Below are 69,214 nucleotides of genomic sequence, written 5' to 3' on the forward strand. Positions count from 1 at the left end.
TTACCCAAAAAAGAAAACAAAGAAATATTACAATTATTATAATTATCTTCAGTATATAAATCGACAAAGAGTTATTATTGTAACCTGTTACATGTGACTTATTCAAGAGGCAACAGTTGCAAGACAGGTGTACTAATGATCGTGCCCTTCACTTCACTGTCAAGTGTCGTCAAAGGCTCAAAGCAAAGCAAAGTTCAGTCAAAAAAAAAAAACAAAGCAAAGCAAAGTCAATTATTTATTCTTTCCCTCAGTGCAAGAAAAGGACTAGTAAACTGCAAGACTAAGCTGCAAAATTAAAGTCTAAGGCAATGTGAGTTGGCTCATTAAAGCCAGACCAACCCATCTATATTATTCAATGTCAAATGCAGATACACTGGGAGATTCAAAGAACTATATAGCCTGTTTTCTGTTATCTGATGCCAAACAGTAACTTGTTTGGATCCGCCTCTACACAAATCTGTTCCTTTAGGAATTTGTAAAGCAAAATCCATGACAGTTTTATTTATAGTTGTAATTTTGATCCTACAGTGTTGCTTCACAGCCAGCATAAACCACCCCCTAGACCCTCTCAACCCAACAGAGATCAAGAAAGTAAGGCTTACAATTCAAAGGTCTCACCTTGCAACTCTTAATAACCTGACCTTTCACTTTGTTGACACTGAAGAGCCAGAGAAAGAAGATGTCCTCAAGTGGCTATCTTCCAGTAATCGAAAGAGGTCCATGTCCGCCCTGCCTCGCCGGGCCAAGGTGGTGGTTCGAGCCGGCGGTGAGACCCATGAGCTCGTCGTGGACTTAGCCACCGGCTCGATCACATCAGACCACGTCTACACGGGTAATGGTTACCCCTCTTTCAGCTTTAAAGAGCTCTTCCAAGCTAGCAAACTGCCTCTGAATTATCCCAAATTCAAAAAGTCAATTTCAAGCAGGGGATTGAATTTGTCTGAAGTTTCTTGCCTACCATTTACAATTGGTTGGTATGGGGAACACATCACAAAGAGAGCTGTGAAAGTTCAATGCTTCTATAGAGGAGGGGGAGTCAATGTGTTTGCAAGGCCAATTGAGGGAACAACAATAGTAGTAGACATTGATTTGATGCAGATTACCATGTACACTGATAGGTTCAGAGCCCCTCTGCCTAAAGCTGAGGGCACTGATTTTCAATTACCAAAACGCAAGTCATCAAATTCTGCCTCTTGCAACAAAACCAGAAGTGGGTTCACCATTGAAGGCCATAAGGTTAAATGGGCCAATTGGGATTTCCATGTTGGGTTCAATGCTAGAGCAGGAGTGGTGGTTTCAACAGCTTCTGTGTTTGATACCAAAAAGAAGAAGTTTAGGCGTGTGCTATACAGAGGCCATGTGTCTGAGACCTTTGTGCCATATATGGATCCTACAAATGAATGGTACTTTAGGACTTTCATGGACATTGGTGAATTTGGGTTTGGGAGATCAGCTGATAGTCTACAGCCACTGATTGATTGCCCAGAAAATGCAAAATATGTAGATGGGTATATGGCTGGGGCTGATGGGAAGCCACAGAAGGTTCCCAGGGCCATTTGCATCTTTGAAAGGTTCTCAGGTGATGTTGCAATGAGGCATACTGAAATTAACATTCCTGGAAAATTGGTAAGGTAGTGTTGAATTAGGCTTGTGACTTTGAATGTTAATTAATTTGTCTACTAGCTAAGAAGAGGTGTAATGTTGATCTAAATTGGCTGGTTTTTGCAGATAAGAAGTGGGCAGCAGGAGATTACTTTGGTGGTTAGAATGGTGGCTACTGTGGGTAACTATGATTATGTTCTTGATTGGGAATTCATGCAAAGTGGCACCATTAAAGTTGGGGTCAGTACTTTCTTTTGTTTCTCTCTTCGTTCTTATTGTTGATGCTGCAAGTTTGAAAGAATTTTAATGACAATATTATCTACACTCCTTTTAAAGATTTTTTCTCTAATGTAAATAAATGTTTGATAATGTTTCTGTCCCACATTCAAGAAGGTCTCTTTTTTAAGAGGTCTCTAAGTAGTTCAGATTGCACTTCCCTACTTCAATTGAGAGATTAAATCAAAACTATGCATCCATATATATTTGGAAAAACCCATTATGAGTTTGTCCACTTTGTTGCCAGGTGGGCTTGACAGGTGTCCTGGAGATGAAGGCCACGTCATACACAAATAACGACCAGATAACGGAAAACGTCTACGGAACATTAGTCTCAGAAAACACGGTCGCCGTTAACCACGACCACTTCCTAACATTCATGCTGGACTTGGACATCGACGGTAACGGCAACTCCTTTGTCCAAGCCAAGTTTCAAACGGCAAGAGCAAGCACCGTTAACGCCACGTCACCGAGAAAGAGTTACTGGAGGGTCGTTAGGGAAACCGCCAAGACTGAAGCCGAGGCCAGAGTTCGGCTCGGCTTAGAGCCAGCTGAGCTGTTAATTGTGAACCCAAATAGGAAGACCAGGCTTGGGAATGAGGTGGGTTACCGGCTGATTACTGGACAGCCGGCCACTTCTCTTCTGGCTGATGATGATTACCCGCAGATTAGGGCTTCTTATACAAAGTATCAGGTTTGGGTGACCGCCTATAATAAGTCAGAGAGGTGGGCTGGAGGGTTCTATGCTGATAGGAGCCATGGAGATGATGGCTTAGCTATTTGGAGCCAGAGGTAAATTGCCTATATATCTAATTGTTTTATATCACAATTATTATATAACATGTGTATATATATTTGGGTAATGTTCTGTCATCGGGTAGTTTGATATTTATGTTATTAGATTGTGAATCTAGATCATGGATCCAATATAATCAATGTTTCATACTTACAATTTGACAAAACAAGTATTTTATGTTAGTAAACAGTTTTTAAATCAGCTATGCATGTATAGAACTTGAATTTTAATTTGGAAAATGCATGGTAATGGAAAAATGAGAGTGATTAAAGTATGGGTAAGTTGTTTTGCTTCATATATGTCATATACTATAAAGTAATTTCTCATGACATATGACATCAATTGTATGATGGCCTAGTATACAATACGTATCAAAGTTGATGTAAGAGAGAACATTTTCATGGCATTATATGCAGGAACAGAGCTATTGAAAACAAAGATATAGTATTATGGTACACAGTGGGATTTCATCACATTCCATACCAAGAAGATTTCCCAGTTATGCCCACACTTCATGGTGGATTCGAGCTCCGCCCTGCAAATTTTTTCGAGGCCAACCCATTACTCAAACAAAGTTAATCTGCAAGTACATGCTAAATTGTAACTACAGACAATTCATTCCCCAAACTAAGGAAAATTCTGATGACAGTAACTCAAACACAGTTAAGCTCTAGTGGTGAAAGGACATGCAGGGTGTTGTATATAAGTTGGATGAATGCCTCAGTTCACTGCATATACAAGTTTGTGTTCATAAATCTGGACTGACTGGAGGTTTGGCAAGATTATAGCAATCAGATATCTGTACAAGATTAGTTGATTCTTAATCTCAAGCTTGTAAAACTGAAACATGATATTTGATTATTGATCTTGTTGATGTATCATCTTTAGTAACAATGGCTGCTTTCAAGTATCTTGTTTTTCCTCTTTGCTTTGCTCTCTCCCAAATTTGCTCTGTTCTTCTGCTCAGAATATAGTAACTAATGCAATTGGGTGTTCATGCATTCAAATGGGATTATGGGAGTACTAGGTATTTTCAATTTCAAATGGCAAACATGCAAATAAGGGATCAAATTTCCCAATGAATTAAACAACTACAAGGGAAAATAATAATACATCACTAATGGAGCTCTTTGGCTTATTTTCTTATTACTGACAAACAAAAAGTACCCAACTAGGGGGTTTGGTTGGTGCAATTAGGCCAGTGCACATGCTTAGAAGGTATTGTTCTGGCTTTAAGAACTGGACTACTCTCAAAGAAATTGGTTGGCCGGAGCTCAAATCCACCACTCAATGTTGGCATCATTGGAAAGTCTTCTTGGCATGGAGCATGGTGAAACCCAATGGTGTACCACAACACTATGTCTTTGTTCTCAATCTCCCTATTCCTGCACACAAAGTCATCTGAACAGTCAACAAAAATTAACAACCACCACAAGCACTTGTCTCACCTATCATAAATTGGTAACTCTTATTTAGACTACATTATGAACCACATCTCTAGAAAAAGCAATACGGCGAGCTAGTCTCATCCTTATTAGAAATGTGATTCACAATATAGTTCATGTAGCATTACTCTTAATTAAACGATATACCTTTGGCTCCAGACTGCTAGAGTATCGTCTCCTCGGCTTTGATCAACATGCTTCCCTCCTGCCCATTTTTCAGACTTGTTGTATGGTGTAACCCACACATTGTAATTGGTGAAAGCACCGCGAATTTGTGGATAATCATCCTTCAACAAAATGGGTCCTGCAACTGCCCCGGGAATCAAACGGTAACCGATAGGGTTCCCATATTTGGTCTTTTTATTAGGATTTACCACAACAAGATCTGCTGGCTTCAAACCCAGGTGAATTTTTGCATCTGATTCAGTTTTAGCCGTCTCACTCACAACATGCCAATAACTCTTCCTTGGTGTGTTGTGGCCTGTGGCACGTTTGGTCACCAAGGTGTTCTTGACAAAGGAGTTGGCTTCACCATCCACATCAAGGTCAAGATAGTAGGTCAAGAAGTGGTCATGGTTTACAGCAATGGAATTGTCTGCAACTAATGTGCCATAAACTTCCTCCTCTATATGGTCAGTGTGGGTGTATGTAACCCCTTCAATTTCTAGCACACCTGTTAGTCCAACCTGTTTTAAGGAGTTAATTAAAGGGCATGACTGTTAGGCAGGAAAAAGATATATAGCACATGGAATTGGACTAAAATAGTTTAGTTTTATGATACGTTGGGTCGGATTAGACTAGACGAAACCATACCAAATTTGTATTAAATTTACAATAAATTGGATTGTATTTTAGTGTGCAAACTTTTTAGATCTCTCAAGTTCAATATAATACAATTAAGTCTAGTGTAGTCCAATCAAGTCTAGTCTAGTACGATGTACTTGAATTGTCAGATCTACGACTCCGAACACAGAATTCAGAACCTCAAAGGCTCAAATCACACGTTCCAAACCGAGGACCCGATACCCAAACTCAGAACCCATAACCCAGGACATTATGTAGTCATAGTAATTAAACCATATCATACATACCTCCAATTTGATGGAGCCACTTGGCTTGAACTCCCAATCAATTATGTAGTCATAGTTGCCTATAGTTGAAACCATCCTCACCACTAGGGTCACCTCTGCCCTGGCTTCTGTTATCTGCAATTCCATCGAACTCTCAAATCTCAATCAATACCACAACTACAATATGATTCAAAACCCATCAGCAATCACCACCAAAAATAAGAAAACATAATTACCACTACATCTGGGATGGTCACTTCTGTGTGACGCCACAAGATGTTCCCTGCATGCCTTTCAAAGATGCACATAGCATTTGAAATCTTCACAGGTGTGCCATCTTGCCCAGTATAGTAGGCATCCATGAATTCGGCATTGGCTGGGCAGTCCGTCAACGGCTCAAGTGACACTGTTGACTGACCAAACCCAAATTCTCCACAATCGAAGAAGGTTTTGTAGTACCAGTCCTCTGTTGGGTTCATGTATGGCACAAAGAGTTCTGATACTAAGCCTCTGTACAAGACCCTCCTGTATTTGTGCTTTTCAAGATCATAAATTGATGCTAGGGATATAATTGTACCAGTTCGAGCATCAAATCCCAGATGGAAGACCCAGTTGGCCCACCTGATCGATCGAATTCACAATGAATAATTAATATTAGAGATTAAATTTTTACATGGTACAAATTAAGAAAGGAGAAAAAAGAAAGAAAAACACGAATGGTACTAGATCCAATTAGACCATGTTACATTTGGTTAATGTAACATGAAGTCCACTAAGTTTATATTAAATATCTATATATATATGCCAATGAACTTGACTATAATATAAGAACATGAGGAATTATGAAGATATTAACGAAATTTCAGACCGAGAACTTGACTAACTACGTACCTGACAGTGTGACCGTCGAGCTTGAACCCTTTGTTCACCGAGGGCACAACTGGTGCACCATTTAGCCGAGGACCGAACGGGGGCTTCTGCTTGGAGGCCTGGTACTCGGTTCCCTCGGCCTTTGGCACTGGGACTATAAACCTATCACTGTATTCAACTATTTTAATCTCATCAAGATCAACTACCACTGTTATGCCCTCCAATGGCCTCACGTACAAGTTCACGGTCCCATTTGTGTAAAAACAGTTGAGCTTTGTTGTTCTTTTAGTCTTTTTCTCTCCAAACCAACCAACTGAGAAAGTGGTGCACACAACTTGGGATATGTTAAGCCCTCTCTTTTTCACGGATTGGATGAAGGGTTGGTATGTAAATGGCAATTCACTCGCAGCTCCTTGCTCGTCTTGGTTTAGCATAGGGTAACCATGTTCATTGTCAACTTTGATATTGGAGACTATGGATCGGGTTGACAAGTCGGCTATGAGCTCGTGGGTTTCCTGGTTGACTCGTATAACGACCAAGGCACGGCGGGGAGGAGGTGGGGGTTTAGTGGCGGAGGGTTTTGATTGCCATGAGAGGATGGTGGACTTTTCGGGTTCGTCGAGGCCTACGTATTGGAAGGTGAGGTTTTGGGCCGGGTATGATTTTTCGATTATGGTGGTGACCCCAGTGAGCTCGGATGGGGTTAGAGGGTCTAGTGGATGCTGGCGACTGAGGGATGAGGTGGGAGAGAATGTTGTAAAGATGGAGAAGAAGAGTAATAACAGAGTAGTTGGTGTCAATATTCTTGATGCCATGGTGTTGTATGGAAAATCTAGGCATCTTTGGTCCCCTTAAATAAAAATTTCAGCTAGCTAATAGCCTAGTAGTACTTTCAACGACTAGCTAGCATAGCTGCTAATCCTAATTTTATATAGTGCTTTAGAGCACGTTTGAACTGTTATAGATAACAATTTTAAGGGCTAGTTTGGTATGGTTGTGAGAAAAAATAGCTGTGAAGTAAAGTCAACTGTAAAGTAAAGTAGTTAAGTGTTTGATACACTATGTTTTCAAAAATGCTGTTAGTACAAAAAACAGTATCAAAGTGTTTGATAAATGTTAATGTAAAAAGTGCTGTAATTGTGTATAATTATTAAAATGGACTTGATGCTGAAAGTGTCTTTCACTTATTTATTTGGTAAAAAAAAAATGTTTTTTTACTTGTTTTTGAAATTTTTTGCTACAAATTTTTATTAGCATTAATTTTTCTAAGGACAACATTATTAAATAAGTATGCCTATTATTTTTTAGGTATATTATAATTTTAATCGTACAAATAAAATATCATAATTAATTATCACAATATAAAATATAACTAATAATGAACATATTTTTTAATTTAAAATAAACAAATAAAAATTATAGAAATCAATGAGGGTATTATGGGTAAAATAAAATATTCATTATTGCTGTGATTCACTGTAGCTTTCAAAAGCACCTAGAAACCTGCTTTCTGTTTTTGTTGTGGGGAGTTGAGAATTGTGGGGAAAAACGCATTTTTTAATTTTTTTTACTAAACACCAAAATTGTTGTAGGTGATTGAGAATTGTCATCCACAGCAGCTTTTGGATCCTCCACCGTAACCCCAAATGGAGCCTAAACCATTTCACAACAATTTGGTGTTTGGTAATAAAAACAAAAGCTCCAGTTTCTCACAATTCTAGGTCATTCACTACAGTTTTGAAAAGCTATCCACATGTTTTTCAAAACTGTTATGAATAAAAGTTGTGGGTCCCATTAATAAAAATTTTGAGTTGTCCAATGTATCCTTAATTTTTATTCAAAATCACAGAGGGCTATCCCTCATTTCAGGCACTTTCAACATTATGTCCATTTTAGTAATTATACACAGCCACAACCGTTTTACATTAAAATTTACTAAACACCTTGATACTGCTTTTTGCACTCACCATACTTTTAAGAACATAATTTACAAAAAACTCAACTGCATTGTTTTACAACTGACTTTACTTCACAACTGTTTTTTCTTACAGTAATACCAAACTAAGCCTTAATATGGTATCAAATTGAGCTCTTATTTTAATTAGGCTCATATTGAAAACTAGGGCTGGGTTTTTTTGCCGATTTATCGAAAAATACCAATGCCTTACCGATATCGTACTGATCGGTATGGTATTTTTTTTTTTTTTGATATCGGAGTAAATATCATACCGTACCGGTTAAAAATGGTATTAATATACTCATGCCGATGGTATACCAATCCGTACCGATATCATATCTCATTCTCTTATTCTTCTTCTCTGATTTCAAATTTGTAGAAACCAATTCCTTTTTCATTTTTCGATCTGGTTTCTGCCTTTCTGGGTTTTTTTGTTGTTTTTTATGGGCCTTTGACTTATGTTTTTTTGGGCCTTTGTCTTATATTTGTTTTGGGCCTTTTGTGTTTTTTTGTAGTCAAGCCTAAAATCACATACACCCACAAAATCTCACACACCCGGCCAGCCACCACTCTCACCATCCATTCGATCCCAGCTAGCTCTCTCTCTCTCTCTCTCTCTCTCTCCTTCTCCGATCCCAGCCGCCACCACAATCTCAGACTTTCACTAGCACCACAAACTCCACCCTTAAACCACCGTTGCCTCCCTCTCTAGCTCTCTGTCTTATCTTTCTCTCTTTCTCTCTCTGTCTTCTCAGACTCCCAACACCATCTTAGACCCCCACCACCACCACGAACTCAACCTTGAAACCACCGTCGCCTTTCTTTCTCTATCTTATCTCCCCCCTCTCTCTAATTTCTTTAATTTGGTTGTTGCATGTTGGTGTTGTTTTTGGCAGCCAATACCGCTCTGAAACCGCCACTCTCCGACCAATACCGAAGTGAACAGTTACAGACTACCGTCGGTATGGTATCGGAACCAAAAACCTCTATCTCGACCCCAATCGGTCGAAATTCGATATGGGTGTTTCGGTACGGTAACCGTACCGAACCTCTATTGAAAACACATGCACAAGTAATTTGGCATTGAATTGGAGAAGAAAATTGTTTTGGCTGTGAAACAGAATCCCTTGTGCACGGCTCCACCATATTGTCCTAAGATCCACTCTAGTCATGCATCCACTACTACAAAAAACGTAATAGACAACGGATTTTATCCGTTGTGTAAGTTACCAAAATACCGTCGTCTAATCGACCGACGTCTATTGGGGTACCAATAGACAACGGGTAATATCTGTTGTCTTGTAAGCATTAACACAATGGTTTTAATTTAAAATCGTTGTATATACACCCTAAAAACCCAATGATTTAGGAGATACCGATGTTGCGTACTTATCTAGACATCGATTTTTATTTAAAGACCGATGTGTACTAATAGGCGAGACAACAGTTTCTATACCTTAATGCATGTATTTTACAACTGTTTTAAGTATAAACACGAGGTAAAATAGTCATTAAGACAACGGTGTATGTATAATAACCGTTGTGTACAATAACAATTTCAATTTGCTTTTGATGTATATAATGCTTTGGTATATCAGTTTCTATTGAAAACCGTTGTAGGACGACACTTTAAACAACGGTTTTAACCATATAAACGTTGTGCAAGATAATAATTTCAATTTGATTTTGATGTATATAATGCTTCGGTACAACGATTTTTGTTGAAAACCATTGTAGGACGACACTTAGTACAACTGGTTTTAACCATATAACCATTGTGTAAGATAATAATTTCAATTTGATTTTGATGTATATAATGCTTTGGTACATTGGTTTTTATTGAAAACCAATGCAATACAGCACTTAGTTATAGTATATCAATGCATGCTCATGCTCAGAATTAAACCAAAAGATACTTCATAAATATATGTAAGATTACATTACATAATAGGTTCCATAAGTGTGATCAGTTGTACAAAAAATACATTCAGTCAAACTAGCTTAAAAGAAGAGGCACAAAAAAAAAAAAAAACCTAGCTTAACATAACACATTTACTTCGTTCCAACTTGACCCCCCAAAGTCACAAGCATATGCATTCATATCTACCAGCTTCTTACTGCCAACTACAATCAAAACAAAGCTAATAGGATACCAATGCAATGCAAAACAATAAGCAAGCTCTAAATAGAAGAATTGAAAATACTATTATAATCCTTGATAATTTTGTATATTTACACATCGATATTTTTTTGGGTATAAGTGTTGTCCTTCATCCTCCCCATACCTTTTTAAGTAGATGCCCCAACTCCAAAGCTCTAAGAAAACTAACAAAGTCCCTGTAAAAGAGCACAAACACACACAAAGTCATATTTAGATAAACTTCAGAGAAATTTCAAAAAGATACAAATATTCACTTATTTGGTCAAGTAAGAGAGTTTTGAAAGAAGGAAAATCCACTAACTTTTTGTATCTTGACCAAATATTGTTGGGTCTATGCATTTTTTTTCATTGTTGGGTTTCTCATTTGCTGATAAGTGAATATTTTTATCTTTTGAAATTTCTGTAAATAATCATCACTACAAAGTCCGTACACAAATCATGTTTGGTCCATTTTCCTAGTGCTCAACTTATTATTTGAATAATCATGCAAGCTTTAAAATTTCATTCTAATCCAGCATTCAATCCCATAAGAAATTAGAATACAAAGCTAGACTTGAGGTTCGGACCTCACCCTTCAGGACCGGACCTCCAGTAAGATTGGATTTAGAAATTTAGGTTTGAGGTTCAGACCTCACCCTTGAGGACCGGACCTCCAGTAAGATTAGTGTTTGAGACCTAGGCTTGAGGTCCGGACCTCTCCTTTGAGGACCGAACCTCCAGTGGCGAACTCAGTATTCTGTCAACATGAAGTTGAGCAACCAAGACTAAACAAAAGGAAACAACATTTTGAACAACGAAAATACTGATTCAACTAAAACCAAATCAATAAACAAACCTCATATCAGTAAACAAAATCAATAAACCCATATCAGTACACAAAATCAATCAACAAAATCAGAATGAAACATCAAGTTGAACTTACTACTCTTAACTCAAATATTACCAATACCATCAAGAGGGAGGAGGCGCCAGAAGGGTGAGTCAAACCTGAAGGGTGCAAATTATAATTAATTTGCTCTCTGTTTATTTACTACAAGCTACATATGAATGTTGTTACAAAATATGTTGTAGACAGGAAAAAAGTTTAAAGGCATTCCATGATCTCATTCCAGGAAATTGCTGAAAGCTCTTCTTTAAAAGTTTTCACTTTTGTCTTACTAGAATTTTTAATACTTGAAGGATAACATGTGCTTCTTATCTCAGATGGTTTTCACATTTCTCTTATTAACAAAAATCTAATAGGAAAGTGAGGATAGTTAAATTAAGTGTTATTGCCCCATTTTTGGAGGTATGATACTCAAGTTTAATGGTGAACTCATTAGGGTCACTTAGGTGGTTCAGATTCTTGACCTTTCCATCTTAGAAGTTTGAACTCATTGTGGTCACTAAGTTGGATGCATAAATACAACAATGCTGATTCACATCTTTTCAAGTACTTAATTTAAACACTCAATCAAACATGAAAACAATTAAAACCCTTCTTTGTAGATGTAGCATTGGTAAGTAGGGATCGTTCTTAACCGGGGATTGAGGGTGAATGCATAACTATGCTAGGTTTGGTTTAATGGGGGTGCAAAGTTTGGTTTTCTAAGTTCCTACGAAATAAAACAAGAAGGTGGTTAGATACATATCAAGAAATCACAAGTTCTAACATGTTTAAACTCATAGACAAGCAAACAATCAAGAACACATAATCCTAACATGCATCTAGCCGAAAATAAATTCCTAAATCTATTATTTACAAGTGATCATCTCATCTAGTCACTTGAAACCGTTTACCTCTTCTTCCTTTGGTACCTACGAAATTTCCAGCTAAGGTTAAGACATACACACATGCATACATTGAAAATAAGAAGCAACCAAATCGAGTGAACTTCCTAAGTCCAATTTTATCTTTGATTAGTTCATTGAAACATGCAAGGATGAACCAAATCGAGTATCATCCATACAAACTCCAACGCATTAGGGGTATGTATGCTAGCATGCATATTCGAACCTAGGGCTGCAAACGCATGGAAGGCATCAAACAAGTCTGAAAATAAACATCCATACATCAAAACTTGTTCTCTTTACAAATAGGTTCGAAATAATACACCAAAAAAAATGAAATAAAGTACAAGACATGGTTACACTTTTTCTTTGGATCCGAGGGATATTCGCTCCGCAATCTTCAAGTATAGCCGCACCTTGGTGATGATGGAGACGCAGAAATCCCAGCCAAGTCGAGCAAAGGATAGTCACGGGTGAAGGAAGGATAGTTTGGAAGGTGGTGGAGATGGTGTTTCGGTTCTAGGGTAGATTTCTTGCTAAGTGTAAGAGGAGTTGATGTGAGGACAGGAATTCGGCTCTATGATCGTGAGAGATCCTTTTCTCTTCCTCCAAAGCTCTTTATATAGGGGATGATGATGATGCCGTTCCTCCAAAAAAATGGTGCGTTACTATGAATATGTAATTAACCTCCATTTGAAACCATGCAATTATGCTCCATTTAAAACCATGCAATTATGCTCCATTTAAAACCATGCAATTAAGGTCCATGTAATTAAGGTCCATGTAATTCCACGTGACCATTTATTCTTCGGAATTTAGGAACGTCTTCCTTAGCACACATTTTGCTCCGAATCGTCTCCTTTATTATTTCTCCTTTATTTTCTGCCTAAAAATATAAAACAAGTTAGCAACATATTTACTAAGCTCATAACAAAGCAAAATGTAGAGAGAAAGACATTAATAATCAAGTATAAAATGCGTAGATCAAATTCCCCCACACTTAGACTTTGCTAGTCCCTAGCAAATACAAAACAAAACAAGGGCAAGGAAAAACAATAAAGGAAAAATATGTACAAAACACTTAGAAGTCTCAACGTTTCAAAGCCGCAAATTTTCATGTTCTCATGTTTGAAAACGTAAGAGATACTAAGTAAAACAACACTAAGCCCTTAGTCAAAATTTGTCTCAGAAATTTCTTAATGTATATGGCAATGGAATCACCATGTGTCAAGCATGAATGATCTTTGAATTCAATAGATAATAGAGACATGATCATGCTATGAACAAGTAAGACATAGAGAAAACAATGGTGAGTTTAAATTTGTGCATTCTTCGAATGAAGTTCAAATCAACTTACACGGATGCTCTCATTATATTTCCACTCATGCAAAGGGTTCACTCAAAGTGTTTAAATCAATGAATGGAATGAATTACTTGCTCAAATGAACCAAAATCATATGCTTACTCATGCAACTTACTCCACAGAATGAAGGCTACTCATCTTAAGGATCAAAAAGGACTTTAAAGGGTTGTAATGGGGCTGAGGTTAAGGCATTCAAAATTTAGATATGTGGTGATTAAGAACATTCTAAAGACTTAGCCAAAGCACCAAAACTTGATCAATTTTAAGCTCCCATCTCACCAAAGACGTCACCATGCAAAACTTTTAAAGTACAAGGGCCGGATTTCATCGTGTTGGGCCCTATCTTCATTCTAAACTTCCCTTGAGCTCTGTGAACAGGATAAAGGCTATATTTTTGCATTATTGGGCATTCTATTCGAAACAAACTCCAAACTCACAAGTACGGGGAATATTAATCCAAACTTTAGACATTTAGAACCTATTGCCGGAGAGCTTTTGATCATTCTTTTCTTTCTTTTATTTTTGGCAATTTCTACTTTAACAGGCTGTTTGAACAAGTCTATCCCCATACATACATTCCCTTACATGATTCTCACGCCATCTCCAAGATTCTAGCTTCAAAAATCCCCACCAGGTCTTTTGAACAAAGGTATGGATAATCTACACTAGGTTAAAGTGTTTAGATATGTATGGCAATGAAAGAAAGGCTTAATGTAGGCTCAAATGGGCTCATCTAGGGGTGTCGCAACTCGTGCGCACAAATGGGATACATGGCATTTTGGCAAAGTGGTGGAAAACCTTAGTGCCTTTAATCATATCCAAAATCAGAGTATGTATCAATTATAAGCTTTGCAAGTTGACATGAGTAAGTTCTAGTATTCTCTAGTTCATTAAGATCTATGGCAAGTAATTAGATGAGACATGTTTTGTTTTTGAAAACCATATGCACGAAATTCACTCTCAAATGAAGTAATGTAGGCTCAAAAACTCACTTTTAAGGTTGTATGATTTAAAACTCATTCTAGCATGCGAAATCTATACCATGTTTATGCAAACCATATCCACTACATGTCATAACACTCACAGATGTCTCAATTAGCACATGAATTCATTCTTAATGATTTCCAACGCCATATGTATGTTCTTTCGGTCCATTTTTATCATCGACTAACTAAGGGCATCCTAAGACTCTTTAAAACACTAAGTTAAACAAAAAGACTCAAAATACACTAAGATGACTCAAAATTTTTTTTTTTTTTTTTTTTTATTTGGGTTCATCATCCACCGGAAAGTTGTAAACCCCTCCCCCACACTTAAACTCTACATTGTCCTCAATGTATCAAAGTAAAGGCATAGAATTCAAGTATGGAAGCTAGGACTTACGAAAATCTAATTGAGTAAATAAAAGCAACGAAATTAAAAGAGTTAAGGGAAGAGAATGCAAATCTGTTGTAGACTCCTCCATTGGGTTGCCTCCCAACAAGCGCTTGTTCTTTAACGTCTTCCAGCCTAGACGTGATGCATCTTCATTTGTTTGAAGTAGGTGGATTAGAGAGCTTCACTTCTTCAACGTCAAGCTCCTTGAAATTCTCATAGTAGTGCTTCAAACGTTGGCCATTCACGGTGAACACCTTGCTGGTTTCCAAGCTCATTATCTCCACGGCTCCATAGGGAAAGACTTGAACTACAATGTAAGGACCAACCCATCTAGAGCGTAGCTTGCCCGGAAAAAGTCTAAGTCTCGAATGGAATAGCAATACTTTCTGCCCGGGTTCAAAACTCTTCGTACGGATCATCTTGTCATGAATGCGCTTTGTCCTCTCCTTGTAGATCCATGCGTTGTCAAATGCTTCATTCCGGATCTCCTCAAGCTCACAAAGTTGAAGCTTTCGATGTAGACCAGCCTCATCCTTGTTCATGTTGAACTTCTTGATCGCCCACCATGCTTTGTGTTCCAACTCCACCGGAAGATGACAAGCCTTCCCATAAACAAGTCGATAGGGTGACATGCCTATGGGAGTCTTGTATGCCGTCCTATAAGCCCATAGTGCATCATCCAAACATTGGCTCCAATCCTTGCGATTTGGTTTGACAGTTCTCTCCAAGATCTTCTTGATTTCGCGATTGGATACTTCAGCCATTCCATTGGTTTGTGGATGATATGGTGTAGAGACCTTGTGTGTGACGCCATACTTCTTCATCAATGCCTCCACAGTTTTGTTGCAAAAGTGACTCCCTCCATCGCTTATGAGAATGCGTGGCATCCCAAACCTTGAAAAGATATTCGTCTTGAGGAAATCTGCAACAACTCGCGAATCATTAGTACGGGTGGCTTTTGCTTCCACCCATTTCGACACATAATCTACAGCAAGTAAGATGTAAGTAAAACCATTAGATGAAGGAAAGGGTCCCATGAAATCAATTCCCCAAACATCAAAGATTTCGACATTGATCATGTACTTTTGTGGCATTTCGTCTCTTGGACCAATGTTTCCAGATCTTTGGCACCTATCACACTTAGCACAAAAGTCAATTGAATCACGAAATAGGTTAGGCCAAAAGAAACCACAATCTAGAACCTTTAGGGCTGTCTTCTTCGAACCAAAATGTCCTCCACATGCACCATTATAACAAAACTCAAGAATAGATGCAAACTCACTATCCGGGATACATCTCCTTATTACTAAGTCGGCACATTGTTTCCACAAGTAAGGTTCATCCCAAATAAATGACTTAGCATTAGACTTAAGCTTATCACGTTGAGCTCTTGGCATGGAAGATGGAAACTCATCGGTAACTAAGTAGTTGACAATATCTGCGTACCATGGAGTTTCAAGAGGACTTACCTTGATTCCGAAGAGTTGTTCATCCGGAAATGTTTCCTCAATAGCCACAGCTTCTTGTTCATGCACAATTCGAGAAAGATGGTCAGCCACAACGTTTTCCACTCCTTTCTTGTCTTTGATTTCCACATCGAACTCTTGTAGAAGTAGAATCCAACGAATGAGTCTTGGTTTTGCATCCTTCTTTGTCATCAAGTACTTCAAAGCCGCATGATCCGTGTAAATGATAACCTTGCTTTGAAGTAAGTAAGATCTGAATTTGTCTAATGCAAAAACCACAGCAAGCATCTCCTTCTCGGTTGTTGTGTAGTTGGTTTGAGCATCATCAAGTGTCCTTGAGGCATAGTATATGGCGTAGGGCTTCTTCTCCTTCCTTTGTCCCAAAACAGCTCCAACAGCGTAATCCGATGCATCACACATAAGCTCAAAGGGTAGAGACCAATCTGGTGCTTGAAGAATAGGAGCACAAGTGAGTAACTCCTTCAACTTGGTGAATGCCACGTTACACTCCTCATCAAATACAAAGGGAGTGTCTTTTTGAAGTAACTTGCACAAGGGCCGAGATATGTGAGAGAAGTCCTTTATAAACCTCCTGTAGAAACCTGCATGTCCAAGAAAAGAACGAATCTCTCTAACCGAAGTCGGAGAGGGTAAGTGTTTCACAAGATCTACTTTTGATTTATCAACTTCCAACCCTTTTTTCGAGATAATATGTCCAAGAACAATCCCTTGTGTTACCATGAAATGGCACTTCTCCCAGTTAAGTACTAAGTTCGTTTCAACGCATCTTTGCAAGATTAGCTCTAAGTTTTCTAGACATGCATCGAAATCCTTCCCAAAAACACTAAAGTCATCCATGAATACTTCAATTATTTTCTCAATGTAATCGGAAAAGATAGAAAGCATGCAACGTTGAAACGTACCAGGGGCATTGCACAATCCAAAGGGCATCCGTCGATATGCAAACGTTCCAAAAGGGCATGTGAACGTTGTCTTCTCTTGATCCTCCTCCGCGATGCTGATTTGGTTGTAACCCGAATATCCATCAAGGAAGCAATAGTAGGAATGACCAGCCAACCTCTCAAGCATTTGATCAATGAATGGCAAAGGGAAATGGTCCTTCCTTGTACTTGCGTTGAGCTTCCTATAGTCGATGCAAACTCTATGTCCAGTGATAGTTCGCTGAGGCACCAACTCATTATCCGCGTTCTTTACAACGGTGATTCCGGACTTCTTAGGAACAACTTGCACGGGTGAGACCCAACGGCTGTCCGGAATTGGATAAATGACCCCACAATCCAAGAGTTTGATTACCTCCTTGTCACGCCCCGAAACCCAGGTACGTAACAGAGGCACCTATCTTGAGAATACCTGAGACTACAACAACCAATCCCCCGGTGTTATAATCCCAAATATCCACAAAATAGGTTAAGCCTTTTGGTTTAGTAAAAATGGGTTGGATCAGAGTGCTTGAGTTTGCAGCGGAAAATTTATTCAGAAATAATTAATTCATAATTAAACCAACCCTCGGAGCTACTATTGTTTGGAGTAACTTCAAAGAAACTGTTTATATAGACTCGATAATTCAAAAGTAGACAACCCAAGGACTCAGTGTATATACAAGATATGACCAAGGGTATATAAAGATAGTAAAAGGACACCAAAGACCTGCCCAAGGAAAATATACTGACTAAACAGGAACACAGGAGTTGACAAGCTCGAGACCGCACCACCACCCCCCTCAATCGAGGCCGTCAAAGTCCACACGTGCAGCACCTGAGAGGGAGAAAAACAACAATGTAGGGGTGAGCATCACATACGTTCATTGCTCCCCCTCAGGGAACTCCCTGCTAGGTTTGAAAAATAGTTTGAGATAATTTAAAATCAAATGCACAACACAAACCAGTTGTCAAGCCTTGTAAAACTAGTAACATGCTCATACAATTTTCAAAATACAGTTTTCCGGGCCCAAGTTCAGAATCATACCTGTTGACCAGCCGTTAGGGCTAACTACCCTCTCACAAAAACATAACAAAGTCCTGCAGTCATTTGACCGGGACAGGGTAGCGAAAGTGGCCATTTCATGGTTGTACCGCCTAGACTGGCCTCCCAAGAAGGACAATCGACCAGTCCATCCGTACAACCCCTCATGAGGTTTTGGGGATCGAAACCCAGGGTCTACCGTAAGGGACCTTTCACTCTCAAGTCAAACACAATAACAATCTCACGAGAATATGCATAACAGTCATCATTCTCATCATCATAAAACCAAGCAGATATGCCAATCAAAAACATGCATCTTTATCACACAGTATTTATTATATAGTACATGCAGGAAATCCACTAGTCAGAGTGTGTTGTCCCCCTACCTAGCGTCCAAAGCTTTTGCTTGTTTTCGAGTACAAATCACAATTTGCCGCGTCGCAACGATCTCCTTTAGGTAACTGGAGTTCCTAGTTTGACAACAACTGGTGTTAAAAACGGTCTTCACGTAAATCGATGACCTTGTCTGTTAAGATCAGGTATAATTCAGAGGTTTGGCACTAGCGTAACTGCTAGGCTTCTCTGAATTCTTAATCCGATATGACCTTGCACCCCGAGGCAAACAGTCATGTCAGACCGTGTGGTTTCTATATCTATTTTAATTCATTGTCGAGGAGGTTGATCAGATATGAACCTACAACGTGACCAGGTCAGTGCATGGGGAAACTGAGGGAGCTCTGGCTCAGTACCCAACGCCTGTATGCTCATGGACTGACCTTAGTCATCACGTTATTTGGTTACCACTGATATGGCCTCAATATTTATTAAGTTCATTTGATAACAACAGTTAAACGACGTTCCGTCTATAACCACAACTTAAATAACTGCAGATTAAATAAGCTGGGTTAAGGGTATACCTGTTGAAGACTTCCCACGGGCAGAGTCTCGGTACTACTAGACTTGCTAAGTAACAAGATTAAAAGAACCTAATTAACAAGAGATTAATTTAACAAAATTTTAGCAGAAGTTCGACAAGGATCAAGAAATTACCTATGGAGCTCAGAAATGATTTTTTTTAAAACTTCACCAAAACATAGCCTTCACACTACTAGAATTGAAGAGCTCGTCGCCACGATCGCGTAGGCGAAATCGGATCGTCGATCGGAGCTTCAGAACTCAAGATAAACTCAAAACAAGATTGAAGAAGAGAGAGAAAGGAGGAGAGAGGAGAGAGAAGCTCTCTCTTGGGAAGCGTGCGGCTGAATTGTGAGGAAATCAGCTGGGGGGTGCGTTGCTATTTATAGGGAGAGTGAGTGAGTCAACTCGGTTGACTCATCCGAGTTGACTGGGTTGACTCAAGTCAACCGTCATAACTTTGACCAATGAGAAATTGACACGTGGCGAAGGCTTTGACACTTGGCTGCACATGCAGCCATCAGATCTTGCTGCCATGCAGCGATGGATGCTCCAGATCGTGCCACGTGGCGCGATCTGGTGATTTCCTATTTTATTTTCTTTTTCCTATATTCCCAACTTCAAAAATTAATTAAAAATAGCTCGGGACTCAGAAAAATACCCCGAAAAATACTACGGACTCGTATCGACTAGTAATAATTAACTATGAGGTCAAATTACCAATTTGCCCTTTATAAAAATTTCGAAAATTTCAAGCTCCACAAACTAAGAAAATTTAGGAAATTCATAAAATAATCTCCCGGACTCGGAATAATACGAGACTTGCACCGTTGGGTTCGTGAGTAAAAGTACTACCTTTTAAAGTTCTAACTTGGGTCAAAACCATAGTCAAAATTGGTCAAACAATTAAAGCTCAAGGTGGAAAAATTAGATTTTCTAACAAATAAATTCTATAAAAATTTTTTGAAAATACGGAAAAATCACAAAATAAATTTGAAAATTTCCGGGTCTCACACTCCTTCTTCACAACCTCCATCATTGGCGGATGGAGCCTTCTTTGTGCTTCACGTGAGGGCTTAGCTCCCTCCTCAAGTAGAATGCGATGAACACAAGTTGCTGGATTTATACCTTTGATGTCCGCAAGTGTCCATCCAATGGCAGGCTTGTATTGTTGAAGCATTCGAACCAATCTACCTTCTTGTTCTTCCTCCAACGTTGAAAAGATGATAACCGGCAAAGTCTCATTGTCGCCCAAGTAAGCATACTTCAAATGATCCGGTAACACCTTGAGTTCCACTTCGGGTGCTTGAATAATGGAGGGAACAAGCTTGTTCTCGCCATAGACCAAAGGAATAGGGGGTGGTCTAGATGTCACATAGGCTGCCTCATTCAAAGCCATCACCATTTCTTCAAGCCGTGGCTCCAAGATATCAATCAACACATCAATTAGGGCGTCATTCCTAGTGTAGGTCAGCCCCATACCATCTTGAAGCACGGTGTCAAGCTCATCCTCTCTAAGTGTGTCCAAATGTTGTTGTGCCATGTCTTCAGTCAAATCCAACGTTGTACATGAGTTGACAGTAGCAATGGGAACCTTCATAGCATCAAGGATGTTGAACTCGATCTTCTCCCCATCAATCTCCATGGAGAACTTGCCTTCAAACACATCTATCTTTGTTTTTGCGGTTCTCATGAAGGGACGTCCAAGCAAAAGTGGCGTGGTATTCAACGGACTCTCCTCCATGTCAACAATGTAAAAGTCTGCAGGGAATATCAAGTTGTTGACTTGCACAAGAACATCTTCTACGTACCCTCTTGGATACTTGTGAGAACGGTCGGCTAACTGAATGATGACATTGTCGTGCTTAAGCTCACCAAGCTCCATGGATGCATATAGATAGTAGGGCATAACGTTGATGGATGCACCCAAGTCAAGCATGACATCTTTGAATCTAGTGTCACCAATCACGCAAGGAACACTAAAGCTCCCAGGGTCCTTCAGTTTGGGGGGTAGCCGACGTTGCAACACCGCTGAAACGGTTGCATTCACCTTCACAACCTCCTTCGCTCTCGTTTGCCTCCTTTGGGTGCATAGCTCTTTGAGAAACTTGGCGTAAATAGGAACTTGCTTAATGCACTCAATCAAGGGCAGATTCACTTGCACCTTCCGAAACATGTCTAGGATCTCATCATATTGATCATCTTTCTTTGATTTGGATAACCTATGTGGAAATGGTGCAAGAGCAAACGAAGCATTAGTATTAACAGAACTTGAAGGGATAGAGTTAATACCTTTGGTTGGGGTAGGGTGTGATGGTGATGGTGTTGGTAGTGTCAAAAGTGGCGCCACCTTCTTCTTTCTTTTGAGCTCTTTAATAGCTGGATCTTCTTCAAAAATTTCCTCCACAACGACTTCATCTGGTGATGACGTTGCCTTCTGCTTTGGTAGCTCCAAAACCTTCCCACTCCTTGTAGTAACTGCACTCACATTCCTAGTAGGTGGCGTTGTTTGAGATGGAAGCTGTCCGGTAGTTCTGATATGTCCCATAAAATCCACAAGTTGCCCCATTTGCTTCTTTATTTCGGAAATGTCATTGCCATGAGTCTCCAACAACGCTTTTTGCTGATTTTGTCCATCAATAAGAGCTTGCGTTGCGGTGGAGAGTTGAGCAAACATTTTGTCATAATCCGGATTGGTGAATTGTTGAACCGGAGGAGGCAAAGGTACTTGTGACGTTTGAGCCATTGAAGGCCTTGAATTGTATTGCTGATAAGGACGTTGGTATTGTTGTTGCTGAGGTGCTGGAGGGTTCAGACATCCCTCATTGCTGCTCCACTTGAAACCAGGATGATCACGGTTGCCAAAGTTGTTGTAATTGTTGTAGCGTTGACCTCCTTGATATCCACCTATGGCATTGACTTGTTCTTCATGTGGTTGCTCGGCCAAGGTAGGACATTGATCACCCAGATGCCCTTGAGAGTGGCAGACGCCACAAAGCTGGCCTAGAGACACCTTCTGTTTCTTCACTTCAAGTTCCATCATCTGTTCCATCAGACTAGTAAGCTTGTCATACTTGGCGTCCACAGCAATTTTAGCTGAGCTTACTTCAGCAACAGTCTTCCTCGGAGCCATCCCATATTGAGCATCATTGTTAGCTCGGTTCTCCAAGAGTGCACGGGCATGCACTTCATCTAAATCCATGAAGGCTCCATTTGCAGCAGCATCAAGAAGTTCTCGATCAATCGGCTTAAGTCCATCATAGAAATAGTTCATCAGATTAGTCTCAGAGAAACCATGGGAGGGACAAGTGGCGCAGAGAACTTTGAAGCGATCATAATACTGCCCAAATGTCTCATCAGAAACTTGTGCGATTCCAGTGATCTTCTTCCTCAAAACAGTAATCTTTGAGGCTGGAAAGTACTTGCTCAAGAAAGCATCCGCAAGTTGATTCCATGTAGTGATGTGATTTGGTGGAAGTTCCATAAGCCAAGTCTGAGCTCTGTCCTTTAGAGTAAACGGAAATGCCTTCAATTTCAAGAGCTCGTCATCTGCATTAATGGGCTTCATACTCGAGCAAACAAACTGAAACTGCCTCAAATGCATGTTTGGATCTTCATGCGCCATCCCTTGAAAGATAGGTAGGCGATGGAGAAATCCACTCTTTAGCTCAATGTCTTCCTTGTTCTCTTGAGGAGCAGGAAACTGAATGCATGAGGGCCCAACACTCCAATCTGTTGAGCAGGTTTGTTGGCGAAGAGTTTGCCTTACAACGTTGTTGCCTCCACCATTGTTGGGAGGGACATTGTTGTTGTTGACGTTGTTCATCCTAGATTCCTCTTCTTGATCTTGCTCGGAATGATGGGATCTTGGTGAGTCAACTTCGTCTTCAACAATAGGTCGGTCAAGGTCTTCCACTGCGTTGGTAGAAATGATCATTGTGCGGTTACGGAGTTGAACTTCACGTAGAGAAGGTTTGGTCATTCATGAACTGAAATTCAACCAAGATCAAGTGTTAGTATCAAAAGAATACACAAGGAATGCAAGTCAAGTTATACATTTACACGTTCTTACCTCTTATAATTAGTTCCTGCAGGGGTTAGTTGTATATACACTTAGTCAAAACGTTGTATACACAATTTGTTACTCAAAAGATGCAAGCACACCATGGTCCACGAAATTCATGCGAGAATTCATTCAAACTTTCATTCAAAGTGCATCAAGCAAGAACTTAAGTGAAAAATGGAGTTAATGCATAAGAGAAAACTTTATGCAAAGTACAAATGCAAGTGGTTAAATCCTTTACACGTTGGTTACATACAAGTAGGGTTCATTGATTTGCGCTTTAGATTTGAAGAGAGTACATTCGCTTGATCTTTAGGTCGTTCAAAGGATGTGCAACCCGCGCGATAAAGTGTACACTTTCAATCGAATGGTCTTGGTTCAATCGAAAAACATGGCCAGTTAGGGATAGAGATAACGCGAGAGGTAGGACTAATTTCGACAATACACCCCGAGGCTAACCGGGCCAATGGTATATACTCCAATGGTGTAAGTCTTTCTTAGATCCAAAACCTGTCACCAGTCATAACCTGTTTCTAGACACCATGTCCGACATTCAACCAATCTTTCGAAAATGTACAACTCCCTCAAGTCCAATGTAGACTCCGCCCTCAACCTCATGTCCATAACTTCACTTAGGTTATGGTGTATGGTGATGAAATCCATACATCACGAGGGGTTAAGGAGATAAACATGGAAAAGAGGCGCCATCTATTCAACAATGAGTGCGACTTAATTAACCAAGCTCATGTACTCAATGCAAATCCAAGCTTCCTTTAACGCACAAGTGTTAGTAAAAAAAAAATAATAAAAAATAATAAAAAATAAAAAATAAATAAATAAATAAATAAATAAATAAATCTCGAAAATTTACAAGTATATATGCACAAAATTTCACATATTCACAAAGGACATAAACAAATTCCAGATTCGCGCAAATTGCGCGCAGCTGCTTGTTGATTTTATGCAGAATAATTGGTTAATCCGATGGGGCTGAAATTTTACAGGCACAAACTAGACACATAACCAAACAATCCTGCAAATTTTCAGATTTTTAGGAGCTCTGTAGCTACGTCAAACAATTTACCCAAAACTGGGCAGTGTGCAGCCCTGCAAAACAGAAAGTTATTAACATAATGTGCAAGCATAATCACACAATTATTTTCAATTCCCCGGCAACGGCGCCAAAATTGATTCACATCTTTTCAAGTACTTAATTTAAACACTCAATCAAACATGAAAACAATTAAAACCCTTCTTTGTAGATGTAGCATTGGTAAGTAGGGATCGTTCTTAACCGGGGATTGAGGGTGAATGCATAACTATGCTAGGTTTGGTTTAATGGGGGTGCAAAGTTTGGTTTTCTAAGTTCCTACGAAATAAAACAAGAAGGTGGTTAGATACATATCAAGAAATCACAAGTTCTAACATGTTTAAACTCATAGACAAGCAAACAATCAAGAACACATAATCCTAACATGCATCTAGCCGAAAATAAATTCCTAAATCTATTATTTACAAGTGATCATCTCATCTAGTCACTTGAAACCGTTTACCTCTTCTTCCTTTGGTACCTACGAAATTTCCAGCTAAGGTTAAGACATACACACATGCATACATTGAAAATAAGAAGCAACCAAATCGAGTGAACTTCCTAAGTCCAATTTTATCTTTGATTAGTTCATTGAAACATGCAAGGATGAACCAAATCGAGTATCATCCATACAAACTCCAACGCATTAGGGGTATGTATGCTAGCATGCATATTCGAACCTAGGGCTGCAAACGCATGGAAGGCATCAAACAAGTCTGAAAATAAACATCCATACATCAAAACTTGTTCTCTTTACAAATAGGTTCGAAATAATACACCAAAAAAAACGAAATAAAGTACAAGACATGGTTACACTTTTTCTTTGGATCCGAGGGATATTCGCTCCGCAATCTTCAAGTATAGCCGCACCTTGGTGATGATGGAGACGCAGAAATCCCAGCCAAGTCGAGCAAAGGATAGTCACGGGTGAAGGAAGGATAGTTTGGAAGGTGGTGGAGATGGTGTTTCGGTTCTAGGGTAGATTTCTTGCTAAGTGTAAGAGGAGTTGATGTGAGGACAGGAATTCGGCTCTATGATCGTGAGAGATCCTTTTCTCTTCCTCCAAAGCTCTTTATATAGGGGATGATGATGATGCCGTTCCTCCAAAAAAATGGTGCGTTACTATGAATATGTAATTAACCTCCATTTGAAACCATGCAATTATGCTCCATTTAAAACCATGCAATTATGCTCCATTTAAAACCATGCAATTAAGGTCCATGTAATTCCACGTGACCATTTATTCTTCGGAATTTAGGAACGTCTTCCTTAGCACACATTTTGCTCCGAATCGTCTCCTTTATTATTTCTCCTTTATTTTCTGCCTAAAAATATAAAAAAAGTTAGCAACATATTTACTAAGCTCATAACAAAGCAAAATGTAGAGAGAAAGACATTAATAATCAAGTATAAAATGCATAGATCAAATGCACATGCACACTTTCTGAGGGAGAGAAGAGGGAATGCACAAGCCAATTAAATGGTTGTCAAATGAATAAAAGAACGACTTATAAAGGCAGCAATTGCGTGAAAGTCAATTCAAAGCAAAGCAAAACAATAAAAATTGAGTAGCCAATCAACTAATCAAAGAGTAGTTTCGCATCACTCAGTCTTCATAGCTATTATATGTGAGTAAATACATTTTGAGGGGGTAGATTAGAGAATTAATAGCTTAAATTCATTATAAAATTTCAACTACTCACCCATTTGCAGGTCACAACACTAACTTACTGAAGTTGAGGAACTCTTGATTTTACTCTTTGCAGGTCACATACTTTAAATGTGGTGGAGTTTCTCTTGGTGTTGGCATGGAACATCATGTAGCAGATGGAGTTTCTGGCCTCCACTTTATAGATACATGGTTTGATATCGTTTGTGGTCTTGACTTTACAATTCCACCAATCATCGACATGACATTACTTTGTGCCAGAGATCCACCTCAGCTTGCATTCCATCACATTGAATACCAACCTCCTCCATCCATGAAAACCCTGTTGCAAAGCACAAAAGCTGATGGTGCTGACGAGAGCACAATTACAGTCTCCATTTTCAAATTGAGCCAAGACCAGCTCAATATCTTGAGCACAAAGGAAATAAATATTGTTGTAAAAAATACTATAGTACGTATAGACGTATACCTCTTTATCTCTGAACCTTTAAAGAATCATAAAAGAATTGTAAATTCCATATCATATAAATTTGTCTCGATCAGGAGATCAACCAACTCTAAGAATACTTTCTAGGTTCCTGAAAGAAATCAAGTATATATCAATTTTGTAGAAACACAAAAAATAAAAAACAAAAAAAAAAGTGAAGGGAATGGAATGGAATGAAAGAACACATTATACAGTCAACTAAATAGACATAAATAAACACAAGTTTAGAACTGAGTTGCTCAGCCATTTCACTAAAAATTAGTAATAATCCCACTTCACTACAAGGTAAGTAAACACCAAGGTCATATACTTCTGCAAGCATTATCAAGTCTAGTATAACTTATTCACCATTCATCTCACACATATCCACTGTACTAAATCACCAAACACAAACTTTAAATGAATTTAAAAGGGGAAATAAGAGCTGGGTTCGGATTGGAATACCTCAAATGGCAAAATAGGCTGATAAGGAGACAAATTCCTCAAATGGGGTCGAATGAAAGAGTCACCAGTCAAATTAGAAAAAACAAACAAACAAGAACCAATTTAAAATTCTATGGGAAAGCAAAAACAAATGAGAAAAATAGAATAATAGGAAAATGGACTAATTAATTGAAGAAAAATAAAGGTCGACCACCATACAAAAAGTGAAACCCACCCCAAAGCTAGTTGAAATCCACCTTCAAAACCCTTTAAATCCCAAACCCAGCCTCCAAAGCAAAATCACTGGAACCAAAATCCACCACAAAATTGAACTCGAAACTACCCCAAGCCACAGAAACATAATCCTAGCCAGATTTCCATTTCCAGACCCAAAAACCCACCATCAAAATCTTAGCCCTAGCTATCCAAAACATAAATCAGCCACTAGAAATCCACAAAAATACCTGAGTGATGCACGAAGATGATGAACACGGAGATCGACGACGTTGGCGACGCTGTGAAGATCGAGGGACGAGGACGACGTCGGCGACGCTCTTTTAAGATAAAGGAAGATGAGAGACTGAGTTAGAGGGACAGATATGGGCGATGAGGATATATTGGGGCTAAGATCGAGGGACTATCTGAGTTAGTGGGACATAGATGGGCGATCTGAAGATCTTAGGGCTAAGATCTGAGTGTTCTAAGGATGGAAATGAAGATGGAGTTCGAATGGGGTGAGTGTTGTGAAGTGAAGTCAGGGCTTTGACCCAAAAAGACTTCCGCGCGAGGAATTTTTCATTAAAGCAAGCATGGGTTTGTCAAATACAAAGACCCACAAAATTTTTTATTTTTGTGAAACTTGTCTAACACAACAGTATTTCCTAATACTATTGTCTGTTAATTTGAGGAAAAATTATCAAATCAAATACTATGGGATAATATACCTTAATATAACGGTTTGTTAAAAACCGTTGTGTAGTAAATTAAGATAACAGAAAAAACAAGAATCGTTGTCTATTGACCGATGTCTATTACATTTTTTGTAGTAGTGATCATTTTCTTCTTCTTTTTCTCTCCTTGTTAATTATGGAGTTTCCTCATTCTGCAAATGAGGAGCAGACAATTAAAATTCTTTGCACACTACATAACAAATTCATATATATGATGCAAAATTAATGGTTGTAACATACATTAACTATATATGCCACAATTTATAATATTACACATTTTCTCTCTTAATTAATTTTTTGCCTGGCTCTCCCCTTAGAATAATATATGCAATTAATTCGGGTTTCCTCACTTGGGACCAATGTGTCAAGTATCGTCACAATATATGGTTGGACCCTTAAGTGTTCAAGAAATATATATATATTCTTATTGGGTCTTTGTACCTAATAGCTAGTTAAAACTATCACTACAAGAAAAATGTCAATAGATATCACCCATTTTATATCAGATTTGAATGTGACTGATATTATAAAAATTATAATATCAGATAATTTTTTAACTGATTTTTAAACTTTATTAGATATCACATGGTTTTTTTCAACTGATATATAATATTGTCATTTTTCTAAGAACTTATAAAGACATCAGTATAAATTGTTAACTGATATCTTAAAACAACACTTATAATTTTTTTATCCTAACACTGATATGTAATGTGTTTTATCTGACTTAAATTTTTTTGTCCTACTCCCAAGTCCCAACACTTAGACATATACAGAATATACTAAAAATTAAAAACCTAGGTCGATCTATCTCTCAGCTCACTTCGATCTCGATCTGTCTCTCGATCTCTCGCAAATTCCATCTCGCAAAAACTGTCTCAGCTCATCAGTGTCACACACTCATCGTCGGAGTCGCCGTCGCCGTCGCCACTCCAGGCCCAGACTTCATTGTGAGTTCGTCTGTCTCTCTCACTCTCACTTCTCTGTCACTCTCACTTCTCTGTCTCTCTCTCACCCTCTGACTCTTAGCCTCTCCATTCACAGACGTCAAAGAACAACCTGACCAGTCGCACCCCAGCCTCTCTCTTGCCATCGCCGCCACCGCTTGAAGATCCTTTCGACAGGTGAAGTATGAATTTCTGGGTAAATTAGTTTCTGAATTTTTGGGTAAATTAGTTTGCTCACAAGGGCGTTTTCTGTGTGCTCCATTTTGTAGAACAAAACTTTAAATTAGTGAGTGACATTTGGACTATCTGCTCATCAGCCTCACACACTCACCGTCGCCACTCCCAGACTTCATTGTAAGTTCTTCTGTTTCTCTCACTCTCACTTCTCTTTCTCTCTCTCACCCTCTGACTCTTAGCCTCTCCATTCGCAGACGTCAAAGAATAACCTGACCAGTCGCACCCCAGCCACTCTTTGTCGTCGCCGCCACCGCTTGAAGATGCTCTCGACAGGTGAAGGTGAATTTCTAGGTAAATTAGTTTCTAAATTTTTGGGTAAATTAGTTTGCTCACAAGGGCGTTTTCTGTGCTCCATTTTGTAGAACAAAACTTTAAATTAGTGAGTGAGATTTGGACTATCTAGTAGTTGTAATTTTATATTATCATCCATGGTCCAGAACAAAACTTTAAATCTTTTATAATAAGTGAGAAAATGTAATGCTGAAGAAATGGAAGGTTCAACTTTTTTCATTTATTTTTTTTGAAAATAATTGAAGTGCATGTTTTCCTTGCTATAATAATGTGTTATATTTAATAAAACAAGGTTATGTTGTTGGGGGGTGATGTCTGGTGAAGTGTGAGCTAACAATAGTACTACCATGTCTGCCTTATTCATTGTTAATTGATTTGCAAACGTTTGTTTGACATAGACAGCCTTTGATTCTTATGAGCTGGAACCTGCTATTAATATATGGCTATATATTTGCACTTCACACCACATGAAAGCAATAATAAAATCAATGGGTATGTGTGAGTGTAGGCCAACCACTTGAGCTTTTGTTGTGGAGGCCCAGCAGATTGGTACCATATCATATTCACAAATAAAAACATATTGTTGTTATGATTTTTGGACTGTTTTGATGGTACCATCCTGGTAATAAGTTAGAAAAATGTGTCGGTGTGATGCTTCTTTGTTCTTACTTTCTTAATTAGATGAGATTGAATTAAGAAATGGGTGCTTCTGGTAGTTAATTACTGAATGAGGCTCCTTGTTTGACTTACTCTGTTGTGTTTTAGCAAATTATAAATTGTGCATTTCATTTTTCAGGTTTACTTTGTTTGTATTAGAAGACATAACCAGCAGCCCTTTTTACACATGAGGAATTGCTAACCTAGGTATATTTCTTAATTATTTACTTCGATCACATTCATGCTGCTGTTCAATTTTGGTCTTCTGATTTTAAGCTTGTGCTTGTAAATATGACATAAGAGCTGTCCTAGTATGCATATAAGTTTTTTATTTGAAAAAAATTGGGGGAACAATAAAGTGGCTAGTGTAGATTTCTGTATGGTACACTTGCTGAGTTTTAGGAATAATAGGTTGTCCCTCTAAAGTCTCTTATGAGCTTTTTGTTTTCCATATATAACATATATGTTTTGAATCTTATATGTAAATTGCAGTACATGAATGTTTGTCTCTTAGGGTAAAATTAAAATGTATTAATGAGTATTTGTTTCATAAGAGGCTAGGTGAGAAATTTGCATTTTAATTTGATTGCACATTAATATTGAATTGGCTATTGTCTCTTTATGTGAAGTTAATATCGACAATTAAAGGCAATGGATAAAACCTGGATGCATGCTGATAGGATGACTAAGGAGTATGAGGTGGGAGTTGAGAATTTTTTGGCATTTGCATTAGGGAATGCTACCAATCATAAGTACATTCAGTGTCCTTGTGTGAAATGTGGGAACTTGAATAAGTTTACCATTAAGATAGTAAGGGAGCATCTTTACTTTAATGGTATAGACAAGCGATATAATAATTGGATATGGCATGGTGAGTGTGCTGCCCCTACATTTGTGGAGTCAGAACATGATGTATTTGGGTCTGAAACAGTCAACATGTACGAAGGTGCATTTGATAATTTCAATGAGAATCCGGATGAGTTTATGAAGTTTGTTGAGGAAGGAGAGAGACCCTTATACCCACATTGTCATAATTACAGCAAGTTATCTGCCCTAGTCAAGTTGTTCAATTTGAAGGCAAAACATGGTCATTCCGACAATAGCTTTACTGATATGCTGGTCATCTTTGGAGATATGCTTCCAAAGGATCATTTGCTTCCCTTATCTACGTATGAGGCGAAGAAGACATTGGCTGCTTTAGGAATGGAATATGAGAAGATTCATGCATGTCCGAACAACTGTATTTTGTATAGAAAACAATATGAGCATGACACAAGGTGCCCCAAGTGTGATCTATCTCGGTGGAAGGTCAACAAGGAAGAAGTTGAGAAGGAAGGGGTGGCAGCAAAACTGTTGTGGTACTTTCCACCTATTCCAAGATTTAAACGGATGTTTAAATCTTGTGAGACTTCAAAGAATCTGACTTGGCATGCTGAACACAAAATGAGTGATGGCATGATGCGGCATCCAGCTGATTCTCCAGCTTGGAAGTTGGTTGACCAAAAGTGGCCAAATTTTGCAAGTGAGCCTAGAAATTTAAGGCTTGCCCTTTCTGCTGATGGGATAAATCCGCACAGTTCCCTTAGCAGCCGGTATAGTTGTTGGCCCGTACTTTTAGTGACTTATAACCTTCCTCCTTGGTTGTGCATGAAAAGGAAGTTTATGATGTTAACCTTGCTGATTTCTGGTCCTAGGCAGCCGGGAAACGATATAGACGTGTACTTAGAACCTTTGGTTGATGATTTGAAGACCTTGTGGGAGGGAATTGATGGAGTGCACGATGGATTTAGAAAAGACATCTTCTTTTTGAGGGCTGTACTTTTGTGGACAATCAATGATTTTCCTGCTTACGGTAACTTGTCTGGGTGCACGGTTAAGGGTTATAAAGCATGTCCCATTTGCGGAGAAGACACAGATTCGGTTTTTTTGAAACATGGTAAGAAAATGTGTTTCCAAGGCCACCGAAGATTCTTGGACCGCAACCACCCATATCGAAAACAAAAGGCTGCTTTTAATAACAAGCAGGATGATCGTGAGGCTCCTACACCTTTAAGTGGCGAAGATGTCTTAGAAAAAGTTTCTGGAATCAATTGTAACTTCGGGAAGACTAAGTCAACTAAGCCAAAAGGTGGTGAATCCCTTATTTCATGTTGGAAGAAAAGATCAATTTTCTTTGACCTTGAGTATTGGAAGTCACTTCATATTAGGCATTGCTTGGATGTAATGCACATTGAGAAGAATGTGTGCGATAGCATTATTGGAACTCTATTGAACATTCAAGGGAAGACCAAAGATGGTGTGGCTGCCCGTTTAGATCTGGTGGAAATGGGAGTTAGACTTGACTTGGCACCCGAGGTTGGGAATAAAAGAACTTTTTTGCCAGCAGCTCCATATACTCTTTCTAGGGTTGAGAAAAAAACACTATGTAGGTGTTTGTTGGGTACTAAGGTCCCGGAATGTTATTCTTCAAATGTGCGAAACCTCGTATCCATGGAAGAGTTGAAATTGTATGGTTTAAAGTCTCATGATTGTCACACGTTGATGCAGCAATTACTACCCATCGCCATACGTTCGGTGCTGCCCATCCACGTGAGATATGCAATAACAAGGCTATGTTTCTTCTTTAATGCTCTTTGCACTAAAGTGGTTGATGTGTCGAAGTTGGATAAAGTGCAATACGATCTCGTTGAAACTTTATGTTTGCTAGAGAAGATTTTCCCACCTTCGTTCTTCGATATAATGGTGCATTTAACCGTTCACCTTGTTAGAGAAGTTCGATTGTGCGGACCGGTTTGCTATAGATGGATGTATCCATTTGAAAGAGCCATGAAAGTCTTAAAGGGTTATGTACGGAACCGTAATCGACCGGAGGGCTGCATTGCTGAAGTTACATCGCTGAGGAAGCTGTGGAGTTTTGCTCCGACTATTTATCTGATCCAATAGCAATTGGAATTCCTCACTCGCGGATGGGGGCACAAAACAGCAATAGACCTCTCTCAGGGGCTAAGGCACATTTAGTAGACCGCGAATCTTGGGAGCAAGCACACCGAATTGTATTGGAGAATGCCTCAGAAGTCGAACCTTATGCCGAGTAAGTGTATTTATCCACCACTTAGACTTATAACATATTGAATTTAATTTAATTTGAAATCATCATTTTGATGTTTTTGTTTGGAATCTGTTGGTAGAGAACACAAGGCCTACTTGAAAGAATTACATGCAAGTAAAAAAAAAAGTGATAAGTGGTTGCTAGAAGCCCACAACCGTGAATTTATCTACTGGTTACGTCAAAATGTATGCTACTTTGTTACCTTTACAAAGCTTTGACTGTTACAAAATTTTGGTGTTTTGGAAAAGTTTTACAAAGTGTAACTCAATCTTTGTTACCATAGGTTTTACATCTAATTGAACTTGGAGAGGTGGAGATAACAATGTCATTAAGGCGGCTAGCTCACGGTCCACCAATGAGTGTGCTGAAGTATGAGGGTTATGAGATTGGGGGGTGCCATTTTCACACAAAGGCACGGGACAATAACCGTTCTGTCCAAAATAAAGGGGTTACCTTGGTGGCGAATACAATGCAGGTGGCGAGCGCGAAAGATAAGAATCCGGTCTACACTGACATGGTTTTCTATGGGGTTATCCAAGAAATTTGGGAGCTAGATTATTGTGATTTTCGGGTTCCTTTGTTTAAGTGTATGTGGGTAGAGAATAATAAGGGCATAAAGATAGATGACCTAGGGTTCTTATTGGTTAACCTTAATAGAATAGGTCATAAGAAAGATGCGTTTGCATTGGCTGCCCAAGTGAAGCAAGTCTTTTATGTAGATGATCCACTTGATTCGAGCTGGTCAGTCGTGATTGCAGCCCCTAATAAAGACTATTATGACTGTTCTCAAGAGGATGATTTAGGGAACAATGTGATTGATCATGAGTCCTTTACCAATGGCCTTCCATCTGTTGAGGAATTTGATGAGCTGATGAATGAGGATGACACCACTTACAAGAGGCCTGATTGTGAGGGAATATGGATACATCATGCAAATAAAAAGAAAAACAATGTAATAGAGAGAATGTTATATATAGAGCTGCTATTGTGCATTATTTGCAAAAAATGTAATGGAGAGAATATATGTATGTGTAATGGTACTGCTAGCTGCTGCTGGTTGTGTTAAGTTAATCATTTATATGTGTATTTTGTATTTGTGATCTTTTATTTGTATTTTGTATTTGTGATCTTTTATTTTGTATTTGTGATCTTGTAGTTGTGTTCAAGGAGTAAAATTTCGGTTTCGAGGAAATTTTCGATGGAAATTTCGACGGAAATTTTCGAGGAAATTTCGATTAAAATTTCGATTTCGATAAAATTAGACAAAAACGACGAAAATTGCTATCAAAATACGGAAATTTTGAATGAAACTTGACTATATGTTTATTTAACATATTATCTACTACATTTATAAAAAATATTGAAGAAACCAAATTATATAGTAAGTTTCATATGATATAAGGTAAATATAATGCGCGCTGGGCAAATACTGTTAAATAAAATTAGTATAATGAATAAATGAAATTAGTATATTCTTTATACTCTATAATCTATAAACTAAATCTTAATACTAAATTCTATATACTTTATATACTTTAATACTCTTTATACTCTATAATTTATAGACTAAACCCTATATACTCTATAATCTATACTCTATATTATTTAGGATATGGTATAGGATATTAGTGTTTAGGCCCTTTAGGAAATCTTCATATCTTTAATTCTTTTTTATATATAAATATATTAGGATTTAAAAATAACTAAACGAAACACCAAAATGGCCAAACGAAAACCGAAACTTTTTTTTTTTCTTTCCAATTGCCCAAAGTCTCCAAACCTCAATCAACTCTAAACCTTTTTCTTTTTTTTTTCTTTCATTTTCATTTGTTTTCCAAATTATTTATTTTTATTTTATACTTAAAAGTTAAAATTAAAAAGGGGCAATATCTTTTACCAAAAAAAAAAAAAAAAGACAATATCACTCACATTGCTATGTTGATAGTCGAGGAAGTTTCTTGGGAACATTATATTTGAATATTATAATAATAATTTTTTTTTGGTCGAATATTATAATATTATATTTCAAAAGTGAAAAAGTAGAAACATTTGACTCAATTGATATTAGTTGATGCAGACTATGCAGTGCACATTTGCACGTGAGTAACTAGAAAGATAAAAGGATAAGGATAAGGACTTGCAGTATCTTACATATATTATATATATACTGATACAAGATGTCAAGACCATTATAGATCAATATATGTATGCGCAGTCTTGGCCATATATGCATCATTAATTGAAGTATCAATTAGTTCAAAGTTCAAACCTTGCAGGGGTCTCGCGCCGAGGAAGAAACTTACAGAGAAGGAGTTGCAACTTGCAAGCGGAGAAAAGAGAGAGAGTCACGCCGGAGATGGAGTCGCAGGCGAAGAAGAGAGAGAGAGTCTCGCCAGTGATGAGGTAAGGGGAGAGAGATCTTTGGCAGGGGAGAAGACAGAGAGAAGAACTAAAGAAATATAGATCTAAGTGTGTGGTTGAAAAAGGAGAATACAGGCTTAAAATTGAGAAACTATTTGTAATAACAAAAAAAAATTAAATAAATAATCACATGTTTGGTAATCCAGGCCAAAAAACCTTCAAAAACTGACATGTGACACGTGGAAGAAACCCATTGGTAGATTCACGTGCACCAATGGGGCGAGTTTACTTGCATGCGCGGACGCATCATCCTTCCTCAACACTGCATCTCAGATTCCCAAACGCAGAGCCTGTTATAAAAATAAAACTGAACCCCCAATATTTCATTTTCAAGAAAAAACAGAAGAGAATTGGGAAATATGTCGAAGCCAAATTCCATGGACGCAGAAGAGTTTGAATTCTTGGAAATAGAAGCAGAACAAGAAGAAGAAGAAGGAGTTCTGGGTCTGGGTCTGTCACACTGGGAATTCATCGATGCTTCTGGTGCCGACTCAGAGAAGCACCACCACTCCGACTCTGATCAAGAACAAGAAGATGATCAAGAAGGAAATGGGTCTCATGGGTTTGATGGGCCTGCTTCGTCTTTGACTGATCCAATCGAAACCCATCATCACCTTCTTGTTCGTTTTCGTGATGTGGGTCTCAAACGTACAGCAAAATTTCAATTTACAGCGAAATTTCGTCGAAATTTCGCTTAAATTTCGACGAAATTTTACAGAAATACACTTGAAGGGGAATCGAAATTTCGGTCGAAATTTCGGCGAAATTTCGGCGAAATTTTCGAAATTTCGGCGAAAAATTACCGAAAATTAAGGGTTATGTGATAAAATTTCGGGATCCCAAAAAAACGAAAATTTCGGCGAAATTTCGCCGAAATTTTCGAAATTTCACTCCTTGGTTGTGTTAAGTAAATCATTTAAGTAAATTATTCATATGTAAATTATTTTTAATTGTTAAGTAAATTATTTTTAATACTGACTTTATTTGTTATTCATATGGAACAGGAGCCACAGCTGCAAAACAGAAATGGCTACACCAAGGAAAAAGAGAAGTGCCAAGTGGAAGGCCAACTCAACACAGCTGGCCAAAAAAATTGTTGAAACAGCCAAGTAGAAGGCTAAAAAGGGCTCATCACCAGCCAAGTCCAAGGCTAAAAAGGGCTCATCACCAGCCAAGTCCAAGGCTAAAAAGGCCTCATCACCAGCCAAGTCCAAGGCTAAAAAGACCTCATCACCAGCCAAACCCAAAGCCAAAAATGTGTCATCACCAGCCAAGTCCAAGGCAAAAAATGCCAAGTCCAAGGCCAAGCAGACTGGTCGTGGGGTTACAACCATGCACAGAGTTGTTGTGAAGAAAGCACAAGGAAGAAAGGTGAAAGTGGAGTTTAACTCCTTTGGCGCACCTTGCGGAGATGCACGTTCAACTTTTATGTCATACATTGGGGTTTTAGCTCGGACCACAGTGCCAATCATTTATAAAAACTGGCCAGCTGTAGATGACACCATAAAACAGAACATATGGGAGGATGTTATGGTAATTATGAAACCTTAGAATTGAACTTGCAACTGCACCTTCCTTTTAGCCTTTTTTACTTTATTTAGTGGATAACCATGTGCTTTTTTTTAATGATCCACTTGATGTAGGGTGCATTTGAGCTGGACCCGTCAAGCAGGAAACATGTTTTGTCGTCCGTTGGCATCAAATGGAGAACATTCAAGACTATGCTGACACGCAAATACATTCTCCCATTCATAAATGATGAGAAGATGTTAAAATCACCACCAAAGGAGTATAAAAGCATCGAGCAAGTCCATTGGGATCAGTTTGTTGCTGGCAGGGTTACGCAGTCCTTTATGGTATGTTATATATGTATGAAATTTAGATTTATGTGTTTTGACTTAACTGACTGGTAGGTACTTTATTTGACAATATGGTGTTGTCTTAATTGTAGGAAAAACACGAGGTTCAACGTCAAAAAACCCTCAAGAGGAAGTATCATCATAAACTTTCACGGAAGGGCTACATTGGATTGGAGGAGACTTTGGTAAGATTCTTAACAATCCATCTGTTGGCAGCACTTGCCTTATTTATAAGCCCACAAGTTCTGATTTTTTTTTTTTAATAAAGGCCTCATCTTTTAGTGGTTTTAATTATAAACTTATAAATTGTGCATTATTTTTATTATAACTTAGAGGAAAGAAAGTTTTGGGGAGGATGACCTCGACCGTTCAGTCCTATGGAAGAGGGCACGAGAAGACTCTAATGGGAAATTGGATGAGGAAGTTTCTGAAGTAGTGAATATCATTGTAAGGATTTACATTGTGCTTATACATGACTGCCATTGCTTATTCATTGATAATTATTTAAATTATGCATTATAATGTCAGGATGATTTGCTGGAAAAGAAGAAAAATGGAGAGTTGAAGGTTGAGGGTGCTAATGATGTGCTGACAATGGCTTTGAACACACCTGAGCATTCTGGTAGGGTCAGAGCAGTAGGTGGGAATGTCAACCCTCATGTGTACTTCAACATACCTAAAAAACCGAGGGAGATAATTACAAAGAAAGAGCTGATTGCAATGTTTCTGAAGGACCGTGAGGGGCTTTTGGAGAGGCTTGAAATATTAGAGAAGAAACAACGTGGTGATTCACCTGTTACACCAAAGATGGTACCTGCAGGCCAAGGTTTGATGTCAGATAAAGCAAGCTGTGTTTATGAGGACAAGGCTAAGGGTGTGGATGTCGAGGTGAAAAAGAAAGCTGCTGATGTTGAAGTAGTGGAGGTTGAAGAGGTCGATATTGCAGAAACTGTCAAGGTAGCTGCTCTCGATCCCTCTTTCCATTATGATAATCTTGTGAACACGTACTTGTAAAAACATACCTTAAAAAATGTTTGCCTACAGTCTTAAAACAATCTTTTATTGACTGTTCTATAAGTTTGGCTTGGTTTGTGTAGTGGGTGTTACATAAAGCTGAATGATGGGTCACTAAATGGTTGATGCTCAGCATGTATAGTTCCATTTGGGTCAGTGTGGGTTTGGATTTAAAGCATCAACTAAAAACTGAATACAAAGCCTTAAACCTATATGAGCTCATTAAAGGCAGACCTTTCTAGCCATTTTTTCTTTGTATACAAGTTATCCAAATCCTTATATAGTGTAGGGAAGGATTTTTGAAGTCTTGGAAGGGTTATTAGCTTCTATGCTAGAGTTCAGCTATCCTATTAGCAGTAAATCCATGAAAGTACGTCAAAAAATTAGCAACTAACTTTTTTGGCACACTGCAATTGCAAATTAATAGGAGCACTTCATTTTATATTGTTGTCTCTTGTAATTTGTGCTTTGTGGATTAATCTAATTTATATGTGGGCATTGTTTGGGACATACATGGCAGTGCCTACAGTCTTTTATTGACTGTTCTATAAGTTTTTGGACCTTATAATGTATCTTTATTATTCTAACGAGTGTTGCTTGTTTTTTCTTAACACCCTAGAAACAAAAAAAACAGGATCCTGTCATAAGGAAAGAGTTATTCAAGACATCAGAAGCTGGCAAGCGAGTGCCTCCGAATTGCAAGGCCTTATATCGTTTTGCGTGTGACGCGATGGCCACAAGTGGAAGAGCTATTGCAACAGATTTAGAGGAAGAATTCTTTGGGCATGTCCGACGTCTATACATCTTGAAAGAGGACATTACTTCCATCATGGAGATGCAAGAATTATCGGCCACGTGCATCGTGCTTTACATGAGGTAATTGTGCTTGCTGATTCAATGAGTATTTTCTCTAATATTTAAGTTATGATCTAGTAGCTGGTAGGATATGAACTAATTGAAATAAATAATTAGGCACCTATATGAAAAGGTTTTGAACTCACACATGGAAGAAATGGTTGCATTTGTGGACCCCTCGCGCATCTCACTTGGAGTAGGCGACTCACAACAGCGATCACAATATTTAGCAGATCGCTTTCATATGGGCAAATCAGATCGTGTTTTTTTACTTCCATACAATTCTGGGTAAGTTTCTGAAATTACTTATCTATTGATTAATTTAAAGCAAATTGTTTTCATATGGGCAAATCAGATTGTACTTGCTGATTAATGTTAACTTTTTCAAGGGCACACTGGATTTTGACCATTATCAATGAAGATAAAGATGCAGTTTTTATCATGGACCCTCTTCCGAAGCAAACCCATGACAAAGAGTGGATGGCAATTGTCAACAAGTAAGACTTTACTTTTATTTGATTCATTGTAACCACTCTTTTTTTCCCCATATTTATATATCATCTTTGTTTCAAGACATATAATTAAAATTTTCAATTTTTGTTGATTAAGTGCTATTAGACACTTTAATGGACTCACGGGTAGGACAAATAAGAAAACGCCCCAGTGGAGGCATCTATTCGTAAGTCCTCAACCTTTAATGTCATTAACCTTAATTTTATTTGTCTGACAAGTCCACATATGCATATGGCTTGAATATTAACTATGTGCCATTTTTTTGGATATATCATGCATAGTGTCCAAAGCAACCTGGTGGTGTTGAGTGTGGTTACTATGTGATGCAGTACATGAAGGAAATTATTGAGGATACCAACCTTGATTATGCGACCAAGGTCAGATTTCCAATTAATAAAAAAATATCTACCCAAGCTAGATTGTATTGCGTTTGTGTTGTTCATGCATTTGGATTAAATACTTAAAAGTATGGTTTGTAATATATGCAATTGAATAATCTGATCTGCCTTTTATCCTTTAAGTGGTTCAATAAACAATGTAGAAACTGCATGCATGCATACCCAAATTTTTGACTAAGTTCAACTTGGAGAAACTGCATCTTTGATGTTTGAGAGAGAGGTATTTGAAATTAATGTGAAAGTTAGAGTGGAGAACCTCTGAGAACCTCTGCTGCTTTGTGTCATATTGTTACTATATATTATTAATTTGAAACAGGGTTGCAACTACAGGGAGAAGGAATATTTGGTGCTTTTCTTATAGTGTGGTCTCTTTTCAAGGATAAGCAATTTTCTTAAAAGCACACATATGCATGAAGCAAGGAAATGGGAGGGTTGTTAGGCAGCAACTCATTTTCTAATGCTGCTATTGTCCATTCAACTACTCTGACTTGCTTTTATTCTTTATGCATATGCATGTTTAGTTGAAAATTGAGATTAATAAGGCATGCATGTATTCAGTATATAGAACTTATGAGATCAATGAATTTGTGATTAAATTAAAGAATATATGTTCCTTTGATGTTTTCAGTGGTCCAATATGAAGACCAAGCGAAGCGGATACACACAAGATCAAATAGATGAGTTGCGTGTGGAATGGGGAGATTTTCTGAACAATTATCTTTAGACCGACAAGTTAATTGGTAGGTGGTGTGCATTTTGCCTTTTTTGTGGATAGAAGAAAGCTGTCGTGCATGCTCATTTTTTGTAAAGCATGGAAGAAGATTGAAGATTTGGTGCTTTTAATTAGATCATACATGCTGCCATGACTATTTTGTAAAGGATGGCAAAATTGAAGATAGAACTAGCTAGCTAGCTAGACATAGTGCTGATTTGCAGATTAATTAGGCTAGGTGCTGTCATGTTATTTTGTACATGTGGGCAGCGTTTGGTACATTGTTTTGGTTTTGTAAAGGTCTTAACAAGCAGGGTTTAGGCAATATTGCCTTAGTTATTAGGCTGGTGGCATGGTATGTTTAGACCTCTACAAAACAAAAAATATATATATGGTTATCTTGTTGGATATTTGTATTGTTATTGGTGATTATGTACATGTAGGCAGCTTTGAATATTGTTATTGGTGATTATTGAAATATATGGAATGAGAATGCATGGAAGATTTTATGGCTGCACAAATTTATGTACAGGCTCAAATTTATGTATTCATATCATTTTTTAGGTGAAAAAAAACTGATATAGCAAGTTGTATTCCAATTTTCTTTTGTGAAATCGACATACTAAACGATATCAGTTTTAGACTAATAATTGATATTTTATAACGCTTTGATATCAGGTTCTTTGTCAGATCTGATATAAAAACACTATTTAGATATCAGAACCTATTCCATACCTGATATTGATATCAAGATTATATATATCAGATTCTACTATAGACCTGATATTGATACTATAGTTTTATATCATATTCTACCTCAAACCTGATATTGATATCGAGTTATATGTCAGTATTAGTATCCAATACGATATCTATTGACCAATCCTGTTGGTACTTGGATTTTATAGATATCAGAAATAATATCAAATTGGATATCTATTTTGTATTTAGGATATCAGGTTGAAAAAGAAAAATGATATAATAAACAATGTTTACATATCAGTTTAAAACTGATATCTAAAATACCATACATTAGATATCACGACGCGCTATATCAGACGGCTACCCAAATAGATATCAGTCCACGACTGATATCTATCGACATTTTTCTTGTAGTGTATTAATACATGCATAATGAATATGCTGTCAGAATCTCGATCCCCAAGTGCACGGTCAGCCCGGACCACCCAAGAAAATTCTAAGTAGATCAGATCAGGGGACCATTTATATACCCATATCACCATATGTACACATGACCAACCAAAAGAGAATGTACGTGGATATTCGATCAATTCATTAATTATTTCTCTTGAAACAGAAAGCATATATATATGCAAATAAGGGATAAAACTGCCCATTGATCGAGTTAAACAACTGCAAGGGAACAAGTTAATGAAGCATCACTTATGGAGCTGCCTTATTACTGATCGAGAAATAAAGTCCAACTAGGTTTGGGTGGTACAATTACTCCAATGCACATGCATGCTTAGGAGGTATTATTCTAGCTTTAAGAACTGGACTGCTCTCAAAGAAATTGGTTGGTCGAAGCTCAAATCCACCACTCAATGTTGGCATCATTGGAAAGTCTTCTTGGCAAGGAGCATGGTGAAACCCAATTAATGGTACTGTACCACAACACTATGTCTTTATTCTCAATCTCCCTATTCCTTCACGCAAAGCAATCAAATTAACGTACAGTAAAAATTTATAAACCAATCACAGGCACTTGTCCTGCTCCCACCATCATAATTAACATGGTAAAGTTCGTCTTTCGTATATGTAGTGACTGCATGAGATACATACAGTATATCACTTAATTAATAATGAAAAATCTATACTCTAATAGTTAAAAAGTGAACCGTTAAGATTCAAAATTCAAAAAATAATTGTATGCGATATATACAGACATAAAGCCAGTATTTTCCAATTTGGTTACTCTTTTGCTAACAAAATCTAATTAATCATACCATACCAGAGACTCCATACTGCTACACAGCTAAAGTGTCACCTCCTCGGCTCTGGTCAACATATTATCCTCCTGCCCATTTTTCAGACTTGTTGTATGGAGTAACCCATACATTGTACTTGGTGAAAGCACCACGAATTTGTGGGTAATCGTCCTCTAATAAAAGGAGTCTTGTAATTAACTGATCCTGGAATCAAACAATAACCAATAGGGTTCCCAGGTTTGGTCTTTTTATTAGGGTTCACCACAACCAGCCCAGATCGATGGCTTCAAACCCACAACCATCATGATTGCCCCACAAGCTTTGAGGGTATGGACCGCTGTCCCTGTACATATTGACATATAGATCGACCGTTGCCAAAAGATTAAATAAAATCTTAAAGGAAAAGGCCAATTCGCAGAAAAGGCCACGGAAGGAACGCTCGATTGATCATATATCAGACATCGACAAAATTAACAATGGGAAACCACACAAATTAAGAGAAAAGTTTCGAATATTAATGCCCTACTTGCATTTACGTTTGTGGGTTTGTACTTTGGACACATATATAGAATCTTGTGACCACCAGCATGGATTTGAAATTAATAGATTTTTTCCGGGCCAAAAAAAAAAAAAATTGATAGATTTTTTTAATTAAAAGTGGAATCCATATACACTTCGAGGCTATTGATATATTTATATAAGTATGAAGAAACAATAACATACAAGAAAACTAAAATCTAACTAACTCTCTTCGTTAAGGAATCTCTCAAATAATTTTATTTAAATGATTTCTCATAGGGTCCATTTCCTTTTGTATTTCAACAGTCTATTTTTTTAGGTATTTATTCAAAGATTATCTTTACAAAAAAATTAGACAAATGAAAAACCATTAAAATATCTAATTTTATTCAAATAAATAGATCAACAAAATAATTTCGATAAAAACTTGAAATGATAACCATTTAATCCAACAGTTAAATGGTTTTCGATTTATCTAATTTTTTACATAGATGACCATTCATGAATATAAAAAAAAGTAGACAGTTTCAATCATCAAAATACAATGTAAAACATGCCCCACGAAGATCTCTTAAATAAAATTATTTAAAAAATCTCGTAACGAAAGCTCCCTCATATCTTAAGATATATACAAGGAAGAATTATCTAAAAACGCTAGGAGAGGAATCCTTATCCAACAAGGTGGAGGAAACCAGTTGACTTGACAAGGAAGAATCCTTGTTAAATTTTTTATTGGTTATCACACCCCTTGCAAGCTGAACGGATCGGAAGTTGGGATAGAATAAAGGAAAAACAATCATGATCAGAAAGCCCACTGATCTTGGGTGCAAACATAACGGACTTTAAGCTCTTGACCTTTTTCCGAATATAATGATAGTCAACCTCAATATGCATGGTGCGTGGGAGTATGGAAAATCGGATTGGAAGCAAGATAAATAGTACTAATTAACATTATCACACCACAACTTAATTGGGACAACTGAGAGGTAGACAGAGATCCTTAAAAAGAGAACGAAGCCAAAAGATAAAAGACATTCATCGATAATTAATTACATTTTACACCTTTGTAGTTTGGGTGAAGTTTCCTTTGGTATTTTTGGAAAAATTATTGTATGTAACCGTAATACTACGTACATGATGACGTAGTATTACTAATCTACTTAGATTATAACACATGTACAATTTTAAGGATATTTGTTAGGATTGAGGGTTTTAGAAATTAATTATTGTATACGTGCTACAATTTAAGTGAATTAGTAACATCACTTCATTATGTTACGTGGTATTACGGTTACACACAATAATTTATCGTATTTTTTATATTTAAAATATTGCAATGTCTAAACTAAACTTCTAAAAAATTGCAATGTCAACCATTTATGAAATTTTCCATTAATTAAGCTGTTTTATGCTTATGTGACATGTGTGGACCCCACTTTATGTTGATGTGGAACTCAAATAAGTTCATAAAAAATTGTAAAAAAAAAAATGCAAGAAAAAAAAAAAGAGAAGAAAAAACAGCTCTGCTCCATCTCCATATATATATATATATGGAGGAGCAGCAGGTGAAAAGACGACTAGGATTCGATTTTAATGAAGCCATCTCCATCTCATATTCTCAATGAAGCAAACTCTATGATTAGATATTATTGCCATTTTAATTAATTAATAAATAGCTTACGGTTTTTTCTCATTATCTTAAAAATTATTTTTGCTTTGTTAATCATTTGTCAGAATGCATATCATTTTATTCAGGTTTTTCTATAAATTTTACAAGATCATTCATTCAGTAGATGAAATCCATATTCAAATTTTGAGCTAAATCAACTCATGAATTGAATAAAAAAAATTATACAAACCCAAATTATCTATTGTTATATAAAAAAAACACCATTTGCATATTATAGTGAATGAAGATCTTTATTGGGTACTGACATATATGTAATACAAATTAACTCTTATTAAGGTAAAAACAAAGAAATTAGACAAAATTCAAACGCTAATATTTAGAGTTATGTAGTACAGTTACGCAAGTCCACATGCTTAGGAGGTTTTGTTTTAAGCACAGGATTGCTCTCAAAGAAATTGGTAGGCCGGAGCTCAAATCCACCACTCAATGTTGGCATCACTGGAAAATCTTCTTGGCAAGGAACATGATGAAAGCCAATGGTGTACCATAACACTATGTCCTTATTTTCAATCTCTCGATTCCTGCACATTTAATTTGCACTAATTAGGGACAAGAAGAAAAAGCATAGTGGAAACAATCACCTAAAATTGTCACACCAATTACCACTAAGAAAATTTTTACAAAATAACCCATTTTAATACTTGATATACTTTTTTGACCTTCTATCGGTAAATTTACAATTTTGACTCTTTAGATCATTTTTAATCTGAATTAACTCTATTTTGATATGGACTATTCATGGTGGTCAAGACAATGGCTGAGATGGTGTTGATCACATCTTAATTGGCCTCTAGCTCGATCGACCATGATTGAATGAGTGGTAATTCAATCATTTTACAGCCCAAATGAATAAAAATTGTAAACTTTTTATGAATAAATAAACTAGATATGAAAATGGGTCATTTAGTGAAGATTCCTTATCTTAATACCTGAGGCTCCAAGTAGCCAATGTATCATCTCCATGGCTCCCATCAGTGAATTGTCCTCCTGCCCATTTTTCGGACTTGTTATAAGGTGTGACCCATACGTTATACTTGGTGAAGGCACCTCGGATTTGTGGGTAATCATCCTCGGATAAAAGTGGGTTTGAAATTGACCCTGGAATTAGACGATAGCCTATGTTGTTTCCAGGTTTGGTCTTCTTATTAGGGTTTACCACAACAAGCTCAGATGGCTTCAAGCCCAGTTGAATTTGTGCATCTGATTCAGTTTTGGCTGTCTCACTCTCAACTGTCCAATAACTCTTCCTAGGTGAGCTGTGGTCTGTCACTCTTTTGGTCACCAAATTGCTTTTGACAAAGGAGTTGGCTTCACCATCAATGTCTAGATCAAGATAGTAGGTTAAGAAGTGGTCATGGTACACCCCAATGGTGTTATCTGCTAGCAATGTGCCATAAGCATCTCCTTTTATTTGATCAGTGTGAGTGTATGCCACACCCTTCACTTCTAGTAGTCCTGTTAGCCCCACCTGTTGAGAAAGAAAAATGATCTAGTTTTGCAATAAAACCCCTAATTATCATCATTAATATAATCTTTAGTCCACTTTATTTTCTGAGAACATAATATAACAATATAGTGATATTTATTTATTACATCAATTATTATATATGGTATATTGTTAATTAATCTATCAAACCCACTGTTACAGGTGGTCTCTCTAACATTACATGTTTCGGTCATTAATTAAACGTACCAATACAAATAAATCATATCTCTATTAAAAATATATAATCAAATTATTATGTCAGAAATCATATCATACGTACCCCAAATTTGATGGAGCCGCTTGGCTTAAATTCCCAATCAAGTATGTAATCATAGTTGCCCACTGTAGAGACCATCCTCACTATTAAGTTCACCTCTGGCCTAACCTCTGTTATCTACATTAAAACCATATAACTCTCATGTCAAAGTGTCAAACTACCACATCCACACAAAAAAAGAAAGAGGTTCTATGCACAAAATAGTCTCACATTTTTAAAAATATAACAGTTTGGTCCCTTTTAATTGTCTAAATTAATGCAATTTTCATTTAGCGTTGAAAAACTCTTACAACTGTTTGATCCCTCATAAGCTCAACTTAAAAACTGGACTAAACTAAAAGAAATTTAAAATGTATATTTTTATATCATTGTAAGTCAAGAAGTGAACATTTACTATAATTTTTGTATAAAAAATTAAAATTAAAATGAATTTAATGGATTACCACCTTCCCTGCAGGAATTGCTGTTTCAGTGTGACGCCACAAGACAGTCCCAGCATGTTGCTCGAATATGCAGAAAGCATTGGGAATATGAACAGGAGTAGCATCTGCCCCAGCATCATAGTATGCATCTGCCCCAGCATCATAGTATGCATCTATGAATGCAGCATTGGCAGGACAATCAGTGAAGGGCTCTAATGACACGGCGCATAGTCCTAACCCGAATTCACCAGCATCAAAGAAGGTCTTGTAGTACCATTCTTCTGTTGGGTCCATGTATGGCACAAACAGCTCGGATATGAATCCTCTGTACAATACTTGACGATATCTACTCTTCTCCAAATCATAAATTGATGCTAGAGAAATTACTGGGCCAGCTCGAGCATCAAATCCTAGATGGAACACCCAATTGGCCCAACTGAGTGTAATGAGAAATCACAAAGTAAATTAACAAATGTTAAAGAGGTTCAAAATTCCAATTTAAGAAAGAAAAAAATTATAACAGGAATTAAGGCTAATTAAAGTCAAACACATAAGATCTACACTATGTAGCAAAGTATTGGGTTGGGCTTATTGGGCCGGATGACAAACTCAATCAGGGCTCAGAGGTAAAATCTTAGGACTTGTTACATAAGCTTCTCTAAAAGTCCATGTTAGGATTGTAGGAATAAGACAGCAGTTGACCAAAATGTAGAACCCCAGATATGCAGGTCACTGCCGGCATTTGCCATTAGTCAATAGCCATCATTATACTAGTCAACGGCTACAACTTAATTTGTTTTGTTTCCTAGTGTTTGATGCAATTTCTACCTACCTACTAGGCTACTACCTAGTATGTGCAATACTTTAGGTTCATTGTGAAGTGAAACCTCCCCAAGATAATGCCAATTATGGAGTCAAAATTAACCAATTTTTTAAATCTTTTACAAAATTAGAACCACCTAAAACTTTATAAAAAATTTGATCAACAATGTGAAAGCGTACATCTTTTATCATTTTTTTTAGACAAACAAAAATATGTCACATTGATCATTACCTTATTATATGTCCGTCAATTTTGAATCCGGGTCCATCCGGTTGCACCATAGTGAAACCATTTAGTTTTGGACCGAACGGCGGCTTCAGCTTTGACCGCCGGTACTCCGTTCCCTCTGCCTTTGGCACCGGAATCCTATCCCTATCATAATATTCAACTATCTTCAGTTCATCAAGATCAACCAACAAAGATATCCCCTCCAAGGGCCTCATGTACACATTAGCTGTTCCCTCTACATAATAACACAAAATTTTGATCACTCTTCTACTATGCTCCTCCCCAAACCACCCAACTGAAAACGTAGTACAAACAATCTCGGACAAATTAAGCCCCCTCTTCTTGACCGAGTCAAGAAATGGTTGATAGGACTGTGGCAGTGCACTTGCCTTTGTCTGTTCATCCAAGGTGAGCAAAGGGTAGCCATGTCCACCATAGACCTTATCAGACACTATAGAACGAGTTGATAAGTCCACTATGATTTCATGGGATTGTTTGGTGAGCCTTGTAATGACAAAGGCTCTGCGAGGTGGGGTTTTGGACTTGGGTTTTGATGAGAGCCATGTTTGGATGATGGGCTTGTCTGGCTCGTCCAAGCCTATGTATTGGAAGGTTAGGTTGTGTTTGGAGGGGGGATATGATTTTTGGACAATAGTCCGGACCAGAGTGAACTCAGATGGGGTTAGAGGGTCAAGTGGGTGGTGGTGGTGGGTGCTTAGGGTTGAGATTGGTGAGAAGGTGATCAAGAAGGAAGAAGAGAGTAATAAGAGCGTTAGTTTCAATGGTGAAGCCATGGCTATTGGCTTCTTCTTGTGCATGTGGAATAATCAAAGTAGCTAGCTTGACACCTTGTCCTTATATAGCATTGAACCCAAAAGTGCTTTCGGTTCTATTAGTTAGATTTTACTTGAAATAGTTTTTTTTTCCCATCAAATTATGGGAAATAACATGTTTTAGCTTTGAAAATCTCTCAATTTCTCTTTATGATGTACTCTTTCTTTGTTCCTTGCAATAAGATAGTCCTTAATGGACTCTTGTGGGTGATTGTTCTGTGAAGGGTCCATTGAATAGACCTCTTCCAGATGTATACTAAGGCTAATTACAAATAAATTAATAAAAAATTTCATAATTACATTTTAATCAATGCATTTTTTTATAATTTCTTTTTAGTTACAATTGACCAAGATGAAAAAATATAAATTACAATAAATTAAGAAACATACATTACTATTCAGATTTAGATTTATATTATGTTTGTATTTGATTGTTACGTAGCAAAAAGGCTTATGGGTTAGCTCTCGGAACCTAAACCCTAAGTCATAAGCTCCATAACTCTAATTTTAACCCTAAATCTCATTTGCATACCCTAAATTAAAGTAAAGGCACATCATAATTTTACGCTCATAAATAATGGAAAAAAAAAGAGGGAAAAATGATATTTTTCAATACACCAAAATACATTACATCATCAAGTGGATTAGGATTAAAAACTAAAATGAGATATAATTTCAAAAAACTCATTGACCTTTACGGGAAAAGAAAATTTACATTGACCATTAAGTAATATTGAAATGTTTTATTAATTTAAATGTAATTTGCTATATATAAATATATAATATCTAATCCAAATTTTAACAAATCAAACAAATATTATTATTAAAGCAATAATAATAATTTAGTGGAATACATAGGATTAAGTTAACCATTACTTAAAAATGGGGCAGGTGAGGACCAAAATATTCTAGTTTTTCCAATTATGGGTTCCAAATTTCCAATCAATATCTTGGCTTGGGTTTGATTCTAGTTTCACTGGGTCATGGTTCGATTGTGATTGTGAAAACTTTTCCTTCCAAGCTTAAAATGGGGCAGGTGAGGACAAAAATATTCAAGTTTTTCCAATTATGGGTTCCAAATTTCCAATCAATATCTTGGCTTAAGTTTGATTCTAGTTTCATTGGGTCATGGTTAGATTGTGATTGTGAAAATTTTTCCTTCCAAGCATTTTGTACAATGGGGCAGGCGAGGACAAAAATATTCAAGTTTTTCCAATTATGGGTTCCAATCAATATCTTGGCTTGGGGCCTTGGGTTTGATTCTAGTTTCACCGGGTCATGGCTAGATTGTGATTGTGAAAACTTTTCCTTCCAAGCATTTAGTACAACAGTCAATGCTTTGCGATCACATTCAATACAAGACAATGGCCTAACATTCTAACGATGGTTGGTCCGCACGGACCACACTTCCTCTCAATACCTTTGGATTACATAAGAATACTAATACTATCAGGAAAGAAAGGGCACTGCTTGAGTACTCATATGGGCTCATATAATTAGTGATGAGTACAAGATTAATACTCAAAATTGAGTACTTAAGAATTTTCCATTAGGGAAGGGTTCAAATTAATAATATATAAAAGAACTTCTAATAAGGCAGGCCTTTGCTGGAGTTACAAAGACAACATTTCCATCTTACATCAAAGAGCAATGGCATGCCTCCAGCAGTCCAGCTACTAACTCTCTTCCTCCCACTTGGACATTCATGAGACTAAATCTTAAGCTGTATTATCTTGATTAGACATCTTTAATTTCTTTCGTCCATTTTTAATATGTTAAGTTTTCTGGGAATGAAACCAGCCCTTGAGCTATGTAAAAATTTTCTAAAAATGAGACCAACCCTTGAGCTATGTAAAAAGCTTCAGAAAATACTTCTTTGATTAATAAAATTTACCTAGATCATCATTTACTACAAGTATAAAATGACATAATACCCAGAAAAAGAAATTAGTTATTAGATTTTAGATTTTAGCTTAATATCGGCAGCTCTGTAGAAATTTCCGTGCCTGCCCATGTTGTTGAAGTTACTATCTCCATAGTTCAAAAACAAATAAGCTCTCCACTTGGGGATACTTCAGCTGAGCGTGAGGTTCAATTCAAAGCTTACTTCCACCAAACACCATCTCCATGTTATAGCCACCCACCCACAAATTTCATCATTGATCGGCCAGAACCTACAAGTAGATGGTAGAGAATAAATTTTTAAAAGCGGAATGTGTGGGTGAACAGGCACATGAGTGACTGTTAGAACTTGTTAAATTTGTTGTCATTAAATCAAGTTACCACAACATACAAATAATATTCATCAACTTACCATGATTTGAAACTATACACCACGGCGATACTCCAATTGCTTTGTATTCTCTAGTAAAATCTGTCATACAAACCCAGATGAAAATTCCAATAATGACAACACTGGAACAAGAAAATGAAGCAAACTCTCATTGAGCAATGACCACTTTTCGAAACAGAGGCCACATGACAATGCAGAATCTTTCATTGGGAAAAAAATATAACAAAAAAGGTAGCCAAAAGTCCTTACTTCTCGAATGTAATTTGCAACTGCTTTGCAGCCTTCAATTGCAAGTTGCATTACGTTTTCAAAAATATCCAAAGGTAATTTAGCATCCATCTGCATTAACAAACATGGAAAATGAGTGGTTTACAGGAGAAGGCACTGAATGGGATACCATGTATGTCAATTACTACAATTATTGGAACTTAAACTTTGTGAAGAATAAATTAAAAAACAGATTATGACATAAGAACCTGAAGAAGAGTCACTTTGTCCAACTTTGGCATAATTCCTAAAGTGACATCAGGGCCTCCAGCACTATCTTCTACATAATTTAAATCTGTCCATCCAACAACAATAAACCCATATGAAAATTACAACATCATACTAGTAAAGAGGCATTATAGAGGCAAAAAAGAAGTAATGATCAAATACAAATATAAATCAAAGTATATATTTACCAAGCAGAGGGGTGCTATTAAGGTATCCAGAACTACAGGAAGTAACAAGATCACGCATTGGAATTCCAGCATCTGCAAGGGCCAGGGTTGCAGCATTGATACATGCAGATCTAGTTCCTGCAGAAGCAAAACAAATTTCAAACTCAAGGATAGATCTTCCCATTCTTAAATTGAACTAGTAAAGCAGCCGGTTCAAATCCAGCAGTATTTGCAAAGTGTTACAGAAAGAGGGGCTAGGATGACACTTTGGGTAACACTGTATTGAACAACAATAACAATTAATAGACTCTGCCTGCAGCATAGTTGACCCTCAAACCAAACTGTCTTAATAGTAGCTATAGAACACAAACTAGCAGACAGCTTGTAATTCAAATATAAGTGGTCCATAGTAAATTCCCATTCTATAAAATGAATTCAGGAGGCTTCATTTTTCCAACAAATAAGCTTGAATCTACAAATGTATTCAATAACAGAGGATCAAACATGGAAAAAAATGTAGAAAGAGACAGAGCAGCATCAATATATCATATATTCTGAATGTAGATTATCATATCGGACTTGTGACTACATAGAGACATTGCAATATACCTCCATCTGCTTGTAGAACTTGCACAAAAATATCTATCTGCAAAAAACATATACAAGGCTTCAGAAAAGAACAACTGTGCATTCATGCAGGAAAAGTTCCCAAGACGCTAACTACAATAGAACCTGAGACCGAGGCATTAAATGCGTCAAAATGCATGCTTCCATGGTTTGGCGAATAACTAGAGATATCTCTGTGGATCGCCTGAGAGCATCAAGGATACACATATCAATTATATTTTAATGTAGTAATGGATACAACACGGTTATGCTAAAATTAAAATAGAAGATCACATAAAGCATTTATGGTTGGAAATTGAAAGAGAATAGAAGATATAACCTATCACCCTTTGGTTTTCTCATACGATCTCCAGTACTAAAATTTGCCATGGTGTATTCACAGCGCACCTAAAATTATTCACAATTATGGACAATATTTACAAATATATAAATGCCTGTTAAGTTTAACATATCAAACACAAGTATGCAACATGGATAAGTTCAATAAATAGAGATTTAGATAAGTTATTACCAGCGCATTGTCACTCATTTGTTGGCTCCTATTTTGGACCTGAAAAACAAAGTAAATTATAAAAATTTAACTTGAAAATTAGAAAAGAATTGTGAAATACTAATAATGAGTACCACATATAAGCTTACTAAAATTTTAGCTCATACTGAACTGAAGCGTGCAAAAAGGTTTAAAACATGGATTAACTAACCTCTCTAGGGCCATACACAGCAGCAATGACTTTGGTGTTACCCATCTCAAACACAGCAGAACTGAATTTTAACATGCAAGATGAATTAAAAACAAAATAAAAAACAATTAAAAAAAGAAAGCAAGGTTTTAGTAATTAGAACCCATCGGCTTTGGCCACAACACCAATCTCTGCTCGAATTTGTCTCATCTGCGATCAAGGATAAAAAGAAAATTTTAATTAATTGATTAAAACAAATGAAGAACTTTATAATGATAATTAAATGAAAATGAAAATAGAAAGATAGATAAATACTTCCATGGGGCGGCGACCATCTAAGCGAAGACCTTCAGGGCTCACGTACTCCATCTGTTGGAACACCATTACAACCAAATTACAAAACTCCATAACTAACAAGAAACAAATAGTAGGGAAAACCAATCATCATCGAAATGTAAACATTATAACGACCAAACTACAAAGTTCGATAGTTAATCCACAATTGAACATCATAAAAAACAACCACAAATACAACAGCTTTGTTACAGTTACGGCAACAATATGTACAACAGAATTTACTTGTAGTCATGCATTTCAACTCTAGAAACTCAATTCAAACAATCCCAAACGAACTTAATTTTCATCCTTAAGTTACAATTCAACTTACACCCATCACCCAAAAATTTTTACCACATTTTATAAATGAATACGAACCCTCTTACGTTTCTGACTTTATGCCCACAATTTATTACAAACTACACTAACCTCTGGAGCGTGTGCTCAAGGCTTTTGTTTAACGTGAAAATATGCCTAAAACAAATAGTTTTCAAACTCAGCAGCCAGGCAACAACAACATAGCCTCAAATAATGAGCTTGAAAAACCTTTCAAGATAAAACGCAGCCAGTCAAGCTCACCGGTTAAGCAAAAAAAGCAGCTAACTGCGAACAAAAAACAGAACAAATACAAGAAATTAAACCCTAGAGAAGAAATACCTTCGGCCTTTGGGAGCAAATCAGCTAAACAAGTTTCTGCGATTGGGCGCCAACTGCCGAACTGGGAAGTCTGGGACTGCGTCAGACTGCCCGACTGTGAGACTAGGGCTAGCTGAGCCTGGGCCTCAAGGGCTGCGATGGGCTTAGTGGGGGATATGGGCTTTTGGAGAAAGGTTGGCTATGTATAAAATGACTAGAAAGAAAATAAATGGATTTGCATGATTTTTTTTTTTTAAGAGTTAGTAATTTAAAACGGGTTATTAGTAATCAAATAGGTATTTAAAATGGGTTATTAGTAATTTAAATATGTGTAATTAGATTAATCTGAGGACCCTTATAAAATAGTCCATCACACTTCCTTGGTCCCTTATACTAGTCATTTTGCAATGGTACCACTTCACATTACTACTGCATAATACATAATAACATTAGCATTACATGTAAGACCTTTTAAATTGTTGGTTAAAGCAAATTGAATGGTTGAGAATTGAGATCGCATCTAACCAGAACTTCTCTGTAACAGAGATAGTGATGTGGCATAAAAAATGTAAGAGGAGAGTCTCATATTTCAATGTTCAAATTCTCTCTCCTCTCACATCTCACACAGTCACACATAACATTATCTTATTTTTCTTACACATTTAATGTTTCTTGGAAATACAATTGTACAGTAAATGTGAAATCTCAGTGTACAAGAAGAATAATGTTACTAGAGCTGCATTTTTGTGCAATGTTACTAGAGCGGTAGAGCCTAGAGGTGATCTATTGTGTATACAACAACAATATGAGCGCAAATTTGCTCACCACCTCTAAAAGTGGTAAGTATCATCACTTTATCTATAGGGTGACATGTATCCTCTAAACTAACTCTAGTTAATAATTTTAAATTAAAAAATTTTGATATAATAATGAGGTGAGAGAAAATCACTTTCTTCCAAAACTTACTTGTCTTTTTCAATTCTCATGCTCTTTCTCCCTTTTATTTTATTTTCCTGATTTTGCTTCTTATTTTTTGTTCTTCTCTTTTATTCCTGTATGCACTTTTTTCTTTACATTGCACTCTTTCGTCACATTACCCTATTACACCCTTTTTTTTATTTATTCACCCTGCATTATCTTTCATCACACATTTGAAAGAAATTTCCAGAACTTTTTATACTCATTATTCCAATTGAAGACCTCTTTTGAGCATGTAACAATTGAAGACCTAATTTTTAATCTAAAACAATCGAAGACCTTATTTTTATACTTGTTATTCCAGAATTTATTTTAAGCTAATTGTTCATTCAAAATTATAACACAATAAATTGTTTTAGTCTGCTTTAAATTCTTAATTTTGAATGAAAAAACTACATGAGGTCTCCATAAGCTTCTTACATGAAGCCCAATATATCATAATTTTACAAAACACATAATACTACCGACCCAAAAACATTGTTGTTGCAATGCAACACAACTATGCTAAAGTTAATATATCGGAAATTATGTGTAAAGGACATTTACAACTCTTCTCTTCAAACACTACATCAAGAGCCTGAAAAATTTAACTAACGAGATGATCCTTGAGTTGTTGGTTGAGTGCTTGTACTTGCCTATCAAATTTATGATCACATATTTATTGATCAGTTAATCAAATTAATTAATTTTGGCCAAAATAAAAATCAAATTAATTAATATTTGAAATAAACTAGTAGGGAACAAGGTAGACTACCAAACTTGTTTTTCCTGAAAAAGATGAAAGTTGAAAAGACATAAGATATCAAACAAGAAATAAAAGAAAACATTTACTCAAAAAATAAATAAATAAATAAAGGGGAGAGAGAGCGTGAAAATTTAAAAAGGCAAATAAGATTTGGAAGAAAGAGATTTTCTCTCACCTCATTATTATATTAAAATTTATTAATTCAAAATTGTTAACTAGAATTAATTTAGAGGATACATGTCACCCTATAAATAAAGTGGTGATACTCACCACTTTTAAAGGTGGTGAGCAAATTTGTACTCCAACAATATTATTAGAGTCAAGAAAACTTTCCTAAATTTTAGTCACTTAAAAGTGGTGAGCAAATTTGCACTCCAACAATATTATTAGAGTCAACAAAACTTTCTTAAATTTTAGTCACTAAACGACATGTCAAATCATTTCAAAAAAAAAATGACATGTCAAGTGACATCTCAGTAACCTTTTTTAGGGAGTTCAACATGATCTCAAATGTTAAATTTTGTTTTGGTGTTTCTTGCATTACTCTTTTGTATACCATGTTATGTATGAAAAAATGTCAACTAAAGTATCCAACACTAAGTAATAAGGGATGATCTCAATGTTTGGATTATTTAGATGTTGAGTTGATGCAACTGGTGAAAGCAGAGGTGACCGAGCATGGCCTATTACGCATGGGTCCAAGAAGTGGCAGGAAAGATGTGTCGAGGCAATATTGGACAGGGGCTAGCAGGGGCTAGGAGACGACCCAAAAACATATGTCACTTCACCGTAGCCATTAGCCAACTAAATATCAAAACAATTTCAACGCATCTAAAGCCATATCTTGCTCTGTAATTGAACTAAGAAATAAGAATAGATAGCAGACTAGGAAAAAAGTGGTCAAAATCACATACATAGGGTTTGGATTTTGGACCATTGGAAGTCTGTTAAAATTAGGTTCGGCTTTTATCTTGTTTGGTACCATAGGAAATTGACTTATTCGTCAGTGAAATATTTGGTAACAACATGTGCAATGGTTGAGAGTTAATGTCAATTCAATTCAAGTTTTATTGATTTTGTGTCAATAATTTAATTTTTGACATTAACACTCTATTGTAAACCTTTTTTCTTCAAAAATGTCAATAAATTGAAATTAAATTGACATTAACACTCCATTACACATGCTCTAAGTAGAAAAACAGCTGACAAAACTTGGCGTGGAACACTTCAATTCTCGGAGATGATGATAGGAATAGGACTATACACAAGAAGTCTAAGAGATTACACAAGTTCTAAGTCTATAAGGAATGTGACTATACAACTACAATAAAAGTTGGGTTTGAACTCAATGATTGTGTAAGATAGGAGATGAGTTTTCGTTATCTGTTTTATCAGTCAGTAAGCTAGTAGTTCTAGGCCTTGAGAAATTAAGTGTTTTTGCTTGGAAAGTTAGGCAAACATATATAGAACTCACAAGTAGAATGTAATGAAACTTACCATTTTTTCAATTTGTTCAATATATAGCTTGTTTATAGAGTAGGAATATTAGACAACTATTGTACCCCCAAATATTTAAGTCGTTGGGGAATAAACCATTATGTATATTAAGTTAATACTCTTTCTCCTTCCTAATGTGCAACATCATTGTGCACATGGAGAGACATAGAGATATATATAGGTGCAGTTTCACCCTACACTTTACTAACCAACAAAAAGTGAGAAATGAGAATCTGAGGTTTCAAACCTAACATCTTCTACATTCAAGGCTCTGATACCATATTAGACGGTCACTAAACTCACAAGTTTAAGACTTAAATTGTTAGGGAATGTGCCAACGATGTATCAAACTAACTGTAATCATGCACTTCTCCAAAACACCTTAGCACTTTTGGGAAACTATCAAATCAAATTAGGAGAAAGCTACCCACCTTCTTAATTCACATTCTTCACCGACCTTCTCTTTTATTATTCTCATCCACAGTGTATTTTCATGATCGGAACCGTTTATTTTTTAAAAAATTATTTGAAAATCATTTATGCAAAAAATCAATTTCATCGTAAACCATTTGGTCATATAATCGTTATCAAATAAACAAACGGTGAATTAAACAATTATCAAAATCATATGTTTATTTGATCACAATTACATAACCAAACGATTTCTGATTTGGTTGATTGTTTGTAGAGATGATCTTCATAATTAGATCTAAAAAATAAACTGTTTCAATCATAAATTTACATTGCAAAATGAGAATAATAAATTATAATATTTATCTGGATAGCATTCCTCGTCAAATTTTTGCCCCATAAAACATAGCTTTGGAGCCATACCATAATGACAAGTAAAAGCACGAGGACACATTGGAGTATTGGCTTCTGATGCACATGATTCAGTATGGGAAATTGAAAATGAGACATCATTTTATTTTGAGTGCAGCAAGCGAGCAAGCAATAAGTATTCCAAAAAATCATGTCATATCATTTGTTGGGTGACAAGCCTTACCAGGTGTAATGATTTTTACAGGTCATGAATTGAAGAGACGCAAGTAAGAGATTAATAAGGGAACACAATATTGTCTTGGGGACCTTTGAGTTGAGTCCTGTTTGAGGCCTTTGAGGTCATCATAACTTTCTAAAACAAGAGTTTGGCGAATCCATCATCACCCCCAGAAACACTATAAGAATGATTTTCTCCTTGTATTCATAGTTGGCCTGCATGAAATAGAACGCCACCACTTCTCCAATGGGTCCTCCAAAGTCCAATGGTTCAGAGCTAGCTACCTAGGCATGCACATTATTGATTTATTTTATCTTCTTTTCTTTCTTCATTTTTCATTATATTATTTGAATTTTGTTATCACACCTGCATCATTCTGATGCCAACCTTACGCCACCACCAAATTGGCCGTGACTTTGGGTTATTTGAGCTCAAGATTGAGAGAAATTATTGTATAATGACATGGAATGGCAAAACAAACATGATAAAGAGGGGAAAATATACCTTGCAAACATTGTATGTGATACACACACTTTGTCTATTGAATATTGACAAAGTTTACTTTTTTCCTATTAGAGTATAATTTTCCACTTCTAGATCTAGGGTGTTTGTCTCATAGATTGTCTTGGAAAAGAGTGATTTTTGTTTGTGTAAAGCTGGGGAGATTTCCTCCCACCAAAGCGTCTAACTTATTATTATGTTGTTAGATTGTTAATTCGTACCATCGATTAGGTATATATGGTTCAAATTAAACATCAAAAAATATATTGTGTTAAATATCTATTAAGAGAAAACTATAATGGTTTAGTGTTTGTTTTGTGAAATGGGGTTTTTGAGAATGTCATTTTCCTTCCCATACATTTCATGGTAATGGAAATCGGTAGTTCTCGTTTCAGTGTTTGAAAATGCTATGAATAGTAATCTGAAAACAACTTTTAATGACATTTTTGGTGTAGTAATAGTGATAAGGTTGAATTATAATCTGGTTTTAACTTTTGATAAATACATAAATAATGGTGGGGTTGAAATATTTATCCTATAAGGGGGAAAGAATTGATGCGTAAATGGTGAGGGTGATGATGAGTGCGCCTGCCATAGCACGCCCTCCAAATCTTTTGAAGCAAAGAGAATGTTATGATGGTTCCTAGTGCACGCTCTTCCCTCATGACCCTTCCATCCCCTTCTCTTCTTCCAACCAAGATTTGCACACATTCTTCAAGTAAAGAATATAACCAGAATTTTCGCCTCTTGTCACCCCTTCAATCATCACCTTTTATCCTTTTCCCCTCGTCTCTAATACACCATTTTTCATATTAAATTGATACCATATGCAACATGAGAAGAACTTGCCTGCCCCCGTGTTAGGGGGACAGGTGGTGTCACAAGAGAGAAAAAAAACAGAGAGAGAGAGAGAAAGAGAGAGAGAGGAGAGAGATAGAGAGAGAGGGATGCCAGCTGGTGAAACAGGGGTGCAGGCAAGTTTTATTCTATGCAACATTGCTATACTAGTTGCAAGACCATCATCATCATTATGATTATACATTCATACATGCATGCATGCATGCTCACATGACCATCATGAGCATGACATGTTTACTACATTGTTTTCAAAGCCCATTGTGACAAGTTGAAGAATCTGATGGGTGCATATATGCTCTGCATTAGTTTCACTATCATTACTTTGTGGATAAAAAACAAAAGGAACGCAACCAAACCTAAGAAACCCCATTTTTTCCTTTTTACTTAACGAATTCCAATGAGGATATCTTGGGGCTACTAGCTTTTATGTCTCAAGCACACCCACTTCAATAGATTTCCCCTGTTTTCTTTTTTGTGTTTTGTTTTTTGGTCCCATGATTTCCAACCCAAATCATGGTCCACTTCGATTTTCCTGCCAACTTTTTCCTTCTTATAGTGTGAACCCTCCTCAGTACTTCTCCATCACTTACCTCTCCCTCTCATTCTCTCTCTCTCTCACTCACTAAGACACACACACACACAAATTGTTGTTCTGTTTTAGTGAAGTTTTGGGATAGCTATTTGGAAAATGGGTGACATTTCTTATTCCAACGGGACCAGCAATGGGAATGGAGTGAATGGAAAAGGCCATCCAGTTCTAAATGGCTACCGGAAGAGCTGTTGGTATGAGGAAGAAATTGAAGAAAATTTGAGATGGAGCTTTGCTCTTAACAGGTATACTCTTGTATACATGTTTACCATCTTTATATTAGCTCAAAATCCAAAAATGGATCAATTTTTTGTTTTTGTCAACAAAATAAATTCAGGCTTGAACCCCATTGTGGTAATTCTCTGCTTTAACTTCTTACTACTTCCATTTTGGGTGGGGAGGGAGAGGGAGGTACTCTCAGATGTGCTGTAGTTTGTGGTGATTATGTTAATCTGTTTGATTTTTTGTAAATTTAAGTAACAGTTCCCCATGACCCCCTTGTAATTGGGCGAAACATTGTAAAGTACTAGCTGTCCTCCGTGTGTTATTCTCTAGATTCTAGATTTTGGTATACCTTTTCTGACTTATGGACTTATTTTATGATCTGTGTCAAAGTTCCTTAATTTAGAAAATGTAAGAATTCTTAAAGTGAAACACTCTTTTTACAACCAATTCAATAATAATATCTTGGTCACGAAAAGGTCAGACAAGGCATATTAATGTGGGAATAGAATTAGTAATGACAATGTTTAGTTTCATCATTGAGATGTTTTAATAAGAATTTTTAATTATTTCTTTTTTGGTTGCAGTATATTGCATACGGGAGCTACTCCATACCAAGACATTGCATTGTTGGACACAAAGCCCTTTGGAAAGGTTTTGATGAATTCTGTAGAAGCTAGTTATAAAATAATGACACAAATGGCAGCAAGTGATTCATGCCATTCTCTCTTCTGTAGTCTTAATCATTCTGTATTTTGCAGGCTTTAGTCATTGATGGAAAGCTTCAAAGTGCTGAGACTGATGAATTTATCTACCATGAATGTCTTGTCCATCCAGCACTTCTTCATCATCCCAAGTACTTCACTTTTCTTTGGCCTAAATATATGTTATTCCTATGTATTGGATGTTAAGACAACACTCTTAATAACTCTTTAATTGATGTCAATCTTAGTCCAACTAACATCTTCATCATGGGAGGAGGTGAGGGCTCCACTGCAAGAGAACTGCTGAGACACAGGACTGTGGAGAAGGTTGTCATGTGTGACATTGATGAGGTAAAACCTCCCTTTATAATCTTTTCTTGTTAGAAATTAGTTTTCCTAAGACTAAAGAACATACACTTTTTCCTGCTTTTGAACTGCTTTTACAAAAAGCTCCTTTTCATTTCTCTTATTGCCAGAAAAGACAAAAATCAGGATTAGTGGAACTGTGGAAGCACCAGAATGAGACTTTCCAATATAGTGTTTTAGGTTTTGTCTGTCTTATAACACATTGTATATGACAAAAATCTACTCTGAGCAGCAGTATTATTTATCAAGTTGTGTCATTTGACATGAAGTTTATAATTAATATTCAATGGTTAACTCTTAACTAACACATGATGCAGGAGGTGGTGGAGTTCTGCAAGTCATATTTGACTGTAAACAGAGAAGCTTTCTCTGATCCAAGACTCAAGCTCATTATCAATGATGCCAGGTCTATTAGCAACATATACAATACATTATACACATATAACATTTTAACTACTACCAACTCTGATATTGTTGTTACTGATTGTTGAGGTGTGTTGCAGGGTTGAGCTAGAACACAGAGAAGAGCACTATGATGTGATCATTGGTGACCTTGCAGACCCAATAGAAGGAGGTCCATGCTATAAACTCTACACCAAATCCTTCTATGAGTTAATTGTCAAACCCAGACTCAGCAAGGATGGCATTTTTGTCACACAGGTATCCAACACACACATGCATTCCATCACAAACTGTAACAGAATCACAATGACAGAGTTAACCAGTTCTTCTATGTTATATAGGCAGGTCCTGCTGGAATTTTCAGTCACACAGAAGTATTCTCTTGCATTTACAATACTCTAAGGCAGGTTTTTAAATGTAAGTAATCTTGATTAAGAAAACCATTTCCCTTTAGGCAATTTTTGTTTTTGTTTTTATGATTTTATCTCTACCCTTTTCTTATTACTTCTTTGTATCTGCAGATGTTGTGCCTTATTCAGCTCACATTCCTTCGTATGCCGATACTTGGGGATGGATCATGGTACAAAAACTAGCACCTTCTGCGGTCTCGCATTCTCATATTATGCATTAGTTTGACAATAGAATAGAACCTATAACATCTTCTTAGCTATGGCTCCATTTTGTATTTTAATTTGACATTGAGGAGGCTAAAGGATTGTTTAAAATGACAGGCTTCAGATACCCCATTTGTGCTGAGTGCTGATGAATTAGACCTCAGAATTAAACAGAGGATCCAAGGGGAGAATAGATACCTTGATGGGAAAACATTTTCATCAGCCTCTACCTTGAGCAAAGCTGTTCGGAAATCGTAAGTCCCATGCCATACATGTTAATTTGTTCTCAATTTTATGCTTATGGAACTCATTTACCTCTTAATATTAATTAAGCAGTTACTGATATAGCTAGGATGGGTTTTGTGCAGGATGGACAATGAGACTCATGTATACACAGAAGGAACAGCAAGGTTCATATATGGTCATGGGCATGGTAGTGCCTACAAACACAATTAAGCTTGAGAAATGGAAGAGTAAAAAGAACCACTACCAAAAGCTATAGCACTGAGAAACATAAGAGTGCAAGTGGAAGACAATCTTGGGGGTCTTTCCTTCTTTTTCTTTTTCTTTTTTAGCTGTATTTTCCTTTTCCTTCTTGTTTGTGTTGTAACTTATAAAAGTTATGATATAAATTAATCTTTCTTTGTGTCTCTCAAGATGTCTATGGAATATTGGAATTTTAATTAGTAAGAAATGTAGAGACTTTTTAAAAGACTCAAGGGTGAACATTATAAAGTACTCTGCACTTGTTAATGAGACAATTAAAACAGCCACCAATGTTATCACTTCAAAAGAGCTAGGGGAAGAAATGCCTAACTTACAATCAATAAAGCTAGTGCAGAAAACTTTGCGTACTTGAGAGAAATTGGTAACGAGGACATGGTTTTGGACTTGAGTTGTTGGTTTTTGTTGTTGTCTTGGAGTGGGTACTGGGCTTGAAGAGATTGGGCATGGATGGGTATGGTTTTAATGGTTATTGTTGTTGAATGTGTATGATGGTAATTGAGATGAGAACTTCTGTTGTTGGGGGTGTGCAGCTAATCTAAGTGGTTGGTTCTTCAAGTCCAATTTTTACCCAAGAAAAAAATTCTAGTCTAGTTTTAGGATCAATTCAAACTGCAATGACTTTTTAAAAAAAGAAAAAATTGTCAATTTGGACTCAAGTTCAATTGTTCAAATATATCAACCCCCAAATCTATGGGGGTGGGTTAATTAGGTGTCAGCAAGGCCATAAAGTAAGTTCAGTTGGAAGCCTAAGCCAAGAAAAGTGACGGGCCCAAGTCACTTTGTTTCCAAAATACCTAATCCAATTAGGTTAGTTAAATTGATGGATTAGGTCTCAATCCAATCTTATATGGGATCCATGTTCAATCCTACCCACAAAAGAAAACAAGCCTATATATGGGTATGTTCTAGTGTATAAACACAAGGTGCCGAAGAGCATGTACTAGTACTGACTCTTGTTCAAATGATTAGTAGTCATTGGATGAATTCATAATACTTTTTGAATGTGTAGATTGATATCTAAGTAACATAAATTGTAACTGAAGTTACTTTAATTAGCCCAACCCAAAACAATTTCTCTTTTAGCTTTTCTTATGTTGCTCTAGCCCACAGCTCAACCTATTTCCAACTTCAAACCATCCAATAAGTAATCCTTTGACATTTTCATTTAGTTATTGGAGATAATGCCTTGTTCCATACAAACCTGTATTGTAGAATTTTTCGTGAGCATGTGTTTGTGAACTTGTGAGAGAATGTGTCTGAATCAGCCCCAATTAAAGGACACTACTCTATTAGGCTTTTTCAAATAGATCATAAACTGAAATTTCTCCTTCCTAACTCGTTTTGTTAAAGAGAGTTTGATGATCTAAAATCTATATCTTATAATAGAAAAATGTGAATCCGTCAAATGCAAGAGCAAAAAACATGGTCTAAGACTCTAATCACATTTGTATCTGCATGTTAGAATTTTATTCTTATTAAAACCCAAAAGAGAGAAGATATGAAAGGAAGCATCATCACCCTCGTCATCATAAATTCATAATGTTTGCGTTGCTTTTGTTGGGCAGGAGTACAGATGTGATTCTTCCTTTTATACAACCAATTGTGGTTCGAAAGCTGAGCAGCATCCAATTTGTGCTTCTTTCTTTTTGTTGGGTTAATTTAATTTGATGCATAAAAAATGGCATTATGGTCGCAATAATGGTATTTAGATGAGGTGATCGATGTTGCATCGTGCACTGTGGTGGGTTCCACATCTCATCACCGTCCATATATCAATCACAAACAAATGCATCATGATGACTCATGACACAGACCGCATTGTCATTTCCTTGTTAAAATAATTAATTGCCTTCTTTTTTGGTGGTTAATAAAGAGTGCTGCTATCACTCAGTTTCCTACTTTCCTCTCACTAAATACCTATTTCTCACCTTATACTTATTTTTTTTTTTTTTCTAATTCTTCAAAATACATTTTCAAAATATTTAAAATACCCTCAGTTATTACTTATTAAGGAATTAAATTTCAGATTTTGAAAAAATTTCAATGAAAATTTCGAAAATTTTTAAATTTCGACAAAATTAGACTGAAACGACGAAAATTTTTAATAAAACTTTACTATATGTTTATTTAATATATTATCTACTAAATTGATAAAAAACATTGAAGAAACCAAATTATATTGTAAGTTTCATGTGATATAAGGTGAATATAATGTGTGCTGGAGCAAATATTGTTAAATAAAATTAGTATATTATTTATACTGTATAATTTAATTATACACTAAAATCTAAACCCTAATACTCTATGTACCCTAACACTCTTTATACTCTATAATTTATACATTAAATCATATATACTCTATATTCTTTAGGATATTAGGTTTTAGGCCTTTTAGAATACTTTTAATTATCTTTTTATGTAGAAATGTATTACAGTTTAAGGTTTAAAATAACTAAACGAAATCCCAAACTTTTTTTTTTCTTTCCAATTGCCCAAGGGCCCCAAACTCCCCCTCCTTTTGTTTTTTTTTTCTTTCTTTACTTTTTTTCCCCGTGCCTCTCTCTTCAGTCTTTTTTTTTTATCTTTCTTTCAGTTTTTCCCGTGCCTCTCACCCAGCCAAGCTTTATCTTCACTGAGTGTAACAACCCAAATTTTGGCTTATGGTAATTTTGTTACTTAAATTTTTCAAACTTGTTTTAAGGTTTGTTTAAAGGAATTAGAAATTTCTTTAAGTTTATTTTAACTAACTTAGACCTTTGGTTGTGGTTCTAGAGTTTAGTTGTGTGGAAATGAATTTTAGAAAATAAAAATTTAAGAATTTGGTGATTTTTTTTTAGAATTAAATTATGAGAGCAGGATTTTTCATAATTTTTTTTAAAGCAATTTGACTATTTTGAGGTCATAAGAAATTAATACTCATCAATACGAGTCCGTAGAATTTTTTGGTGAATTATTTGGAGTCTCAAGCTATTTTTAGTGAATTTATTAAGTTGGAGAAAATAGGAAATTTTCGATAAATTTCGGTAAATTTCGTCGAAATTTCAAAAATTTTGGCGAAATCTTCACGAAAAATTGTTAAACATGTGTTTCGATTTCGGAACCCCAAAAAAACGAAATTTTCGCGAAATTTCGAAATTTAATACCTTGTTAGTTACACAAAAAAAAAAAAAAAAACCTAAAACCAAGCCAACCCACCCCCACCTCCAACGTCAGTCACTTTCGTCGGCCTCTCTCTCTCTTCCTTCCTTCTCATTGACACTCACTCACTCCATAGTAAGGATGGCAAATTTTCCAGCCCCGATTAAGCGGGTATGGTAATACCATCCCTGTCCCCGCCCCACCCCGTATACCCGTTTAATAAAATATTATATTATATTATATAATTATATTTTAATTTATTATTTAAATTTTTGTTGCATGTTTTTAAAATTTAATAGTATTCTCTTTATGATTTAGTGTTATTATAATATAATATAATGAATTTTAATGTATCTCATCTATTATATTATATATTTATATTAATTTGGTATGTTATTACTTATTAATAAAAAAATTATTTTTTAAAAAATAATAGAGGCCCCGAATACCCCCGATGGAGACCCGATTACCCGGCGGGGCAGGTATGGTATTGGCGAACCCGCCCCGTTGCTATCCCTACCCTATAGCCTTGTATAACGATCAATGGTTTTCGCGCTAGGAGATCATCAGCTTATGGCAAATGATTTTCTTTACAAAAACACGAGTGAAATGCTTTATCAATTATTTTTTGAAATAATAATTTAATTACGTTGACAAAAAAAAATGGTAGGTAGAGACTATAGAGTGAGTAAGAAAAAAAGTGTATGAGTAAGGAAAGCATGTGAAATTATTTTATGAGCATAAATGAAAACTTGTTTAGAAAATACTAACAAAAATGGATTGCTATTGTCAGTGTCGGCCCTGAGCATGGGCCAGTAGGTGCGACCGCCCAGGGCCTAAAAGTTTTTTTTTTTATGTATATGTATATGTATATAATATTATAATTATATATTATAAAATTAAAATAAATATTTTTTTTTTGTTAAAAGAATTTGAAATGTTGAAATTGAAAGGGCCTAACTGATGAGCCAGAGCCTCATCACTCATGTGATTAATGGGAAATTGTAATTTGCGTCTGAATTCTGAAATCACCTCTTCATTCTCGCAGACCGCATAATTGATTTTATGGTTTGAATGTTAAAGAAAAAATCCCTATAGGCGGCGACTCTCTATTTCATTCTCTATAACAGCGACACTCTTAGGAGGGTGTATTCAATTAGGATTTTAAATGATTTTGGTGGAATTAAAAAGTCTGGTGGTATTCAATCAAAACTTTTAAAGAGTTTATAAAAGTCTGGTGGTATTCAATCAATACTTTTAAAAAGTCTATGGTATTCAATTAAGACTTTTAGAGAGTCTATAAAAGTGACATGGTATTCAAAAAGTCATTGACTTTATTAAATGATAGACTTTAAAAGACTTTCATGGACTTTGTAGTGTAAATTATGTTATATCAAAGTCAATAATTCTCCAGCGTTCCCCTTGCAGATTTCAAAGGATTTCAAATATTAAAAAGCTATTAAAAAAGTGGTATTCATTTATTTTTTAAAGAGTGATGCTAAACCCCCTAATCTTATTTTTTCACCCACCTCTTAATTTATTTTTTTCTAATTACTATATCCTCTTATATTAATATTTTTTCTCTTATATTTAATTGACTCCTCATCCTGGGTTGGAACCAACAGCGTTGCTACAATGCAATGTAACAGCAAAATATTCAAACCAACTACTTCACAGTCTTTAAGTACTCAACAAAATCACAAGATTATATATTCATAATTTGAGAAATAATGTTACCACCACATCATATAATGTTCTCAACCTGTCAATTCAATTAGACAAATTCTAACAACTCGTTAAAACACAATACTTGAAAGTCTAACAACATAAAAATTCAGAACACTTATAATAAATTATGGAACAAAATAATTTTGGTCCCTACAATTCTAGCCCCAACTTTTTATATTGTTTGCAATATTATGACAATTTATAACACATGAATCTCGGTCTTGAAGCTCATCCCCATTCCACTCACTCACGGAGGACAAAAAAATAAAAAACATATTGGAGAAATCCTAAAATAAATAATAAAAAATTATATCAAAGTTATTAGAAGTCTATAAAAATCCTTCAAATTCTATGAGAAAAGTCAGGGAAACTTTAAATAGAATTTTGTCAAAGTCTATGTGGAGTTTATGAAAGTCATTAAAAATCCATCAACTCTACCAAAGTCAATGACTTTTAAAAACTCTACAAAAGTCCATCAAAATCTTAATTGAATACACCCCCCTTATTCCCAGTGAAACAACGACTCTTTTTTTCATTCTCTCTAACATTAATGGTTTGTAAGGTAGCAACTCTCTCTTTTATTGTCAATTTGATATTTTGATTTCATAATTTTCATATTACTATCAGTTGATCTAATGTTGAGTTATTATTTATTAACTATTTTTGTAGGTAATTTAGTGAAGAATCCAGTAACAGCTGAGCTAACTTAACTCAAGTCTTCAATTGGGAAAAAATTCTAAGTCTGGCAAGGTGCTATTGTTCTAACTTTGAATTTTGAAATATGAATATATTTTCACTACTTTTGTGTTTGTGCCTGCCTTTTGGATTTTGAATGTGTGATGCAAGTGTTCTTTTATCAATGTGGCTTAGCATATAACCTTGAACCCAATTCTGGAACTGCAAATAGAAGGCAAATTGTAAATTGAATGCTCTTAGTTTCAACTTAATTACTGGATTGTCTATTATATTATGAAATTTCAACACCTGCATGTTCGTTTTCAAAAGGCATTATATTGAATTTATTCCACAGATGACGGATTAGGGGCCTAATTTTAAATTTCGCCCAGAGCCTCCCAAAACTCAGGGCCGGCCCTGGCTATCGTGTAGATGTTGTTGTTACCGTTAAATCGAGGAAAGTCGCTCATAATTCATAAAATA

General features: G+C 36.4%; 7 protein-coding genes and 1 pseudogene across 11 annotated transcripts; 5 read left to right on the forward strand and 3 right to left on the reverse strand.

Annotated features, from left to right (window-relative positions):
• The first annotated feature begins 334 nt into the window (after positions 1 to 334).
• On the forward strand, positions 335 to 3,260 carry LOC147294093 (primary amine oxidase 1-like). Of its 2 annotated transcripts, none has more exons than XM_086232762.1 (4): positions 335 to 1,626; positions 1,729 to 1,842; positions 2,126 to 2,670; positions 3,091 to 3,260. In XM_086232762.1, exons 1-4 carry the CDS (start codon positions 490 to 492, stop codon positions 3,251 to 3,253), a joined length of 1,959 nt encoding a protein of 652 aa, XP_086088888.1. In that variant the 5' UTR covers positions 335 to 489; the 3' UTR covers positions 3,254 to 3,260. The 2 variants fall into 2 exon arrangements, with proteins under 2 accessions (XP_086088888.1, XP_086088889.1); XM_086232763.1 differs by having other exon boundaries at positions 3,052 to 3,144.
• Positions 3,261 to 3,845: 585 nt separating this feature from the next.
• Positions 3,846 to 6,874, reverse strand: LOC147294094 (amine oxidase [copper-containing] alpha 2, peroxisomal-like). Its single transcript, XM_086232761.1, has 5 exons — positions 6,081 to 6,874; positions 5,426 to 5,810; positions 5,211 to 5,324; positions 4,267 to 4,805; positions 3,846 to 4,059 (listed from the first exon to the last, which is right to left on the reverse strand). The coding sequence occupies exons 1-5, from the start codon at positions 6,872 to 6,874 to the stop codon at positions 3,846 to 3,848; spliced, it is 2,046 nt and encodes a 681-aa protein (XP_086088887.1).
• Positions 6,875 to 30,516: 23,642 nt separating this feature from the next.
• LOC147294095 (uncharacterized) lies at positions 30,517 to 34,147 on the forward strand (annotated as a pseudogene).
• A 1,607-nt stretch (positions 34,148 to 35,754) lies between these two features.
• LOC147294096 (uncharacterized) lies at positions 35,755 to 38,394 on the forward strand. Its single transcript, XM_086231173.1, has 7 exons — positions 35,755 to 36,043; positions 36,534 to 36,928; positions 37,039 to 37,251; positions 37,347 to 37,439; positions 37,588 to 37,701; positions 37,783 to 38,258; positions 38,352 to 38,394. The coding sequence occupies exons 1-7, from the start codon at positions 35,755 to 35,757 to the stop codon at positions 38,392 to 38,394; spliced, it is 1,623 nt and encodes a 540-aa protein (XP_086087299.1).
• Positions 38,395 to 39,035: 641 nt separating this feature from the next.
• Positions 39,036 to 40,882, forward strand: LOC147294097 (uncharacterized). Its single transcript, XM_086234443.1, has 6 exons — positions 39,036 to 39,144; positions 39,241 to 39,411; positions 39,513 to 39,620; positions 39,733 to 39,802; positions 39,918 to 40,013; positions 40,663 to 40,882. Exons 1-6 carry the CDS (start codon positions 39,098 to 39,100, stop codon positions 40,756 to 40,758), a joined length of 588 nt encoding a protein of 195 aa, XP_086090569.1. The 5' UTR covers positions 39,036 to 39,097; the 3' UTR covers positions 40,759 to 40,882.
• Positions 40,883 to 45,115: 4,233 nt separating this feature from the next.
• LOC147294098 (amine oxidase [copper-containing] alpha 2, peroxisomal-like) lies at positions 45,116 to 49,013 on the reverse strand. Of its 2 annotated transcripts, none has more exons than XM_086232321.1 (5): positions 48,144 to 49,013; positions 47,111 to 47,525; positions 46,671 to 46,784; positions 45,834 to 46,372; positions 45,116 to 45,425 (listed from the first exon to the last, which is right to left on the reverse strand). In XM_086232321.1, exons 1-5 carry the CDS (start codon positions 48,956 to 48,958, stop codon positions 45,227 to 45,229), a joined length of 2,082 nt encoding a protein of 693 aa, XP_086088447.1. In that variant the 5' UTR covers positions 48,959 to 49,013; the 3' UTR covers positions 45,116 to 45,226. The 2 variants fall into 2 exon arrangements, with proteins under 2 accessions (XP_086088447.1, XP_086088448.1); XM_086232322.1 differs by having other exon boundaries at positions 47,114 to 47,525; positions 48,144 to 49,010.
• A 1,810-nt stretch (positions 49,014 to 50,823) lies between these two features.
• RRP41 (3'-5'-exoribonuclease family protein) lies at positions 50,824 to 54,338 on the reverse strand. 3 transcript variants are annotated; one of them, XM_086232338.1, is made up of 14 exons: positions 54,229 to 54,318; positions 54,001 to 54,117; positions 53,551 to 53,604; positions 53,399 to 53,445; positions 53,257 to 53,317; positions 53,067 to 53,105; positions 52,875 to 52,942; positions 52,661 to 52,739; positions 52,538 to 52,574; positions 51,950 to 52,066; positions 51,743 to 51,828; positions 51,516 to 51,605; positions 51,288 to 51,347; positions 50,824 to 51,147 (listed from the first exon to the last, which is right to left on the reverse strand). In XM_086232338.1, exons 3-13 carry the CDS (start codon positions 53,602 to 53,604, stop codon positions 51,300 to 51,302), a joined length of 726 nt encoding a protein of 241 aa, XP_086088464.1. In that variant the 5' UTR covers positions 54,001 to 54,117; positions 54,229 to 54,318; the 3' UTR covers positions 50,824 to 51,147; positions 51,288 to 51,299. The 3 variants fall into 3 exon arrangements, with proteins under 3 accessions (XP_086088464.1, XP_086088463.1, XP_086088462.1); XM_086232337.1 differs by lacking the exon at positions 54,001 to 54,117 and having other exon boundaries at positions 54,229 to 54,338; XM_086232336.1 differs by lacking the exons at positions 54,001 to 54,117; positions 54,229 to 54,318 and having other exon boundaries at positions 53,551 to 53,619.
• A 5,861-nt stretch (positions 54,339 to 60,199) lies between these two features.
• On the forward strand, positions 60,200 to 63,323 carry LOC147294100 (thermospermine synthase ACL5-like). Its single transcript, XM_086232221.1, has 10 exons — positions 60,200 to 60,620; positions 61,185 to 61,251; positions 61,359 to 61,453; positions 61,550 to 61,652; positions 61,985 to 62,073; positions 62,171 to 62,327; positions 62,411 to 62,486; positions 62,591 to 62,649; positions 62,801 to 62,937; positions 63,052 to 63,323. Exons 1-10 carry the CDS (start codon positions 60,475 to 60,477, stop codon positions 63,137 to 63,139), a joined length of 1,017 nt encoding a protein of 338 aa, XP_086088347.1. The 5' UTR covers positions 60,200 to 60,474; the 3' UTR covers positions 63,140 to 63,323.
• The last annotated feature ends 5,891 nt before the right edge of the window (positions 63,324 to 69,214 follow it).

The sequence above is a fragment of the Dryas octopetala genome, chromosome 2, assembly GCF_963921425.1.
Source record: "Dryas octopetala chromosome 2, drDryOcto1.1, whole genome shotgun sequence".
Taxonomy (NCBI): Eukaryota; Viridiplantae; Streptophyta; class Magnoliopsida; order Rosales; family Rosaceae; genus Dryas; species Dryas octopetala.

What these genes read in the sequence shown, in the direction of transcription:
- RRP41 (XM_086232336.1), bottom strand. Translation starts at nt 53,619, where the DNA reads ATGGTGTTCCAACAGATGGAGTACGTGAGCCCTGAAGGTCTTCGCTTA. An exon ending in ATGGTCGCCGCCCCATGGAA is followed by an intron (nt 53,446 to 53,550) that starts GTATTTATCTAT and finishes CCTTGATCGCAG; the next exon opens with ATGAGACAAATTCGAGCAGA. An exon ending in TAATAGCACCCCTCTGCTTG is followed by an intron (nt 51,829 to 51,949) that starts GTAAATATATAC and finishes TTGGATGGACAG; the next exon opens with ATTTAAATTATGTAGAAGAT.
- LOC147294100 (XM_086232221.1), top strand. Translation starts at nt 60,475, where the DNA reads ATGGGTGACATTTCTTATTCCAACGGGACCAGCAATGGGAATGGAGTG. An exon ending in ACACAAAGCCCTTTGGAAAG is followed by an intron (nt 61,252 to 61,358) that starts GTTTTGATGAAT and finishes TGTATTTTGCAG; the next exon opens with GCTTTAGTCATTGATGGAAA. An exon ending in ATGGCATTTTTGTCACACAG is followed by an intron (nt 62,328 to 62,410) that starts GTATCCAACACA and finishes TATGTTATATAG; the next exon opens with GCAGGTCCTGCTGGAATTTT.
- LOC147294094 (XM_086232761.1), bottom strand. Translation starts at nt 6,874, where the DNA reads ATGGCATCAAGAATATTGACACCAACTACTCTGTTATTACTCTTCTTC. An exon ending in CTCGACGGTCACACTGTCAG is followed by an intron (nt 5,811 to 6,080) that starts GTACGTAGTTAG and finishes TCGATCGATCAG; the next exon opens with GTGGGCCAACTGGGTCTTCC. An exon ending in GTGGCTCCATCAAATTGGAG is followed by an intron (nt 4,806 to 5,210) that starts GTATGTATGATA and finishes TCCTTAAAACAG; the next exon opens with GTTGGACTAACAGGTGTGCT.
- LOC147294093 (XM_086232762.1), top strand. Translation starts at nt 490, where the DNA reads ATGACAGTTTTATTTATAGTTGTAATTTTGATCCTACAGTGTTGCTTC. An exon ending in TTAACATTCCTGGAAAATTG is followed by an intron (nt 1,627 to 1,728) that starts GTAAGGTAGTGT and finishes TGGTTTTTGCAG; the next exon opens with ATAAGAAGTGGGCAGCAGGA. An exon ending in GTGGCACCATTAAAGTTGGG is followed by an intron (nt 1,843 to 2,125) that starts GTCAGTACTTTC and finishes CTTTGTTGCCAG; the next exon opens with GTGGGCTTGACAGGTGTCCT.
- LOC147294096 (XM_086231173.1), top strand. Translation starts at nt 35,755, where the DNA reads ATGTCGAAGCCAAATTCCATGGACGCAGAAGAGTTTGAATTCTTGGAA. An exon ending in TCGTGATGTGGGTCTCAAAC is followed by an intron (nt 36,044 to 36,533) that starts GTACAGCAAAAT and finishes GCTCATCACCAG; the next exon opens with CCAAGTCCAAGGCTAAAAAG. An exon ending in GGGTTACGCAGTCCTTTATG is followed by an intron (nt 37,252 to 37,346) that starts GTATGTTATATA and finishes TCTTAATTGTAG; the next exon opens with GAAAAACACGAGGTTCAACG.
- LOC147294097 (XM_086234443.1), top strand. Translation starts at nt 39,098, where the DNA reads ATGGAGATGCAAGAATTATCGGCCACGTGCATCGTGCTTTACATGAG. An exon ending in TGGATGGCAATTGTCAACAA is followed by an intron (nt 39,621 to 39,732) that starts GTAAGACTTTAC and finishes TTGTTGATTAAG; the next exon opens with TGCTATTAGACACTTTAATG. An exon ending in CCCAGTGGAGGCATCTATTC is followed by an intron (nt 39,803 to 39,917) that starts GTAAGTCCTCAA and finishes TATCATGCATAG; the next exon opens with TGTCCAAAGCAACCTGGTGG.
- LOC147294098 (XM_086232321.1), bottom strand. Translation starts at nt 48,958, where the DNA reads ATGCACAAGAAGAAGCCAATAGCCATGGCTTCACCATTGAAACTAACG. An exon ending in ATTGACGGACATATAATAAG is followed by an intron (nt 47,526 to 48,143) that starts GTAATGATCAAT and finishes CATTACACTCAG; the next exon opens with TTGGGCCAATTGGGTGTTCC. An exon ending in GCGGCTCCATCAAATTTGGG is followed by an intron (nt 46,373 to 46,670) that starts GTACGTATGATA and finishes CTTTCTCAACAG; the next exon opens with GTGGGGCTAACAGGACTACT.